The 72,089-nt window shown below is 40.9% G+C and overlaps 1 non-coding gene across 1 annotated transcript; it reads right to left on the reverse strand.

The window, feature by feature from the left end:
- Positions 1-35,469: 35,469 nt before the first annotated feature.
- On the reverse strand, positions 35,470-35,577 carry LOC128104797 (U6 spliceosomal RNA). Its single transcript, XR_008216102.1, has one exon. It is a non-coding gene; the product is annotated as a U6 spliceosomal RNA (small nuclear RNA).
- Positions 35,578-72,089: the final 36,512 nt, after the last annotated feature.

The raw sequence follows: 72,089 nt of genomic DNA on the forward strand, positions 1-72,089 counted from the left end.
TCCTCTCATGAGATTTATTCTTTCCTGTGCTCGTGTTACTCAGATTTTCTTCTCCCCCTACTTTTAAAGCTCCTGTAAGTCTCTTCCCCAGTGCTGGCTTGATGGTCATGAATTGCTTTAGTTTGTTCATGTCTCAAAATGGTTCTCTCTTGATTTGAAAAGATAACTTTGCTGGAAATATCAAGATTGATTGGCATGCTATTTACTTTCAGGGTTTGAAATATATCATTCTGTGCATTCCAGCTTTTAATATTTCTGTTGGAGGCCTCATTTTGTTTTGATTTGCTTGCTTTTGTGAGTTGGCATTTTTCTACTACAGCATCTAATATTGCTTTTTAAAAAATGATGTGTCATGGAGAGACTCTTCTCTGGTTATATGTGTTTGGGATTCTAAATGCCTCTTGTGCTTGAATGTGCTGAGGAACTTTTCTGCTATGATTTCATTAAGCACGTTTTCTTTGTCTTTAGTTTTTATATCAGCTCCTACTTCCACCCAGTGGATTCTTAGTTTGTCCACTACATCCCATTTGGTTTTATCTCTTGATGACACTTTCCATTATGATTTTCACCTCTCTCTCTCTCTCTCTTTCTCTCTCTCTCTCTCTCTCTCTCTCTCTCTCTCTCTCTCTCTCTTACTCTCAATGCTTTTGTTACTTTTTTTAAACCTCAATTTCCTTTTAGCTTCTTATTCATGCTGCTGACTTCCTCACTTGTGTTTCTAATCATCTCATCTATGGCTGACTTTCTTCTCTGGGTCCTAAATTGATTTCTTTACTTTATTCCTCTGCTTGTTTATATCTTCTTGGACATCACTGACAGATTTTAGAAATAAACTTATGAATTCTTCACCTGGTACTTTACCCATGTTAGTATTCCTGGATAACTGGGAAACATTAAAAAAATGAAGTAAGTTATTATAAATTCAGCATAAGTTTCTGAAAATGCTGGTATAAAATGAAATCACTGATCTCTCAGTACATTTCCTACACAAGCAGTGTTTCATGACTTTCCAAAGTTACTGAAGTTCTTATTTTATTTTCTGAGACAGGTTTTCTCTGTGCAACAGCTCTGGCTGTCTTGGAATTTGCTTTGTAGACCAGGCTGGCCTTGAACTCTTAGAGATCTGCCTGCCTCTGCCTCCTGAGTGCTGGGATTAAAGGTGTGCACCAGGGCTGACTGAATTTCTTATTTTTAAACTAGGGTAACCAATTTATTTTAGAAGCTATTATTATTAATTTTATTACTATTTGAAGTGCTGAGGATCTAACTGAGGACCTCTCACATGCTGGCAAATGTTCTGTTGCTGAACTACAGCCCTGACCAAGACAACTAATTCTTAAACCATCAAAAATGCAAAGATTCTGAACAATGTTAATTTCTACTTACTTTACTCTTATTATTGTCTTGGTTGCTTTTCCTGTCACTGTGATAAAAGTACTCTCACAAAAGCAACTTAAGGAAGAATGGTTTTATTTTGACATCATAGTTCAGGCTGGTGGGGAAGCCAAGGCCATTAGGAACTTAAAGCAGTTGGTCACATCATATCCACAGTCAGGAGAGCAATGAATGCATGCACACTAACGGATTGCTCACCTCCTCTCTGCACGTACTCAGAAAAAGATGCCAGTCGGAAAATGGTGCCACCTACAATGGGTTGGTCTTTCCACATCAGTTAGGTTAGCAATCAAGGAAATCCCCCACAGGCATGCCCTGAGCCCATCATCCAGATGACTTTCAGTTTTATTGACCATTAACACTAACCATCACCGTTGTGTATAACTATAATTACTATTTTACATGTGCACAAATATGAAGTTCTATTTCATACATTAAAACCTTTAAAAAACATTTTAAAATGAAATAGAGCTTCCCTAGTGGAGTATGTGAATAGTAAGTCCTTCTAAAGGTTTCTTTAAAGGTTTTAAAACCAAATGTGACGCCTAACATTAAGCCTGATAAAAGTTCAATCATGTGTGGAGTCAAGTGGTCCTCTTAACTCTGAATGATCGCTCTTTTCTGCCCTCACCTCCTCTTTCCGCCCACGAGGTTGCTTTTTTCTTCTTCTGCCGCTCACACACCCATTCTGTGCTTCGGAAGCAACAAAAGCCAGTGGTTCCCAAACCTGGCTGGTGATTAGAATCACCCAGGGAGCTTTTAAAAATACCGCTGCCTGGGTCTCACCCCCAGAGATTCCAATTAAATTGGATTTAGAGCCACTATATTAAGCAATTCAACTCACCAGGCTAGAATTTTACACAAAACATTCAATTATGCAAAGTACATCTCTCTAGAATACATCCGCACATCTCCTGTATCTCCCATCTTCCTTTGGAGTCTGTAATTTGGGCAGACTTTTCACAGACCTCACCTCTGCTCCAGTTCCCATGGACTAATTGTGTAAACTTGAAGGAGTTACTTAATTTTGGTATTGCGTTTTTCATCTGTGAAGCAGATAATAATCCCACCGTATTTTGCAGAGCTATTGTGAGTATCAAATTAAATTATGCATGTGAGTAAAACAGAAAGCAATTTACCAGTGCTAACTATTACGAGTTTTCTGCTCAGGATCACCGTATGTTGTTTGGATTACATCCACATGTGCCTTTGTGTATTAGGATTGCTGCAATTTCCTGTTTTTCTTTCTTTTTTTAATGTATGCTTATATAACTGAACCCTCAACTCAATGAGGACTAATTGAGGGCAAGAGGCAAGACATAGTTCTTTCATATATCTTATTTTTCTCATGTCTGAAGACACTGTAAGAGATTTAGAAAATATAAATATGATCTATAATTTTAAATTTCACTTCAAATACAGTATATTTATTAGGATATTTTGCTCTCTCTTGAATAAACAATATATAACCTGTAGAATACATATTGGGAGAATATATATATTAAAAATTTATTTTATTGTACAAATGTTTTCCATGCATATATATGTGTGTACCATATCTTTGCTTGGTGTCCATAGAAGCCAAAAGAGGGCTTCCAATCCCCTGGAACTGGAGTTAAAGGTGGTTGTGAACCACTGTATGCGTGCTTGGAACTGAACCTGAGTCCTGTGCAAGAGCAGCAAGTGATCTAACCACTGGACCACCTCTCCTGCCCAGGAGAATATTCTGTGACATATTGCTCTTTGATTTTTGCTGCTATCATTTTTCTCTTTGATAATTCAGTCTTGTTTGACTTTTGTTTCAGTGTTTGAGAGGAGGGATGTGTCAGGATCTAAAGCAGAAGTAACCCGAGTCATCTTTATTTTAATTAATTTTATCTTAATTAAAAATAGCTATGCACATTTATGGGCTGATGTAATATTCTAATACATACAGTGTGTGTTTATCAGTTGAGGCTAATTGGCATATCTATCACATTAGATACATCATTTCTTTGAGGAACATTCAGAGTTCTCTCCACTAGTGATTTTGATATAATCATTTAATTGTTACGAACCATAACTAAGGCCACCATGTTGTATAATAATGTTAGAAATTATTTTTCTTAGTCAATGTTAGAAGTTATTTTTCTCTTTAACTGTACTTTCTAGATTTTGGCTACTCTTTGTCCATCAAAATCTTCTCCCATCTATTTTCTAGTTCTTGGCCATCAATGTTTTGGCTTCCACACAGAAGAGAGGTCATGGCTGCTCTTTTGTATCTGGCTTATTTCACTTAACATAATGTTTTCCATTCATTTCACCACACGCAACAAGATTTGATTCATTAATTCTCTTTAACTTCTTTCTTCTGTACAAGTATGTCCAGTTTCCTAGGACAATCTATTGAAGAGGCTTTCTTTCTTTAATTGATGATCCTACAATGGCCTTTGTTGAAAATCAGTTGTCTATAGAGGTGAATTCATTTCTTGATTCTCTATAGTGTTCCATTGGTTTGTACGTCTGTTTTTATGCCATGCCATGCTGTTTCTACTTTATAGTATGTTTTGATGTTAAGTTTTGTAATATCATCAAATTTGTTGTGTTTGCTCAGTATTAATGTGGCATTTTAGGGTCATTTATGTTCCATAAAAGTATCAGTAGCATTTTTTCCCATTTTTTTGTAAGGAATATAATTAGTATTTTGATAGCATACTAGCTGGTTTTGAGTGTCAACTTGACACAAGCTAGAGTCACTAGAGAGGAAGGAGCCTCAGTTGAGGAATTGCCTCTATGTAGTAAGGCATTTTCTCAATTAGTGATCAATGGGGACTTGATGGGTGGTGCCATCCCTGGGCTGGTGGCCTTGGGTTCTATAAGAAAGCAAACTGAACAAGCCATGTGAATTAAACCAGTAAGCAGCTTCCCTCCAACGCTTCTGCATCAGCTCCTGCCTCCAGGATCCTGCTCTGTTTGAGTACTTGTCCTCACTTCCTTTAGTGATGAACAGCAATGTGGAAGTGTAAGTTGAATAAATCCTTTCTGTCAGGGTCCAGTGTTGGAATCTAGCCCCGACCTATCAAAGGGTCCCTTGAAAGGAGGAGTGAGGAATTGAGAAATGCTAGATAGAAATATAAACATAGATGGAGAGAAAGATAGAGACACAGGATAGCTTCAGAAGGGCCCTGGGTCAATACCCAGCAGCCTCAAGTTTATTTCTAATGGGCTTTTTATACACTAGCAAGGGGAGAGGCAAAAGAGCTCTGCCTTTCAAGATCAAAGCACAACATACAACCAAGTGCAGATCCTTCAAAACACCTGGTAACCACACCCCACAGCAAAGCATCTCATGATTAGGCCTTAAAGTATAAGACACCTGGTAACCATGCCTTTGCACCCTATCATGCAGCCTTGGAGAGCAACATAAACTCTGACTCTCTGACCTTGAGTCAAACCACAAGTTAGAATCTTTGTGGGCTCCCACACCTTTACTCCCTAACTTGCTTTATGATCTCAGTGTTTTGTCGCTGCAACAGAAACCCGGCCAAGACACATAGTAAAAACACATTGACAATGAAAGAATGTTAATATTAGCATAACACCATCCTTCAATGATATTATTTGGCTGACATACAATATGTCAATGTCTTTGAACAAGGTATGTGTGTATGCTTTCTTCATGACAAGGTTGTCACCCTTTTGAGATGTCTGTAGGTGGCACTTTGGGAGATATTTAACAATATTGGTTCTTCCAGTCTATGAACACAGACATTTTTTCATGTGCTTTTTATGTGCCCTCTTCAAATTCTTTCTTTATTTTGCATTTTATTGTAGAATTCATTTACTTCCTTGGTTAATTTATTACTAGAAATTTTTATAGCATTACCAATGGTATTATTTTCTTAATTTCTCAGTGAATTTGTTATTTAGTAGGTAAAATATGCTACAAGGTTGTGTGTGTGTGTGTGTGTGTGTGTGTGTGTGTGTTGATTCTGTATCCTGCAATTTAACTAAATTCATCTATCGATTATAATAAATTTTAGTGAAGTCTATGTGTTTTTCTATATATAATCTGTGTCATGTATAAATAGATTATTTGAACACTTCTTTTTTCTGTTTTAGGTGTCTCTTATTTCTTTTGGCATGCATTACTGTTCTGGCTGAGATTTCTAATATATTGAATAAGAAAGGTAAAAGTGAACATTTTTCTTTTGTTCCTACTCTTAGAAAAAAAAATGATTTCAACTTCTCACCACTAGACATCATACAGGTTATGTGTCTATCATATGTAGCTATTACTGTTTTGAGGTATATTTCTTATATAGCTAATTTTTATTGCTTTTTTTCATGAGGGAATTTCACCATTTTTTATTTATTAAAATATTGTTTCAGCTTTCATTCTGCTGACATACTATGTTACATTTATTGATTTGCATACATTGAATTAGCCTTGCGTCCCTAGGGCAAATACCACTTGGTCATGGTGTGCAATTTAATTTTATTTGCTTCTACTTTGTGGAGAACTTTTACATATATGCTCATCAGGGATATTGGTCTATATATCCTTTTTTGTGTTTTTGTATAGTTTTAGAATTGGGATGATCTGGGTTTACAGAATGAGACTGGAGAGGTTCCTTCCCTTTCAACATTGTGTCAATCAGAGTTTTGGGTAAATGTGACCAAACACTCAAGAGAAACAACTTAAAAGAGGTTATTTTGGCTCCTAGTTCCAGAGGGTTCGTCTGTCGTGGCTGGGAAGGTGTGGTGAAGTGAACAGTACACATTTCGATGGTCAGAAAATGCAGAAAAGGAGAATATAGGAAAGGACCAGGGCAAACTATACGCCCATGTATCCTACTTTCTCCAGAGGCCCCACCTTTCAATGACGCCATCATATCATGATGACTTCATCAGCGGATTACTCTACTGAGTAGGTCATCATTCTCAGAATCTAGTTGACTCTGGAAACACCTCACAGACACTCCAGCGCATGCTTTTCTAGTCTCCTAGATCTTATTGATCCAACCAAGGTGAAAAGTAAAACTATCGCAGAGACTGCTGAACAGTTTGAAATGAACTGGCACAAGTCCTTTTTACAAAAATGCTTGGTAAATTTCAGTTCTTAAGTCACCCAGCATGGGGCATTTCTCTGTTGGGGACTTTTTATTACATCATTACTTGTTATTAGGCATGTTAGCTTTTCTACATCCTCATGGCCCTGTTTTGGTAGGTCAGGTGTATCCAGAAATGTATTTGTTTCATCTAAGTTTTCCACATTGGCGAAGGTGTATAGTTTCTCCTGAAGTAGAGTGAGGAAGAAAAGACCAAGTATTAGACACTGATTTATTGGTTAATTTGAAGCACTGCTTACACTGCCTAGATGACAATCGTGACTTCACCTCAATGACCTGGAGAAATAGCTGAAACAATGTGTCATTGCCCTTAAGAACCTGCTAATTACCACATACACTTCTGCAAAGTCTTGCTTGCTTCCCTACCCACCTTGTGGTTTTACAATATAAAACGAGAATACAAACTGGACCCATGATCAGAACCTTTCAGGAGCGATCCTGGCTTCAGTCCATCAGTGACATCTCCTCTCTTCCACTCTCATTGGTGTCGGATGCTTATTCCAGAAAGATGCCCGCAGCACCCCTAACAGTCCCTTAATAATCTTTTTCTTCTGTGACATCAATGGACCGTATGCTTTTTCATCTCTGATTTTGTTTATTTAGGTCTTCTCTCTTTTTATCTGTGTTAATCTAACTAAAAATGTGTTAGCTCTGGGTGTGGTGGATCTGGTTACAGGTGTGGGGTGACTAACCCTCTCTGTGGGTTGTGTGAAGATAAGGTCCCTCGTGAGCCCACCAGGTATATATGGTACAGCCTGCCTGGTGTCTGCCTGTCAGTATCCAAGAATTGCCCTAGGGTCAGGCCACAGCAGTGAACCAAGGTGAAGTACCTTCCAGTGTCTTCATTTTGCACAGTTGATTTTGGGGGTGTTCTCAGGTGGGAGGTGCTGACCTGCTCAGGGTGATCTCCCCAGGGCTGAGGGCTAGTGGGTGGAGTTTCTGAGAAGAGGCTGTCTAAGCACTTCCCTGTCTAAGTCTTGGGGTGGTGGGTGGAGCTGCTTACTTCAACTGCTTCCTTGTGTTTTTCTGGACTGAGCTGCTCAGGGCAGGCTACCCAGCTATGTTCAGGGGGTGAGGGGTGCATGCTCCAGGCCACCTTGCTGCTTCTTGAGGCCAAGGATAGTGAACATGGGTGCTCAGGTGTCTTGAGCACTAAGAAGGTGATTGAGGCCATCTAACCATTTTCTGGGAGCCTCTGTAGGTCAGTCATCAAGGTGATTTACTCAGGGACTTTCCAGGGCTGGGAGGGAGGGTGAAGCTTCCTGGATGCCTCACATATTGGGTCAGCTGAGCTGCCAGGAAGTTGCCCAATTACTTTATAGGACCCTAAGTGGGATGGTCTCAACTCCGGGTGTGACGTGGGCAGCCTGCTTCTCCAGGTGGGTCAACATTGTAATAACTCGGCAGACTTCACGCTAGGACTAAAGACTTTGAGTGCATCAGGGTTTTCCAACAGCAAAAGGCTGGGTGTTTGTGACATGACTGAGACTGGCCTCTTACAAAGGTTGACATCAAGGGACAGAACAGAGATGCATTATGATTAGCTCCTTTTGTATAAGGCCCCTGTATTTCCACACCCTGTACCATTTCTGCCACATTCCCATGCATACTCTTGTTTCAAACTTTCCTGTGAAACATGATTTTCCTCTCTCTCTCTCTCTCTCTCTCTCTCTCTCTCTCTCTCTCTCTCTCTCTCTCCTTCCTCCCCCACCTTTAATGTGTGCGCAGGAAAACATTCCAGGAACTACTGGTCAGCCATCTTGCTGATGTCACTCAGCCTTTGTTATTCTAGTTTATAGAAGTTTAATCCCAGAGCAGACTAGAAGGTAGAAGATATGGAACACAGATAAAAATGTCTGGCCAGAAACCAGAGAGGGCATGGAATTTTCCTATCTCTAGGCAAGAAAAATGATTTGTGTGGGTTTAGATGAGTGGTGAACAGACAAGATGGTGCTGCGAGCCGGCAAGACTCCAAGGAGAAGCTATGGGGCAGGTTCTAGGCTGATGAGCAAGCTTGAAAATTTCCCGTCGTTGCAAACCTGACTGGGGAAAAGTAGACGGCTTTCATGCTGGCATGGGGACATCCTCCACAGCAACGTGTGAACACATGACCAAAGAAGGAGTTTCCCTGTGATTCTCCAGGCCTTGCTGCTGTCTGTAATTCTGAAACCATTCACAACTTCTACTGCTTACCAGGCAGAAGCTCAGAAAGACGGAGGTCAACGTGTCTTAATGGCTCAGGAGCCAGTAGAAATAAAATCGCTTGAGGAGGCAACAAATATTCTATTCCTTGTGTACTTGGGAATGCAGGCCTAGATTTGTGCTCACGGTGTGTATGTATATGTATAAATAACAATTTGTATTTCACGCTTATACTTACACATGGCCACAATCGGCTATTTTTCCAGCAATTAAATTTCATTTTTCTCTCTTCTATAGAAAGAAAACTGCCCAGAAATCACCTTGGAACTCCTGTTAATAGCTGTGCTATCCAGAAGCTCCTGGTATTGCTGTGGAGTCATCAGCATAAAGAAAATGACACCCTAAGAGATGTCAAGAGGGTGACAGCTTTTGTCATGAAGAAAGCATATACCCATTCCTTGTTCAAAGATGTTAAAATGTGCTATGTGTCAACCAAATAGCATGTCACTGAAGGTTGATGTACAAATGTTAACATTCTCGCATTGCCAGTACATTTTTGGGGGGCCTGGTACAAGAGTTGATGTACAGTTTTTATGGTACATTAAGAATTATAAAACTAATAGTATCTTGTTAACAATGACAAAGTGACGTGATGAGAATGGTGGCTAGTAATCTTCACAGCAAGGCATGGCTGGGATGTTTTAAATGACTTTTAAAAGAGAAAGCAATCCAGGGCTCTTCATGTGTAGCCTGGAGCATACACCCTCCGGGAGACATGGGCTTTTAATTCCCACGAGAAGGAAGATAAAAATTGTCAAATAAATGAGGACAGTCACTGAAAAAGAAAGCTGCTTGGAGCAGATAATTGCATCTTATTCGTCATCCCATCCTTCCTCCTTTGCCCTCCTTCCTGTCGGCAATGCAGCTGAGATGTCTATTAATAGATGCTGATCTGTGTGACACAAGAGCAGCTGTCTCACCGCGTTGGGGACAAAGCTACCTGGTAACAAGGCGAGTTAGAAGACAGAAGAGGTTTGAGGTCTTGATGAGTCCTGTAGGCATTATTTCCAGGGCCTGCCCACCTCCAGACTGCTTGTTGAAAGGGAGATAATCTGTCTTAAGTACCAGGGATTAAGTTTCTTGAAACGAAATCCCTCCCCAGTCAAACGTAAGAGTATAGCTCTGATTACCTAATACCTTGCCCACAGCATCTGTGTAAGCAGGTCATTGTTAGTGATAGTGGAGATAAAGCCTCTTGCTGGAAGGTTCTCTTGATAATTGCGAAGACTTTTGGCCAAGCCCTTGTCGAATCTGCTTGTATTGTCACTGCTTGCCTTTGAGATGCAGTTTTTGAAAAGCTCATGCCAGGACTGGTACTGATCCACCAGGGCCTTGCCTTTATATTATATCTGAACTATTAAGATTATCTTTTGTCCATGGGGACTTTTTGTAGAAATCTTGTGAAGTCACTATTTTCGGAGTGTTTTAAATAAAACATGATAATGCACACACCCACATAATCAGTCACATAGAGCATACAAGGGAAATCTAATGAGAAAGTCAATAAATGACAGCCCTGCCTTTCCTACCCTCGTGTCCTGAAAACCTGTTTTGATTTGCATGTCCCTAATTGCTAGGGCCGATGACTATTTTTTTTAGATATTTCTTAGCCATTTCCTTTCTTCTTTTGAGAACTTTCTATTCAGGTTCCAGGCCCATTTTTTGAATGAGTCATTTTTTGTTTGTTTGTTTGTTTGTTTGTTTGTTTGTTTGTTTGTTTTGATTCTTTGTTTTCTGAGATCTTTATAAAATCTGAATATCAATCCTCTGTTAGATATATAGCTGGCAGAGACAACCTCCCATTCTGTGGACTTCCTCTTCACTTGGTTGACTCTTCCTTCCTTCCTTCCTTCCTTCCTTCCTTCCTTCCTTCCTTCCTTCTTTCCTTCCTTCCTTCCTTCCTTCTTTCCTTTTTTTTTTTGAGATAGGTTTTCTTTGCATAGCCTTGGCTGCCCTTTAACTCACTCTGTAGACCAGGCTGGCCTTGAACTCTGAGAGCTGCCTGCTTCTGCTGGAATTAAAGGTATGCACCACCACTACCCAGGCAGTGACTGTTTTTGTTGGCTGTGCAAAAGCTTCTTCGTTTCGTGAAGTCCCACTTGTCCATTGTTGGCCTTAATTCCTGGGCAAATGGAGTCCTATTCAGGAAGTCCTTTCCTACACTTATATCATGTAGCACATGGCCTGTGTTTCCTTTTAGCAGTTTTAGTGTTTCAGTTTTACATTTAGGTCTTTGACCCCTTTGGAGTTAGTTTTTGTGCAAAGTGATAGATATGAGTTTAATTTCATTCTTCATGTGGCGATCCAGTTTTCCCAGCACTGTTTGTTGACACTTTCTTTTCTCCAGTTTATGTTTTGGCATCTTTGTGAAAAATTAAGTGACTGGAGTTAAACATTGATCTCCATGTCTCATTTTGTGCCAGTGCCATATTATTTTTATTACTATGGCTCTGTAATTATAGTATCTCCTGTTCTTTTTCTTTAGGACTGTTTGGATGTACAGGGTCTTTGTGGTTTCATATGAATTTTAGGATAAAATTATCTATTTATGTGAAGAATGAAATGGGGGTTTTGATTGGTATTGCACTGAATTTGTAAATAGATTTTGGTAAAATGTTCATTTTCATCATTTTAATTCTACCAATCCATGAGCATGGGATGTCTTTCCATTTTCTAGTGTATTTCTCTAAATCTTTCTTCTGAAACTTAACATTTTTATTGTAGAGATTTCACTTCTTTGGTTAGATTGATTCCTAGGTATTTTATTTTCTTTGAGGCTATTATGATGGGAGTGTGTCCATTATCTCCTCTATATGTTTGTTATTGGTGTATAGAAAAGCCATTGATTTGTGCAAGTTGAATCTGTATCCTGTCACATTGCTGAATTTGTTTATCATTCATAGAAAAATTTTGTAGAATTTTTTGGGATCTCTCATGTCTTCTACAAATAGTGAGAGCTTGACTTTTTTCCTTATTTGTACCCCTTTAATTTCTTTCTCGTCTTAATGTTCCAGCGAGGACCCAAGCACAATATTGGTGTGGGGGGGGGGGGGGAGTGGGAATAGTGGCCATCTCTGTCTACTTCCTGACCTCAGGGAGAGTGTTTTAATCGTTTTTCCATTTAGAATGGTGTTGACAGTGGACTTCTTGTATCTAGTTTATAATATGTTGAAATATGTTCCCTCTAGTCATATATTTTTTAAGACTTTTATCATGAAGACATATTCAGTTTTGTCAAAGGATTTTTATTTAGAAGATCATATGATTTTTATCTTTAAGTCAATTTATACAGTTTATTAGATTTATTGACTTGTGTACATCGAACTATGCCTGAATTGCAGGTATAAAGCAACTTGGTCATGTGGTGCATAATTGTTGTGACGAATGTCTGTATTTTGTTTGCTAGTATTTTATTGAGTACTTTTGAGTCTATGTTCATCAGGGATGTTGGCCTTTAGTTTTATTTCTTGTTTTTGTGTCTTTATCTGGTTTTAGTATTCAAGGGATACTAACTCTGTAGAAGGAACTTGGGGATGCTCCTTCTGTTTATACTTTTTTGAATAGTTTAAGAAGTATTGACTGTAGATCTTCTTTGAATGTTAGATTTCTACTGTGAAGTCATCTAGTCCTTTTTTTTTAAGCAGGAAGGCTTTTTATTACTATTTCAATCTCCTCATTTGGTATGATTCTTCTTAGGTTGTTGACTTCTTGGTTTAGCTTTAGTGGGTAGTTTAGCTGAATCCAAAACTCACCCCCCTTTTTTTTGTTAACCTTTTTGGCTTTATAGAGTACAGATTTTTTAAGTATTCCCTTATAATATTCCTAATTTTTTTGGTATCTGTTACATTGTTTTCTTGTTCATTTTGGATTTTGTTAATTTGGGTCCTCTCTTTCTTTCTTTCTTTCTGTTAGTTAGCTGGGCAAAGGTCTGTCAATCTTGTTCATCTTCTCTTAGATTTGTTGATTCTTTGTGTTATTTCCTTTGTTTCTATTTCACTGATTTTTTTTTTTGCTCCAATTTTATTATTTCTTGTCATCAACCAGGTTTGGATTTGGTTTGTTCTTGGTTTTACAATTTTTTGAATTGCATCATTAAGCCATTTATTTGTGCTCTTCTTGATGTTTAAACTTTACTTCATAAGACTGCTTTCCATGTGTCCCATAGGTTTTGTTGTGTTGTATTGTCATTTTCATTTAGTTCCAGGATTTTTTTTGTTGTTTCTTTTTCAATTTCTTCTTTGACCCATTCATCATTCAGTAATGAGCTGTTTAGTCTCTATCAGGTTGTGTGTTCACTAGAGATTTGAAATTATTTTAAAGTTTAATTGCATTGTATATGATAGGGTACAAGGAGTGATTTCAATCTTTTTGAATTCATGAAGATTTGTTTTGTGCCCCAGAATGTGGTCTGTTTTAGAAAAGCTTGCCTGTGCTGCTGAGTAGAATGTGTGCTCTTCAGTGTTTAGGATGTATATTCTGTAGATGTCTATTAAGTCCGTTGATATATAATGTCAATGAATTCTAATGTTTCTTTTAATTTTTGTCCAGATGACCTGTCTATTGGAGAAAGTGAAGTTTTGAGATCACCTACTATTGACAAATTGATGTTAATCCATGTCTTTAAATTCTGCAATACATATTTTTTTCTATGAAATTGGGTGCCCCAGAGTTTGGTGCATATATGTTTAGGATAGTAATATTTTCTTGGTTAATTCTTCCCCTGATTAGAATGAAAAACCTCTCTTTATCTCTTCTGATTAGTTTTAGTTTGAAGTCTATTTGGTCTGATATTAGAATAGTGGTGCCTGTTGCTTCCTGGTCCTATTTATTTCCAATACTTTTTCCATCTTTTCATTCTAAGGCAATGCTTATCTGTAAAGCCAAGATGTTTTTCTAGTAGACAACTTGCTACTTGATCCATTCAGTCAGCCAGTCTCTTTTGATTGAAGAATTGAGGCCATCGACATTTAAAGTTATTATTGAAATGTGCATGTTAATTGCAGTCACGGTTTTGTTAATTTTTGGAGGTGTTGTTTGTGATCTCAGTGATACTTGGTGTTTCAGAAATTATAGCTTGATTTTTCTTTCAACAGTCTCTCCTATGCTCACTCCCCTCTTCAGCTAGAAATATTGTATTTTCTTTAGGTTTGGTTTGATATAATTTTTAAGGCTGTTTATATTCCGGGAAGATTTTCTTTCTCTTCCAATTATGGTGAATAGTTTTACTGCATACATTAACCTGGACTGGATCTCATAGACTTTTAGGACTTGAAATGCATAACTCCAGGCTCTTCTGACTTTCAAAGTTTCCATTGAGAAATCAGCTGCTATTTTGATGGGCTTTCCTTTACAACTAATTTACATTTTTTTCTCTTAAAGCTTTCAATACACTTTCTTTGTTATATCTAGTGCTTTAACTATGATATGCAGTGGAGATTTTCCTGTGTTGTCTACTTGGTGTTGTGTGTGCTTCTTGTATCTGTATGGGTGTGTCTTTTCTTAGTCTGGTGAAGTTTTCTTGCTGAAGATCTGGTCTATGCCATTGGATTGGTAATCTTTTCCCTCATTTGTGCCTATAATTTGGAGGGCTTTCCATGATGTCTCATTTTTTTTTATATATCTTCCTTTCCTTTGTTTTATTTTTTCATATTCATTTCTTATTTGGTCTAGATCTTCTACTTTATCTTCAAGTCCTGACATTCCATCTTCTGCTTGATTTATTCTTGTAAGGTTTCCTTTGAGTTTTCTAGTTGAATTATTGGGTTTTCAATTCCACCATTTCAGCTTAACTCCTCTTCAGTGTTTCTGTCTCCTTATTGGATTTTATTCTCAAGTTCTGGATTGTTTTTGTCATTTTCATCAGCCTTATGTTTGTATTTTCTTGGGCATCACTCAATCATTTATTTTCCTTAAGTACTCTCTTCTTAATTTCATTGAGCTGTTTCACTGTGTCTGCTTTAAACTTCTTGAGTTCTTTGATGAAGTTTATGATTGTTCTTTTAAATCCTGTGTCCTGGAGTTCATCTAGATAATTCTCATTGGCAAGCATTTCCATAGGATCAATGGTTTTGGAGAAAAGATGTTGACTTGATCTTTCATGTTGTTTGTATGTTTGGTATAAGATCTGGTTACGTGGACTTCTCTTGTTAGTCTTAAGTTTGATAGGGACATAGCAGGTTGATGCAGAAGAGAGGCTGTGTAGGTGGGTGGAACCTAGAGGTGGGAAATAGCTTGGGTGGAATGAAGTCAGATGGACAGGATAGACTGGACTGGTGTACAGGATGTGTCTCCTGACCTATGCCTATAGTGTGGAGTAGATCTGACTAGGTCTAAAGATTGGATGTAGCATGGGAGGGAATTGTGGGTTAGGGGTAGGTAGGGAAGATCCTCTCAGAAGTGTAGAAATTGGTGACATTGCAGACAAGGTGTGGCCAAAATATTCCAGGGCACTGGATATGGAACCAAGGCTAGATCTAGCAGGTTGGGGAGGGTGAGTGTACAGAGATGGTCAGGGAGACATTCCAAGCTAGACCTTGGAGAAGGATGTGGGAGTTCTGGTAGGGTAGATAGACGGGATGCGGTGTAGAAGGGACCCGTGTGTGTTGGCAGGTAGGGCAGTTCCTATTGGAAGTCTCATACTTCATTTTTATAGAGAAATGTGTTCTTCAAGTTCAGTGAGTCCCAAGATTCTTATTACTCTATTTTCAGATGAATGTGGTCTCTATGTGTATATAAAACATGATAAGCACTTTGTAATTATCTCTTGAAGAAACAAAAATATCCAATTAGGTTGGAATGCATCCAGAATTGGTGCCTTCTGAATTGGCTCATGATAGTTAACAGTTCTGGTGCATCTTGGGATGCATAATTGGCATATGTAGAGTTATCATAGTCCCAGAGATGATTACTGGCTTTGTTTTGATGTCCTTTAATTCCACATTTGTTTCAACTCTTTCACCAGACCCATATATTTATCTCCTCTGCATCTGTTCTCAGGATATTAGTGTTTAGTATAGACACAGTATCAATCAACTTCAGTTGTTGTGAAGATTGTCAAATAGCAAACAACTAGTCTATTGGCCAAAAAAAAGTTACTCTAATTTTAAATTTTTTAAAAAGTTATTTTCAAATAAATCTTGTATGAGCTGATTTCTTAATTTGAGGCAGTGTGCTGTTTGGTTTTACTTATGTATTTTTTGTTTGTTTGTTTGTTTGTTTTAGGTTTTGAAGCAGAGTCTCACTATGTAGACCAGGGTAGTCTCAAACTCGCAGATATCTACCTGCCTCTAGCTCCCTAGGGTTGGGATTAAAGGACTGAGTCATTACTCCCAATTTTCTTTGTTTCTGAAGCAATGTTTCATCATATAGTAGTCCCAGTCTGGTGCTGAGGGCCTGGAGGACTTTTAGAGAGCTGCTGGTTTCCTGTTGGATTCTGAAGAAGCTGGGTCTGGTGTGAGGGAGAGACAGAAGAGCAGCAATAGATAGATGCTTACCAGCAAGAAGCAAAGGCAGGCAGACAAGCAGTCCTCTTCTGTCCTTGGGTCTTTTTAGACCTAGGCCACTGCCAAGAGGTTCTGATCACTCTGGGAGAGGGTCTCTTCCCCAACTCCCCCCCTCCCAGTAAATCATTCCTGGAAATGCCCTCACAGACCCACCCAGAAGCGTGTTTCTTAGTTAATTCCATATCCCATTGAGTTGACAACCAAGTTTAACCATGACAAAGATGAAGAAGTTTGTAAGACAAGTTATGTGGAAAAAGATCATGAGATGTCCAAATCCTCTCCAGATGTATAGTTGCCAGATCATTCCCCTGCCTTCAACAATCTGGACAGGGTCAGGGATCTTTTATAACTCAAGCTGAGCTCTTCCTTTCCTCAAGGAAATGAGTAAAGCTGAGTTCCCAACTCTTAATCAGTGCTTGATCTTTCTGGTGACCAGACTCCTTCCTAGGGTCCACCAAAAGTGGACTTGTGAGAACAAAAGATGTTCCTAGCACACAGGAAATTTCAAGCAATTAGTAGCTCTGTGGCGGGAAATGGTGACTTAGACTGCCTCTATCACTGAGGAGATTTTGGGGAAAGTGCTTTCTTAATGGATGGCAAATACTTCCAGCTAGGCCAGAGGTAGGAGGTCTTCGAGTTGCTCAAAGAGCGAGCGGGCTACTTCCTGTCTTCTTTGTTGCCTGTTAGTGACTTGATTTCTTCAAAATTTTAGACAAGCCTGGCTTCAGTAGGCTGCTTGTACATACAGCCACAGTTGCATATCTGTCTAGACAAAGTTTTTTTTTCCTAAAGACTAAATTAAGAGCCTATGTGCTTTGTCTCTCTTTCAACTCAGGGGTGTCCTCCTTGAGGTTATCTGATGGATAAACTTAAGTGGGAAGACAAAAACCTCAATTTGACTTTGCTGCTAGGGAATCTCTTGTTGTCCAGCAGAGTTAAACTACAAGAAGTTGCTTTGAAAAAGACTGGCCAAAGGCTGCCCCTTTGAAGTCACTGCTTATAGTAATGTAACTTGGGGCTGCAGAAGCCATTGATATTTTCATCTCAGAAGGTCTAAATGTTTAACTCTCAGTGAATTTAGATTTCAGAGCACGGATAAGACTATACCTTTATCCCCTTCATCTGCCTGCAGATAAGACCGCTATAGTTAAAGTTAATTTATCTCTTGTAAAATATGTCAAAGCAGTCAGAGGTTGTCAGCAGATTCAAGTGTTCTAAACCTCTCCTACTCATATGCCTTTAGATGGTAGGCTTATGGTATAACCTCATAGGCAGAGGACTGGATTGAATGAGATATTGCCTCAGTGCAAAATATAAGGACACACACACACACACACACACACACACACACACACACAGAGAGAGAGAGAGAGAGAGAGAGAGAGAGAGAGAGAGAGAGAGAGAGAGAGAGAGAGAGCTACTTCAATCAATTTTAAGATATTAAAAATAAAAACCTGGAGTGATGACACATGCTCGCAATCCCAGTACTCAAGAGGAAGAAGCAAAAAGATAAATTTGAGGCCCCCTTGAGATACACGTTAGTTAGACCTTCCCTCAAAATTCAAAAGCAAAATATAACATGTAAAAAATATGATGAATAAAATATAATTTTCGCCGGGCGGTGGTGGCGCACGCCTTTAATCCCAGCACTCGGGAGGCAGAGCCAGGCGGATCTCTGTGAGTTCGAGGCCAGCCTGGTCTCCAAAGCGAGTTCCAGGAAAGGCGCAAAGCTACACAGAGAAACCCTGTCTCGAAAAACCAAAAAAAAAAAAAAAAAGGAAAAAAAAAATATAATTTTCTTCTTTTGCCTCTGGTTGCAATATGGTTTAACATATCATTGCTTACAGTTGGTGGGTTTTTTTTTCTTTCTTTCTTTAGGACATAGTCTTGCTATGGCCTAGAACTCACTATGTACTCCAGGCTGGTCTCAAACTCATTATCTTCCTGTCTTAGCCTCTGAGTGCTGAGATTGTAGGTGTGTGCTAGCATGCATAACTGCAGACAATTTTTCTGTTGTTTGTTTTTTGACTATTTTGCAACTGAAATAATAGGGGGTGATAGTTTTCCGACATGGAATGCTGAGTTTCTACTGTCTTATTGTATATAATGTTTAGTAAACCACCTTTATAACCTTAATCTTGGTAACAAATTGGGTATTGAGATTTGGTTCTGATCTAAAGGAAAGAAAATTTTATGTAAGATATTAATTTGTGTTTCAAACCAGTATAGGTTAAGTGAATGTTGATATGGCAGAACCATGATTACCAGGGACCTATTCTTATCTCTAAATTCTCCATTATAATAAATATATGGTTTCTACGGTGTGGCCAAATAATTTCTTTAGCTTAATAATCACATCCATATTCCATCTGGGAAGACAGAAAATAGAGAAAAGGCAAAATGCACCACAGCATTGTCTCTGTAGAAGACTCCTACCAACTGCCCTAGAACACAAACTTGAATTTTATTTGTCTTTTTGTTTGTTTGTTTTGTTTTGTTTTTCAAGACAAATTTTTTTCTTTATAACAGCCCTGGCTGTCCTGGAATTCACTATATAGATCAGTCTGGTATGGTGATACTTTATTTGTACTAAAATGTGATTTGTATGTTAATAAATAAAGTTGCCCGGGGGTTAGAGCTATTAGCAAGCCATAGCAAAAGCTGGGCAGCGGTGGTGCATGCCTTTAATTCCAGCACTTGGTAGGCAAAGCTAGGTAGATCTCTGTGTGTTCAAGGATACAGCCAGCATTGGAGACACAAGCTTTTAATCTCAATACCAACCATAGAAGACCTGGAGGTCTGTACAGAAAGGCAGTGACTAGGAGGTCATGTGGTTGGGTTTACAACCAATGAGAAGGCAAAGCAGAAACTCTATAAAAAAGACAGACACACAGGAAGTAGGTCTCTTGGCTGAAGAGGATAGCTGCAGCAGTGAAGGGTAAGACTCTTAGCTCTGACCTCTTGGCTTTCATCTCTGCATTGGCTCTGTGTTTCTTATTTAATAAGACTGTTACTTCTGTAGTCTGGCCTTGAACTCACAGAGATCTGCTTGCCTCTGCCTTCCGAGTGCTGGAATTAAAGGTGTGTGCCACCACTGCCCAGCTTGAATTTTATTTTTCAGAACCAACAAAGCAATGCATAGCTGCAAGGGAAGCTAGAAAATCTAGTCTTTGTTCTGGGTGTCCATGTACTCAACTAAAAATGTCATTACTATGGGAGATGCTAGGAACTGAAGGAGGTATTGACTGGGGACATTCCAGGGAGAAGGGGATGGGCTCTTAAGGTGATAAGTCTTCCTCTACTCCCCTGCTGGCCAGGGTGCACCCATGCCCACCTCCATGCTGTCACCTTGAGCATCAGCCAAGACCTGTTCATTAAGAAACTTTCATATCCTTCCTCCAGGAAGGGAAAAAGTATTTGAAAATTATTCACAGTCAGATCAGGAGATGGTTGACATTGTGAAGTTGGTGGTTTACAGTTTCACATGAGGAAGGAGCATGACATGAAGGAAGTACCAGGGTCATCAGGGGAGTGCCAGAGTCACCTGAAGGTAAAACGTAAGGGGAGAACTATGTCAGTGGCATAAATGGTGATTTCTGTGGCAAGGAACAGGAGAGGCAGGGTAAGTAGATTTAAGATTGGGAATATTTCATGGGCTGTAGGGCATAGGGCTGTTGCTAGTTGTCTGACACTTGGTCTGGGGTGACTAGGACAGGTGATGGCTAGTGGCCTGGAGTGTGAGAGCCACTGGAGGCAGTTGGGGCTGGGGAATATTGAGCCAGTGACAGAGCACTTTCTAATCATGTGGGAGGACCTTGGTCCCATCTTCCTCACAACACTGGTACATATGCGAAAACATACAGAGAAGTGGCTGGAGGTACAGGCTTGGGGTTGGTTGCATGCCAAGGGTATGCTCACTATATCACAAAGATGATTTACTATTTCTAGGAAGCAGCTAACCCTGGGTGACACAGCCTATCCATGGTCAATATGGCTCCAAAATATCAAAATACCAAATATAGAAGCTAGAAAACATGTTGATTCCAGAAAACAAACAAAAACAGGCCTAGGAACTGTTTCATGCAGCATACCTCCCCCTGTTTTCTCTTCAGGGCTATCCAGAAAATAATAGAACAAGTAGGCAAGTCACAGGTATACGCAAGGCCTTGGTCTAACTTGATGTCGACCTAAAGAGTCTAAGTTTTGAAGGGGGGTCCTTGTCAGTTGGGGTTTTAGACATGACATTTCATATGTAAGGACAAGGTGGGATGAGAAGAGGTCAGGGTAGGTTTAGGGTTGGACAGAACTGTAAAGCAGGATGTGAACATGGAGAATGACCCATACATGCCTAGCTCAGATATTATTAACTTACAGGCTTTCTATTTGTTTCTTTCTGTTTTCTATTTACCTTTTATGCATGTCTGGAGGTCACTGGGGAGCTCTTTAAACCTGCTGAGACATTCTCCTAACCACTGCTCTGCTTCTGAATCCCCTGGAAAGCTTATTAAAACAGATTTAGATCCCAGCCCAGAATGTCTAATTTAGGAGGTTGGGAGCAAAGCCAATTCTTCCATGATGCTGACCCTGCTGGTATTCTACAGAGCTGCCAACTAGAGATGTCTAATTCATCAAGGATAGATAGGATTCTGGGTCATTTGCACCCAGTAGCACCCTGGTTCCACACTTTGAGACACATGGTCTTGGATTTACTGAATTTTAACGTGAAAAATCTCAGCTTTGAAGAAAGAGTACTGTGGAGAATCAATACCACCCTGTCCTTAGCCATGCTTAGGAAGTGAATTGGACACAGCAGTGCCCTGATGGTGACAGTTATCTTTTACTGGTAATGAAGTCTGTCTTTTACCAAAGGTCCTTCCTCCTCTTGTCTATGCTACAGGAAAATGCTCTTTTCTTAGATAAAAGGTAGCTTGTGCCAGGGATGGGGAATGCTCTGTTAGCAGAGAGTCATCCATCCATTCAGCATTCACCACTGAGCTTGGCAGTGTCTTCACCAGGAGCACATCAACCAGAATGTGTAATCCCTCCATCCTGACCTCCAATCCATGCCAGCATTTCCTGGGTGCTCTGGACCCTCCCTCCCTTCTGAGAGGGACAATCATTTTCTTTAATATTTAGACATATTTACATATTGTACAAGTTTGAGCAAAGTTTGCCTTGAAGCAAGAACTCTTTTCTCAATGGAAAGACTGGAAGTCTCAGACAGCCCTCAGATGACAGAGGGAAGTGAGAAAAAAAAAAAAGAGGCGAAAACAAGCTGATCCCCAAACAAGGCAGAGAGCCCCAAGAAAGGGAGGAAGCTGAGAGAGGAGGCCTAATTGGTGATGTGTGAGGCCCAAACTGGCCGCCTCTATGGTTGAGTGGATAGCTGCCCTGGTCTTGTGTCCCTCAAATTCATCTCCGTAGCACCATTAGAGAAACATCTCAGTTGTTCAGACACACTCTCTTTCCTGCATTGTCTAGTGTAGTTCTTGTTTTATGAGATTTTACTGCTTTCAAAAGAGACAGTTCGTTCAGGATAGAATTTGGGAGGCCTGCTTCTACAACAAGAGGACACTCCTGTGTGGCCATCTTTCTTTCCTGTCTCTTCTTCTGTCTTCTGAAGACGCTGGTCCCATCAGGGGGGTGCACGGTTTGCTTGGACTTCTGCTATCAACAGTTGCGGCTGAGCCACCCAGTAAGACAGTGACCTAAAAGAGGAACTTCTCCTCCAGTGGGACTTGCTTCTCAGCCCCCAGGAGTCCAGGCCCCATGAGAATGACACAACTAGAAGCCAGAGTTGGCTGCCCTGGGACCCACTCCATCTGACCCTAATGAGATGTTATTTTACAGCAGGGTGGGAGGAGTTTCATACCTTAGAAACACAGAACTTACCGAATCGCCTGGCCTCATTTGCGGCTTGACAAGCAGGGCCATTCTAGATCTTACGTGCCTCCCAGCTTGGCGCCCTTAGGATGTCAGAACCCTAGACCTAACCTCAGCCCTGAGTCCCGGAACTGTGCAAATGAAATACGCATCGTTTGCAGGACTACAAAGTTCCAGTCTTCAAGCCATCAATGAGACCTCACTGAGGGACATTTACTCTTTCAAGAAAGCTTAGTTCCCTGGCTTCAAAGCTGCTTAGTGATGAAAGCCACAGCAACTTTAAATGTCACCTCGCTCGCAGCTTTCTCTTGTTAGTCACATCAGCGAAAGGTTTCCAGAGGTTTCTTTTCTTTCTCTAAGAGGAAAAACTAACAACAGTTTTTTTGGTCCCATGATTTATAAATGCAAATAATAGACTGGAATTCGTTTCTGGGGTGGGGAGATTGCTTAATACAAATGCTAAATGGGACCTTCTACTGCCTTGCTGTAGTGGGACAAACAGAATTTCTTCTCAGGAAGCCTAAGGAGCAAATTCCCAGTGGGGAATCGGCTAGCCAGAATGCTGTTTGGGCAGAATCTGGATTTCAAAGGATGGGCTTGCCTAGAGAGACACAAAGCTTAGGGTTGGGAAGCCTTCTCTACTCAGTAGGGGTGGTCCAGAATGCTCCAGGATGATTGCATTTGGTGATAGGTTACTAACCAATGGCAGGACAAGATTGGTCAATTTGCATATTTTACTATTCATGACCTCAGGACTAAAGGAATTGGAATGACAGCAGGCACAATCTCCGTCAGCCTGCTGCTCCAGGAGGAAGAGCCAATTGTGTGGGTAGACAAATAGACACAGTTTGTGTTGCCTTTTTCCTCCTCTATCTGATGTTCTATTAAAGCCAAGGATGGGAAATTCGTCTTTCAAGAAAGGGGCACATAGATGAGAGTAATTAACCTAAATACCAGAGACCCACTATGGCCCCAAGACAGTGGTTAGTCCCAGGTCAGGGAGGAACAGAGTGAAGTCCAGGAGGGCCAGACTGAGTTGAGGTAATACCAGGTTACCAGGGAGAGCTTTGCAGAGTGCAGGCATTAGTGGAGTCGTGAAAGATGTTGTCAGGATGGGACATGGGCAAAGGAACAGCTTTCCTCAGGACTTACCTACCCAGGCTGCTCCATTCAAACACAGCAAAACAACTTCTAGTGCCCACTGTCTACTGCCTTTTTTTTCCTTCCAAAATTCCAAAGTCAGGAAAAGTCTCTAATACCAGTAATTCAAACTTGGGGAGCCTTTGAGTTTAGATATTACTGTTAAATGATGTAAAAGTAAAATGGCAGCTGTCCATCACAAAGTACAGACCCGTGTTCTAACAATTATCCCCCACTTAAAAAAAAATAAATAAATGTCTACTATCTTAAGGTTATTGTTGGTTTAAAAAAATCCTTTCCCTATTGAATTACCTTTGTACCTTTGATGATATTTGCGAGGGTCGCTTCCTGGGCTCAGTTCCGCCTCACTGATCAGGTTGTGTATTTTTCTGCCAATATCCTGTTGCCTTGATTACTGTCGCTTGCATTGTTTGTAGCTGAATAATGGCAGTTCTGACTTTCTTCTTCAGTATTATTTTCATTATTCTGGGTCTTTTACTTCTCCATATAAACTTTGGAATTTTTTTTCACACAGGAATGTGTTAGAATTTTCTCTGGGATTGTGTTGTATGTATACATCAATTAGGCACAGATCTGACACCTTAACAATACAGAAGCTTCCCATCCATGGACATAGAATACTTCTCCATTTGGTTAGATCATCGGAGTCTTACAGTTTTTCTTCATGTGGTCCCTGTAAATAGTTTTTAAGGTTTATAACTAAGATTTTATTTTTGGCAATACAAATGGTACTGTGTTAAAATGTCAAATTCTTATTGTTCATAGCTAGGATATAAGAGACCAATTAACTTTTATGGAGTAATTATCCTGTAATCTTAGTATCATTATTGACTAGTTGCAGGAGGGTTTTGGTCAATTCTTTAGAATTTCTTCCATTTTAATCTGTATGCATTTTATTATCCATTTCTTCTTTTATTGACTTCTAGTACAATTTTGTATAAGAGTGGTTAGGGAGACATCTTGTCCTTGTCTATGATTTTGTAGAGAAAGAACTTTCTAATCATTAAATATGATTGGAACCTGAAATTCTTGTGGATATTCTTTTTTGTGTGAGGATAACTGTCGTCCTAGGTTGCAGACATTAACATATTACATTAACACGTAAAAATATTTTTTGTATTTATTGATGCTATTATGTGATTTTTCACCAACATGGTGATAAGATTATTTAAATTCAAATATTGAACCAGTCTGTATATCTGGAATAAATCCACTTGGTCATGGGACATAATGATTTGCATGGGTTACTAAGTCTATGTGATAATATTCTGTTTTAAAACTTTTTCATCTTTATTCATGAGAAATATTGATCCCCAGTTTCTTTCTTTATAATTCTCTTATCTAATTTTGTCATTAGAGTGATGTTTACCACATGGAATGAATTACAAAGTGTTCCTTTTACTCTGTCTTCTGAAAGACTAGAAAAGTGTTGGGGGGGGGAGAAAAAAAAAGTGATGCAGTTCTTCCCATTTCATACATGGTAGAGTTCTCCATCGGAGTCCTGAGGGCCTGATTCTTTCTCTGCCTCTGACTTCCTGTCAGGGCTTGTTAATTGTTGATTCAATTTCTTAATAAACACGAGCCTAGTCATGCCATCTACTTATGTATGAATTTGACAGATTGTGTTTTTCAAAGAAAATATCTGTTTCATTTGTCATAAATTATTGACAGAGTTTTATGGTATTCCTTTACTGTCTTTTTAAATGTCTGTGGGGTAGTACTGATGAGCCCTCTTTCACTAGATATATATCGTATCATCTCTTTTTATTACTGATTAGATGGCCAGAGGTTTATGAATTGTATTGATCTTATGAACCAGTTTTGGATTTGGATAAATTTCTCTGTTGATCATCTGCTTTCAGTTTCATTGATTGGTGTTCTGGATTTTATTATATTTTTAAAAATTTTATTTCCTTAGGCTCATATTGTGTTTATTTTTTCTCTAGCCTCCTTAGGTGGAAATGTAGATTACTGATTTTTAGGTCTTTCTGTTTTCATATATATTCTTAATGTTATTAATTCCCCTCTAGGAATTGCTTCCCCAGTCTACACCCCACGTGTTGTACTTTCATTTATTTAATTCAAAGTATTTATCTTTTCTCTTGAGATTGTAATATCAAAATAGTTTGGCTGTTCCCAGCTGCTTTTCTGCTATTGACTGCCAGATCAATTTCATTGTGGTTTGAAAGAATACTTTGCACGATTGCCATTATTTTAATGGTCTTAAGTATCTGTGGCCCAAAAGATGGTCTACATTAGTAGATGTTTATATGATCTTTAGGAGACTGTGTGTTCTGCTGTTGTGTGAACTTTCTGACAAATGTTAATAAGGTCTAATTAGTTGGTGGTGAAGCTCAGCTATCTATATTCTTCCTGAATGTCTGCCACCGTGTCTGTTAATTCCACATTGATGGTGTTTAGGTCTGCAACTCCTACATTTTTTTTTTTTTGAGACAGGGTTTCTCTATGTAACTTTGCACCTTTCCTGAGACTCACTCTGTAGCCCAGGCTGGCCTTGAACTCACAGAGATCTGCCTGCCTCTGCCTCCCAAGTGCTAGGATTAAAGGCTTGCACCACCACCGCCTGGCTGCAACTCCCACATTTTGTGGTTCTTCTTCACATACCTTTAAACACTACTTAGGCCTGTATGCGTCAAGGAATGCTATCGTCTTTGACAAGTGGCTCCTTCATTATTCTGTAATGCTGCTTTTTGTCTGACCTCAATAAAGATGCTCAGAATTCTTGAAAACTTTTGTTATTTATTTTTATGTGTAAGGGTGTTCTACCTACATGTCTGTGTGCCACACGTGTGCAGTGCCGAATGAGGCCAGAAGGAGGAGCTGGATTCCCTGGGACTAAAGTTACAGAGGATCATGGGCTACCATGTGAATGCTGGGAATTAAACCCTGGACCTCTGGGACAGTACTGGGATGGTAGCCAGTGCTCTCGCCCTCTCACTGAGCCATCTCTTGATATTTTGGGATCTCTCTCAAATTCATGGCCTCTTTTTGTTTAATTGTTGTTGTTGTTGTTTTGGTGGTGGTGGTGGTGTGTGTGTATGTGTGTGTGTGTCTAAATATATCAACACAATCTGCTCTGTCTGTATAATGTTACTTGTATGTGTATGACTTCAGGCTGACCACTGGTTTTGGGGGCTCTTCCCTGTTCCTAACATTCTTTAGTTGCCTGTTGTTCTTTATGTAGGGTTGAGGCCTGGGTCAGATTCCGTGTTAGCATGACTATTGATATTGCCCTTCTTCCAGTTGTATTTAGGCAACCATGCTGTTGAGACTTCGTGGATCTAGCTGCCCTGACATTTCAAGGAGACTCAATCTCACAGCAGCTTCCCTTCCTATCCTTCTGGCTCTTCAGTTCTTTTGGCCCCCTTTTCTGAGATGTTCCCTGAGCCTTAGGTGCCAGAGTAACGTTGTAGATTTACTGGTTGTGGCTGAGCACCACATGATCAGCTGTTCTTTGCATTTTTCTCAGTTGTGGTTTCCTTTAATGGTCTGTGTCTGCTGTAAAGAGAAGCTTCTTTGTGAGGGGTAATACTTAAAGTGCAACTAGGAATTATGCTGGTCTGGTAAAGTAGCAGTTGTAGAATCTTCTCCAAGATCCATGACCTCACTTGCCCCTGGTAAGTGACTAGTTTTCCAGTGCCGGGCATGATTTTCCTCTTGCTGAGTGCATCTTAAGTCCAATTAGTGAGCTGTCGGTCAACACCAAGATGTGAGTGCCACTATTTCACCCTGATGGATATCATGCCGTGCTGGTCATTGTTGTAGTTTATAGACATTGTGGCTGGATAGGACTATAGCTTACTTCCCTCCCTTGGAAACTGACATGGCATCTTCTGGTAGAAAGCTAGTCCCCAGGGAGGAGGCTTTCAAGTCAGATCCAGCTTCGATCTTCATGTTCCTGCATTCAGAGTCATGGTATCTTTAGAACTAAGGACTTAACTTTCAACCTCTGGCAAGCAACCATGGGCAAGAACAATAGCCTATAATGGTTTGGGAGTCTCTCCTACTTCCCTGACCAATAATTCAGAAGGGGGTTTCTCATGACTAAGATAGGGGTTTTTGTTAGACAGAATGGCTGTAGTAGGGAGAATTTACAGTCCAGGTAGGTAAATTTAATTTGAACTGTATGTGTATATGTATGCATGTGTTTCCCAAGAGTTCAGAATGTACATTTACGACCAATTTAAGTTCACTTTCAAATGACACCCTACTGCTTCATGAGTAGTGCAGGACCACAGAGTGCTGCCCGTTCTTTCACCCCTTCGAGCTTGCTGTCTCCATGGTAGCTATCATTACTTTATGCCAAGTGTTGGGAACTGGGAATACAGCGATAAAATATTTTATTCTAGCCTTATTTATTTCTACTTTGACACACTTTTTTTTTTTTTTAACGTTTAAAGGTGCTTGATGAAACAATGGCCAAAACCAGCTTTGGAAGAAAATGGTTTATTTGGCTTATAGATGACAATCCAGTCCATCATTGAGGGAAGTCACAGCTGGAACTCAAGTCAGGAATTTGGAGGCAAGAACTAAAGCAAGAATGCATTTACTGGCTTGCTTCTGCTGTTTGGCTCAGCTACCTTTCTTACACAGCCCAGGCCCAACCCCCCATGGATAGAACTGCTCAGGATAGGCTGGGCCCTCTTATATCAATCAACAATCAGGAAAACGCCCTACAACCATGCCAGGTCAAACTGATGGAGATAAATAGAAGCAGCAGGTAGCAAATATCATCAGGTCAGGAGTTTATAATACCCAGTAGACACTATTGGTGTACCCCAACTGATAGAGTATACCAGTCTTCAAATCGCAGGCTTACAAACCTCCAGCAGAGACTGGGACAGTCAGGATCGTGAGCCGGTGTCTGGATTGAGCTTTCTCCCCATGGATGAGCTTCTGGCTTCTTGTTCCCACTGTAGTACTTTTGCACCATGGGATCAAAACAGTAACTTCTGTTGACAATGGTTCACCTTCCAGATAATCTTAAAGTGTGGTGTTTTTACTCTTGGGCTGTTTTGAGTTCTCTTTTCTCATTGTCATAGGGTCAAAGAGTCAACTTGTCCCTGGAAAACAGACCTTGCAGAACACTTTGAGACAAGCACTGTATGATCTGGAAGAGGAGAGGATCTATCCTGCTTCTGGAGCCAGTTCCCAGTAAGCTTCAACAGCAGGTGAAAATTTACCATTATAACATATATTACGGCTTCTTTGTAAGTTTGTTGCAGTGATTGCATGCCTTTTGCATTTGCATATAAAGCTTCAACTCTTGTTTGCCAATTTCCATTAAAATATCCACTAGTATTTTTATTACACACTGAGTCACTTGTTGAAGAGAATTAAGATCTTTGTAATACATCTTCCAATCCATCAACATGGCTTATCCCTCCACTTTTTCAGGCTTTAATTCTTCACACACGTTTTATAGTTTTCCAGATAGTGCTCTTACACATCCTAGATTCATCCCTTAGTGTTTACCATGTTAATGGTATCATTTAAATTGCAGTTTTATTTGTTGCTGATGTATAGAAATTTGTTTAAGCCTTGTGTAGTAAAACTGTACTGTTCTTTCTGAATTCATTTGTTAATGTCATGTCTGTGGATAATTTTTCTGTCTTTTAAAAAATGTATGTATGCTATCATGTCATTTGCAAACAATAATGACTTTAGTTCTCACTATTTCCAACTTGTACAGCTTTTGTTGATTTCCTTCCTGTTTTCACAACTGCCTTTAACGAAATGTTAAATAGAACAAGAGTTTATGAGCATTCTTGACTCATGATTGCAAGGAAAAGCTTTCAATATTTCACCAATATTTCTAGAGAGATTTTCCCTAATTCTTTGATCAGTTTAAGATAAGAATATTACCTTCTAATTTGACTGTGATGGATAGTTTTATGTCAACTTGACACAAGCTAAAGTCATCTGAGATGAAGGAACCTCAATTGAGAAAATGCCTTTATAAGATTGGGCTATAGGCAACCCTGTATGGTGATATTTTATTTGTGCTGAAATGTGATTTTATTTGTATGTTAATAAATAAAGTTGCCTGGAGATCAGAGGTCAAAGTGAGCCATAAGTAGAGTCAGGCAGTGGTAGCACACGTCCTTAATCCAATCACATGGCAGGCAGGGTCTCTGTGTGCAGTCAAACTTGGTGACAGGAACCTTTAATCCCAGTACCAACCATAGAGACCTGGAGGTCTGTATAGACAGGCATTGACGAGGAAGTCATGTGGTTGGGTTTAGAGTCAATGAGAAGGCAGAACAGAAAGGCAATAAAAAGACAAGTCAGACAGGAAGAAACTCTCTCTCGGGAGAAGCTACTGCTGGTGGTAAGCTAAAGCTAGTCGTGGCTATTGCTCTGATCTCTTTGGCTATTTCCTCTGTATTTGGCTCTGTGTTTCTTATTTACTAAGACTGTTTAGAATTTTGTTTGCAACCCTGTACAGCATTTTCATAATTAGTGATTAGTCAGGGAGGGCCAGCCCGTGATGGATGGTGTCATCCCTAGGCTGGTAGTCCTGGGTTCTATAAGAAATCAGGTTGAGCAAGCCAGGGGAAGCAAGCCAGCAAATAGCACCTTTCCATGGCCTCTGCATCAGCTCCTGCCTCCAGGTTCACACCCTGCATGAATTCCTGCCCTGACTTCCCTCAGTGATGGATTGTTACCTGGAAGTGTAAGCTAAAGTAAACCCTTTCCTCCCCAAGTGACTTTTGTCATGATGTTTTATCATAGCAATAGTAACTCTAACTAGGACAGAAGTTGGTACCAGGAGTAGGGTATTTCTGTGACTGACCTGACCATGTTGTTTTTGGGAGCATTGTGGAAGCAAATCCATTGAGTGTTGAGAGCTCAGTGGGCTGCTCTGCAGGAGCTTAGATGATAAGAATGTTGAGAGAAGTATAGATGATGGAGGCCTGGCTTGTGAAGTTTCAGAGGGAAGCAAAGACTCCAACAGGCCATTTGTGTGAGGAAATCTGTAGTGCCTGGTCAGCTGGAGCTAAAGGATTCTCTGTGGTTAACAAAAGACCAGAATGACCGAAGTAAATCTTTGCTTTGCTGGGACAATGGATGCTGGTCAGCTGGGACTGAAGAACCATATGGGATTAAGAAGAGACCAGCATTATCGAGGTGACATCTTTTGGTAAGTGTTTCCTGAGAGTCAGTACGCAGAAGCTGTTTCAGAGCAGCCAAACTTGGCCATGTAAGAGTCACCCAGGTAGTGCTGCCTTTGAAGGTGTAAAGGGGTCAAGCTGAAGCTTGTCATTGTGTGGCAGAGTTGGAGTCCCTGAAGAGAGCACAGGAGAGGCTATTGATGAAAGTGCAGCCCAGTTGAAGTAGAAGACACACATTTTGGAGATGTCGGTACAATAGCATGACTATCAATAGCAGCAGCTGTGGGGTGGAGCCTACCTGAGTTTAGAAAACAAGCTAAAGTGTGCTGCAGAGGGTGGAGATGGAGAAGTGACCCAAGCCCCTGGAGGATCCCAGAAGATTTCGAGTGAATCACAGATATTGGTCACTGAGTTATTTATTTACACTGTTGGAGTTTGGCTTTGTTTTGTTCAGATTGTGACTGTGCCCTGGTTTTTCCATCTTGAAGAAAGAAAATATTTAATTTATTTTTGATTTTATAGGAGTCCACAGTTGAGAGACTTTGGATTTTAAAAGAGACTTTGGATTTATTTTTAAGAAAGTGAATTTTTAAAGTGTTTGAATTTGTAAGACTGTGAGACTTTTTTATGTTTGTAAAATGTTTTATATTCTGATGTTTATATGAATGTGTGGTCTTGGGGATGAAGAAGTAAGAAAAGGTTGTTGTGGGTTTACAGTGATTTGCTTATGTGCCAAGTTGATAAGGGGTCAGTTATGCAGGATAGTCTTATGTCAACTTGACACATGCTAAAGTCATCTGAGAGGAGCGAACCTCAATTAAGAAAATGCCTTCATAAGATCAGGCTACATAGGCAGGGCTGTAGAGCATTTTCTTAGTGATTGATAGGGGAGGGCCCAGCCCATGGTGAGTGATGCTATCCCTAGGCTGGTGGTCCTGGATTCTATAAGAAAGTAGGCTGAGCAAGCCATGTGGAGCAAGCCAGGAAGCCGCACTCTTCCATGGTCTCTGCATCAGCTCCTGCCTCCAGTTCCCTGCCCTGCTTGAGTTCCTGCCTTCACAGCTTTTGATAATGAACTATATATGAAACTGTGAGTGAAACAAACCCTTTCTTTCCCAAATTGCTTTGGTCATGGTTTTTCTTTCTTTTTATTAATTTTTTTTCATTTATTTCACATACCAACCACAGTTTCCCCTCCCTCCTCTCTTCTCATCCCCCAGCCAAATTTAATCCTCCATTCAGAAAGGGGCAGGCCTCCCCTGAGAGTCAACAAAGTTTATCATATCACCTTGAGGCAGGACCAAGATCCTCTCCCTGCATCAAGGCTGGGCAAAGTATCCCTCATGTGCCAGGGACAGGTCCTGATCTCACTGCTAGGGGCCCTACAAACAGACCAAGCTACACAACTGTTATTCACATGCAGAGGGCCTAGGTCAGTCCCATGCAGGCTCCCTAGCTGTTGTTCTAGAGTCCATGAGCTCCCATGAGCTCAGGTCAGCTGTCTCTGTGGGTTTCCCTGTCAGGTCATGGTTTTTCATCACAGCAATAGTAACCCTAACTAAGACACTCTAAGAATTTTCTTTCGTGTGATAGATGACTAGTAAATTTTATCAGATGCTTTTTCTGCATTTATTTAGATGATTAAATGATTTTCCTTTATTGTTGTGAATTACATTGACTAATTTTTGATCATTGAATCAACCTTATATTGGTAAAATAAATCCAGTTCATTCTTGTTTTGTTATCTTTCTTGTTAGTTTCTGGATTTGGTTAGTAGTGTTTTATATTTCCCTTTTCTCTATGTTGTAAGAGAGATTGACCTACAAGGTTTTGGTTTTGTTATTGATGTTGGTATGCAGGCTAGTTTCCTCATTATATGAACTGAAAAATGGTTCTCCTTTTTTGGTCTGTGGGTGAGTTTGCATAAGACCAGTAATTCATTTCCTTCTTAATCCTTTGGAAGACACATCAGCAAAAGATCTGGGCATTGAGTTTTATTTGTGTCAGAGTTAAATGACAGTTTAAATTTCTTTAATAAATGTGTGATGATTTAGCTTTTCTGCTTCAGGCTGTGTTAGTTTTGGTAAATTATGCCTTCTAGAAATTTTCTTATTTTATTTCTGTTTTTTAATGTATTGCTATAAAATTTCCCACAGTGCCCTTTTCCTCCTGATAACTTCTGTATTCTCTTTTGTTGCCCATTTTGCCAAGAATTTATCCATTGCATTAGTTTCTTTGCTCAGAGGGAAAAAGCTTGTTTTTAAAAATCGTGTTTTTAATATTTCATGTAAAACAAGTTACAGCTGATATGCACACTGTGGTAGTTTAAACGTAATTTGCCCCCATAAGCTCATAGAAAGTGGCACTATTAGGAGGTGTGATTTTGTTGGAGTAGGTGTGGCCTTGTTGGAGGAAATATGTCACTGTGGAGGTGGGTTTTGAGGTCTCCTATGCTCAAGCTATATCCAGTGTCATGGTTCACTTCCTGTGGCCTGCAGATCAAGATGTAGAACTCTCAGCTCCTTCTCCAGCACTGTATCTGCCTGCACACAGACATGTCCCACTGTGATAATAATGGACTGAACCTCTGAACTGTAAGCCACCCAGGTAAATGTTTTCTTTTATAAAGTTGCCTTGGTCATGATGTCTCTTCACAGCAGTAAAAACCCTAACTAAGACACACCTCAAATTAAATTACTTTGGAACATTAGGGGAAGAAATCAGAAGAGAGGCTGTTCTGTCCAGCTGGTTCTGTTTCCTGTCACTATTGGGGTCACTGCATTTTCTTCCCCCACAGTGCTGGTCTGGACCCAAGACTCCAGGCTTGAGGCCTGTAGAAGCATTTCTGATGTCAGGCCCACTAAATCTTCAGAGAACTGTATACATGGCTCTCTTCACTAGCAAACCTACCCCACACCCATCACAGAGCCTCTGGGTCCCCTTCCCTACAGCAAAGATAGGCTGAAGCCCTGGAGATCCTGTCCATCTAACTCACTGTGATGGCTAGTATTGGTTGTCGACTTGCCTGGATCTGGAATTAACTAAAAGGCAAGCCTCTGAACACATCTGTGAGAGAATTTCTTGATTAGGTTAATTTAAATGGAAGACTCATTCTGAATGTGAGTGGCACCTTCCTATGGTGGCCCAGATACAAGGAGATCCAAGGTTTGCTTTGTTGTTGTGTCTCCCTGGAGAGTTCATCTGTCCTATTGTTGAGGATGCCTCTGTCTTTTGTTTTCTTCAGAATCTGGCTTCTTTAAGCTTCCAACATGTGCTGAAAACCAGTGACTCCCCAGGAATTTTCCAGGTTTTCAGTACCAGATTGGGACTGTCTACCAGTTCACAGCCTTTCCAGTGTGAAAATGGTCATTGTTAGACTATCCATACACAATCATGTAGGCCAATGTAATATATATGCATATTCATTACAAAATATTACATATATGTACATATATATAACACATATAGAATATATATAATGTGTGTGTGTTCTGTTCCTCTAGAGAACACTAATCTATCCATTTACCCTTATGCCTACCACAGCAGATATGACAGCAACACAGGAAATTAAATTTATTCTAGAGCCGGGCGGTGGTGGCGCACACCTTTAATCCCAGCACTCAGGAGGCAGAACCAGGGGGATCTCTGTGAGTTTGAGGCCAGCCAGGTCTACAGAGCGAGATTCAGGACAGGCACCAAAGCTACACAGAGAAACCCTGTCTCAACAAACAAACAAACAAACAAACAAACAAACAAACAAAAAATTTATTCTAAACATCCCACACATCAAACCTAAGTCCAACAGGGGTACCCACACTGGACTGACTGGGCCACTAGCCTCACCCTGGGAATGTATGGACCTGGCTGACTGGGCCTGTTAACTTCACCCTGGGAATGTATGGACCTGGCTGACTGGGCCTGCTAACCTCACCCCTAGGAAAGAATGATGCTTCAGTGGAATGGACAGCAGCAGGCTCCTCTACTCAGATGTCCTATACCCGCATCTCCTCCATCTCTCTGGGGTCAACAAACTGCACCCTGGCCTCTTTCCTGTCCTTTCCTGTAATGTACAGTCCTACTCGTCAGTGACATCGGTTCCTTCCTCCAAAAGGTCAGCTTTGATATATCCCTTTTCCTCTTCCCTGAGCTGGGTGCATCTCCATTCCTTCTGAAATTAACTGTGGAGTGAGTGAGCATGTGCCAGGCACAGAGGAGGAGGCAAAGGCACCGTGGAGAGTGTTACTCAGCTGCCTTGTGCTCGAGCTGGGACCTCTACACCCTTGCAACGAAGGCCCCAACTGTGACTCTTGCCAGATATGACCTCTACTCTGGCCTCCCTTCTCTTCTCCAAGGGAGCCTGGGCACCTTTTCATATGACTTTGCAGGGACTGTTACCTCCCCAGAGACTCCTCCTCTTCTGAATCTTGTCTACTAGATTTGCCCCAGCTCCTCGCTCTTTCTGTCCTTACAGGCTGCCCACCGCACCCAGCTGGCAGTCTTACCTGTGGAGAAACTGTATCTACAAAGTCACCAAAGTCAGCACCGCCAGTTCGGACTGCAGACACCCACCATCTGCACAGGCCTGTCCCCTTCAAACAGCCTTGACTTTGAAGGCCCTCACAGCGGGCACTAGAGACTTTGATGCTTCAACCCCTTCAAAACAACTTTTCTGTGTATCTTACAGCGTGTTTGCTTCCTATTTCCTGAATTTCTGTTCTCATCTTTATCATGTCCCCCTCTCAGTTTATTTTAATTTAATTTCTCTTAGGCTTCATTTCTGTTGAAGTGGATAAAATTCCCCAACAGAGCAACTTAGTGTTTAAAGGCTTATGTTGCTTACAGTTCTAGAGGGAAAGAGTCCAGCATGGTGGGGAAGGCATGGTGGCGGAAGCGAGGTGGGCCATCTCATTGCATTAGCAATCTGGAAGCCAAAAGTGAACAGGAAGTAGGGGCAGGCTATAAACCTTCAAAGTGATGTGCTTCTTCTAGTAAGGGTCCATCTCTTGAAGGTTTCACACTTTTCCCAGACAGCTGAACCAAGGTTCCAAACACATGAGCCTGTGAGGAGGTGGCATTTCACATTTATTTTAATGCTTCATTAATTTGTGTATCATCCTTTGTGCAGGGGCCCTGCTAATCTTCTCTGTACTGTTACAATTTTAGTGTATGTGCTGCTGAATTGAGCACATTTTTAAAAGATTTATTTATTTTATGAATATTTTGTATAATATAAATATACAATGTTTATGTTATAATGTATGAATATTTTGCCTGTATGCGTATGTATGTGCACCACACGCATACCTGGTGCCACAGATCCCCTGGAACTGGAATTAAAGGTAGTTGTGAGCTACCATGTGGATGCTAGGACTTGAACCTGGGTCCTCTAGAGGACCAGCCAGTGCTCCTAACCACTGAGCCATTTCTCCAACCCCCATTTCACATTCATTAACAACACATTTCATGTGGAGGGCTCTGCAAACACCAGGGCCAGCAGAGTAATGATCCATGAGAGGCCAGAAGGAAATCATGACTTACTTAGCCAGTGTTGGTTCAAACTTCTGGAGTCTCATCCTGGGCAGTTTATTTTACACATATTTAAGAATAGCATATTTTTTTGGGGGAAAAAGTTTCCTCATGATAGATAATTAATTCAATCCCATTAACAACAAAGCTTAAGACATACTTACATTGAAACTCTTTACAGAGTACATATGACTTCTTCTGTAGAGATGGGCTCTGTTGACTCAGAAACAATGCTCAAGGTAAGGGTCGAGAGAATGACTGAGGTAAACATAATAATTGTCTGTGGAAGTTAGGGTTGGCCTGGCCCTCCAGATAGCAAAGAAGTGACCCAGGCTTGTTATAAAGTACAAGTGACAGCTCCCATAAGGATGGGTTTTATTGACTGAGAAACAATGTTCAAGATAAAGGTCTAGGGAGGAAGAGTCTGGGATGAACAAACACGGTACTCTGGGGGATCCAAGTGTGGTCTGGCCCTACAGATAGCACAGATTACCAGGCTATTAACTATATTCATTCCCAGCTTTCCGGGTGTAAAACAGTTATATGTCTCCTTTCTTTGAAGATACAACCCTGCATGTTTAATATTTCTGGTTTCCTTAGTGCTTATCTGGGAGCAGAGACCTCGTGCCCTCTACAATTTCAATTCTTTATCTCCAATTTTCTAGATGGACATTTAGGTCACATTTTTCAGGCTTATTTCTCCCATTTCTAATGTGTACATTTAAGCCTTTATTTGCTTACTTAAGTTTATGTATATGTGTGTGTGTGTGCCCCTGAGTGTTATGTATATAGTGTGTAAGAGCCTGCAGAAATCAGAAGAGGTATCAGATTTTCTGGAATTGGAATTACAGATGTTTGTGACCTGGCATGTGGATGCTTGGAATTGAACCCTGGCCCTCTGCAAGAGCATTAAGTGTTCTTAACCACTGAGCCGTCTCTCTGGCCCCACACAGTCAAATCTTTAAACACCTCTCTCTCGTGGCTTTGGCTGTATCCCACACATTTGATGCCATCCTTTCAGTGTTAGCCACACACAAAAAAAATCCTAAAATATGTTATCTCTTTCTCAACTGTGGACTATTCAAAAGTATATGAGGCATCTATGATTTTCTTTCCTAAACCCCCCTTAGCTAGAGATTGCATTCTGTATTGATTTCAACCCTCCGATTTAGAGCGAACGAATGACTCACTTTCTGGTCTAGTTAGTTTCTGTGACTGTTTCAACTGCAGTTAAAGATAACATGGGTTGTTAGTTTGGGGTTCAATGTTCAATGTGTGTCACTGTGCCAACCATCTAAAAACCATGATGCACAAGACGTTTATATAGTTACTGTTTTTTTTTCCTTTTGCCCCCAAGAAAAACTCCTCTGATTGTTTTGTTGTTTTATAGTGTCTAATTATGGAAGATGTTAAATTCACTATTACAATGGATTTATATAATCACTTTTAATTTTCTCAATTTCCGACTTATAATTTTTCAACTGTGTTTGAAGTGCACTCAAACTTAGAATTGTTATATCTTCTTGATGGATGAGTTCTTTTATTGTTATTAAATTTTCCTCTTTGTTCTGAGTAGTGCTTTCTCAATTAGACCATGCTTATCAGGTAACTGCATAGAAACATGTAGTTTCATTAGATTAGTATTTTTATTTATTTATATATTTTAAAGAACTTCAACATATATTAATTGTACAAATAATACGCTTCATTTTATTTTCAAATATGTATGTAGTATACCTGACCATACTGACCCCCAAGCCATTGCTCTCATGTATTACACCTGTTCTCTCAGTGCTGATCCCAGTGTGCCTGTTCTGCTTTCATGAATTTTCTTTTAAATACAGATTCTGCATATGAGAAAAAACAAAGTCTTTTTGAGTCTGACTTATTTTACCTAATATGATCTCAAATTCTATCAATTTTCCTGCAAAAGCCATCTCATTCTTTTTCTGAATTACAACATAGTACATATCTACCACATTTTCTTATTCATTCATTTGCTAATGGCCATACAGGCTGATTCCATAGCATGGCTATTGTGAATAGTGCCACAATAAACTCAGTGTGCTGGTATCTTGATGAAATGCTCACTTTGATTCTTTCATGTACACACTCAAAGGTGTTACAACTCTTATGGTAGTTCTCTTTTTAGTTTTTGAGGAACCTCAATACCTGGTTTTTATGATTTTTACAGTAGCTGTACTAACTACTATTTCTACATCTTTGCCAGCACATATCGGCTTTGTTTTCTTGATGATATGTCGTTATGGCTAGCGTGAGAAGAAATCTCAAGTTGTTGTGATCTTCATTCACCTGATAGCTAAAGATGTTGAGTATGTTTTTATTTGCCATTTGCTAGTCTTTTGAGAAATACTAGGTTCATTTGCCCATTTATGGAGTGGATTAGCTTTTGATGCTGATTTTTCAGGGGGTCTTTTTTATATTCTGGAGCATACTCCTCTGTTGGTTAACTAGTTGGAAGAGATTTCACCCACTCTATAGGCAGTATTTTCACTCTTGTAACTGTCTCCTTTACCATCCAGCAGCTATTTAATTGGATGGAGTCCCATTTGTTAATTCTTGTTGCTATTTCTTGAGCTACTACATTTCCTCAGGAACTCATTGCCTACCTATTCCTATTCTTGAAGTGTTTTCTTCTAGTGGTTTCAAAGTTTTAGGCTTTACACTAAGGTCTCTGGTCTACTTTTAACTTTATTTTTGTTTAGGGTGAGGAATACGGATTGAATTTCATTCTTTGATATGTGGTACCTGGCTTTTCTGTGAACATTTGTTTAAGAGGCTTGTCTTTATTCCGACGTATGTTTTGTCACATTTGAATAGCAAATGTCTGTGGTTGAGTGGGTTATTTCTGAGCCCTCTACTCTTTCATTGGTTGATGTGTCTTCTTGTGTCAGTACCGCACGGGCTCATCTGTTTGATTTTAAATTATTCCTGCTGTGGCTCTGTAGTGTTAGTTGAAATCGGATGTTTTGATACCTTCAGCTTTACTGGTTTTGTTCAGGATTACTTTAGCTATTCAGCATCTTTTGTGTTTCCACAACACATCTTAGGACTGTTTTTTGTGACTTTGAAGAATGCTATAGGTTTTCATTGAGCATATAGATCACTTTAGGCAACATAGTCATTTTCACAAGATTGATTCTACTGGTCTATGAACATGGGAAGTTTTTCCATCTTTTAGTGTACTCTCCCAGACCTTTAATGTTTTAAAATTTTCATTGTAGTGTTTCTACATCCTTAGGGCTTTGTTAGTTTGTTTGTTTGTTTGTTTTAAGGCTTTGTAGGTGAGACTGTTTTCACACTTTATTGTATGTTCATTTTGGGTATATAGAAAAGCACTAATTTAAAATGTATAATAATTTGCCACTCAGTGCCTTGCCAAGGGCTATGTCTGGGTCCATGGCCCTACCACAGCTGGAGTCTGTGTTGACGTCCATGGCCCATGTTACCACCAAGGGCCACACAGATGCCTCGGGTCTGGGCCACCACCTGAGGCCATGTTGATGTCCAGAGGACCAAGTTGCCACTGGGGCTATACTGATCTGAGTGGCCTGTGCTGCCACCTGGGGCCATGGTGTTGTCCAGGCCCAGGCTACTGCTGAGGGCCATGTCTGGGTCCATGGTCCTACTACAGCTGGGGTCTGTGTTGATGGCATGTGTTACCACAGGGGCCATGCCGATTCTGTGGTCTGTACTGCCACCTGAAGCCATGTTGATATCTGGGGGCTATGCTAAGTTGGCCTTACCCCTTGGTGGCCCTGGAAGAGCTGGTCCCACCCTTTACAGTAGGGCTGGTCTCGATTGTGTGGGTACAGGAGAGCTGGCCCTAGTGGCCTGGGCATGGGAGAGCTGGTCCTGCCCCTCACTGGCCCTGGGAGACCTGGCCCTAACCCTCACTGGCTGCAGCAGTGGAAGAGCTGGCCTTACTCCTCACCATGAACACGAGAGAGCTGACTCCTATGGCATGGTCATGGGAGAGCTGGTTCCATCCCTGGCCTGCTGCCAAGGGGGCCTCAGGTGTAGGAGAGATGGCTTTGCTCCTCACCTGAGGGGGAGGGGGTCAGTCCAGGTGGAGGCCCAGACAGACCAACTCAACTACCACCCAGGCAGACATCCAGGTCTTTGAGTTGGCCCACCCCAAAATCTACCCCATCTATGACCTGCTGGAGTATGTGAAGGGACTGGTTCTGTGGAACCATAGCTACAGCATCTCAATGACTTGGGACAACAGCATGCTATCTGAGAGGAATTTTGGTGAGGATCCAATATTGATGGTATACCAGAAACCAGGGGCCTTGAACCAGACTAATAATTCATTGCAATGAACATTTGCAAGTAAAGCTATTTGGACAAAAGGCTGTCTGCATGATGCATTGCAGCTCCCAATACCACTACAATGAATGAATGAATATGTGATGGAGAGGTGAGAAAGATAGAGGAGTGTGATAATTTGAATGTAATTGGCCCCCATAAGCTCATGGGAAGGACACTATTAGGAGGTGTTGCTTTGTTGGAGTAGGTGTGGCCTTGCTGAAAGAAGTGTGTCTGTGGGGGTGGGCTTTGAGGTCTCCTTTGATCTGGCTCAATATGACACTCCGTTCATTTCCCTTTGCCTGCAGGTCAAGATGTAGAACTCTCAGCTCCTTCTCCAGCACCATGTCTACCTGCATACTACCATGTTGTACCATGGTGATAATGGACTAAAGCTCTGAAAATGTAAGCCACCCTAATTAAATGTTTTTCCTTTGTCAGAGTTGCCATGGTCATGGTGTCTCTTCATAGCAATAGAAATCCTAAGACAGAGGAGTGAAGTGTTTTATTTTTTTTTCTTTTCTTTTTTGGGGGGAGGGAGGCTACAAGGATGGACAAGGAAGGACTGGGAAATGAGTGGGATTAGGGTGCATGATAAGAAATCCCCTAAAGAATCAATAAAGATTATGTTAAAATGTATAATATTTATTTATTCTTTGAGAAATTCATAATGTGTACAGTATATGTCAATAAAATTCATTCCCTACTCCTTCTCTCAACTCTTCCTGGAACACCCCTACCAAAATGTCCCTCTCCCAAATTAATGTTATATTTTTTTAAAACCTCGCTGAATCCAGTTAGTGTTGTCCATATGCGCACAGATATAGGGCCATCTGCTGGAGCATGGGCAATCGATCTGCCAGGGACCACATCCCTGAAGAAAAAATGGCTCTTCCTTCTTCAGTAGCTGTCACCTGCCAATAGCTCTCTAGATATGAATGAGGTCTTGTGGGCCCATCCCTCAGCCATGCTGGAATGTTGACTGTCTTGACCTTGTGCAGATCTTATGCAGGTAACCACATCTGCAGTGAGTTCATGAGGGCAGTGGCCTTGTCAGGTCCAGAAGACAGTGACTTCCACAACCCTTGGCTCTTCCAAGTTTTTTTACGCCTGTTCTGTGCTATTCCCTGACACTTGGGAAGAAGATAATATAGATGTTCATTTATGGCTGAGCACGCCACAGTCACTTAGTCTCTGCACTTTGACCAGTTATGAATCTTCATATTAACTGCTACCCACTGCAAAAAAGAAGCTTCTCTGATGATGAGGGCTCAGAGAGACACTAATCTATGGGGATAAGGATAAGTACTTAGAAGACAGTTTGACACTATGTCATTTTATCAAGATAATAGTGGTAAGTTATCCCCTAGGGCTATTGAAACCCTCCAATATGGGTTCCTGGTTTTACGGTTCCAAACATGAGTTCCTTCTTGTGTAGTGGGCCTTAAATCAAAAATTTAAAAAGTAATTGGTTGCTCCTAAAATATTCATGTACTATTACACAAATGAAACTATTAATTATTTTATATTGATTTTTTTATTTTGCTATTTTGCCAAACCTGTTGCTCAAATTTAAATGTTTTCCAATGGAGACTTTATGATCTTTCAAATACAGGATCATGTTTTTGTATTTTGTTTTCAAATAGGGATAATTTGACTTCTTTCTTTCTTATTTGGATGTGTTTTATTTCTTTTTCTTGCCTTGTTACTCTAAGACTTCAAGTATTATGTTGACTAAGAATTTCATGAGAATGAGTAAGAGGTTAAATTAATAGCCTTGTTTTGTTCCTAGTTTTGAAGAAGTCCTCTTACTTTTCTCCCACTTCAGTTTGTTAGCTAGAGGGCTGTTGTATATTGCCTTTATTATGTTGCAGTATGGCTTTATTATTTCTACTTGTTCCAGGGCTTTTATCATAAAGAAGTGTTGAATTTTATCAAGAGTATTTTCTGGGAGCCAGACAGATGACTTAGCGGTTAAGAGCACTGGCTGCTCTTCCAGAGGTCCTGAGTTCAATTCCCAGCAACCGCATGGTGACTCACAGTCATCTATAATGAGATCTGATGCCTTCCTCTGGCATGTAGGCATACATGCAGGCGGAACACTGTATACACAATAAATAAATATATCTCTAAAAAATGTCTTTAAAAAAAGTATTTTCTGCTTTCATTGAGATGATCATGTGATTTCTGTTCTTGAGTTTATTTATGTGATTCATTGAGTTTATTGGTTTACATATGTTGAAATTTCTTGCATCCTTGGAATGAAATTAACTGATCATGATTTTATTAAATTTTTTTACATCTACTTTCAGTAAGGGAATTTCTGTATAGTTTTCTTTTTGTTGTTGTTTTGTCCTTATCTAGCTTGGAATCAGGTTAATACTGACTTGATAGACTGAGTTTGGAATCCTCTCTCCCCTAATGTGTCTTATTGGATATTTTCTTTATAATACATATGAATTTTTTGTTTTCTTTTTATTAAGATTTGTTTTACAGGACCCCAAGAAAGACACAGGGATCGCCCAATGACAGAGAAATGGAATGAGATCTACATGAACAGCCTGGACATGAGTGGGGGTAATGAAAGGCGAGGGTTGAGGGAAAGAGAGCTTGGGGGAGCGGGAGATCCCAGCTGGATCAACAACAGAGAGGGAGAACAAGGAATAGGAGACTATGGTAAATGAAGACCACATGAGAATAGGAAGAAGCAAAGTGCTAGAGAGGCCTACAGAAATCCACAAAGATACCCACACAACAGACTGCTGGCAATGGTCGAGAGACAGCCCGAACTGACCTACTCTGGTGATGGGATGGCCAAACACCCTAATTGTTGTGCTAGAAACCTCATCCAACTACTGAGGGATCTGGATGCAGAGATCCATGACTAGGCCCCGGGTGGATCTCTGGGAGTCCAATTAGCGAGAATGAGGAGGGTTTATATGAGCGAGAATTGTTGAGACCAAGGTTGGATAAAGCACAGGGACAAATAGCCAAATGAATGGAAACACATGAACTATGTACCAATGGCTGAGGGGTCCCCACTGGATCAGGCCCTCCGAATGGGTGAGACAGTTGATTGGCTTGATCTGTTTGGGAGGCATCCAGGCAGTGGGACCAGATCTTGTGCTCATTGCATGAGTTGGCTGTTTGAAACCTGGGGCCTATGCAGGATTGTTTGGCTCGGCCTGGGAGGAGGGGACTAGACCTACCTGGACTGAGTCTACCAGGTTGACCTCAGTCTGTGGGGAAGGCTTTGCCCTGGAGGAGATGGGAATGGGGGGGTGTTGGGGGGAAGGTGAGGGGGACGGGAGGGGGGAGAACAAGGGAATCCGTGGCTGATATGTAGAACTGAATTGTATTGCAAAATAAATTAAAATAAATTAAAAAAAAAGCACATGGGATCACTTCCTGTAGTGATCAATATCTTTAATAACAATACTGTGATGGGAAAATTGCTATCATTTATTAAACTCTTTTAAACATTTAAAAAAAAAGATTTGTTTTAATGCCTAAAATATAATCTAGTTTGGAAAATGTTCTAAGCCTGCTGAGAAGACTGTATTCTACAGCTATTGGATAAAACATTTTGTAGATATCTGTTAAGTCCATTTAATCTATGGTGTAGTCTTATTCTGAAGTTTCTTCTTTGAAATAATACACATATATAATGTATTTTGATCATATATACCATTACCTTCCCTTATCCACTCCCTACTCCTGCTGAACCCTCTTCTTCATAATAAATTCTCCCCCTACTTTCATGTCTTTGTGTGTGTGTGGACCACTGAGTTTAATTGTGGTTGATTTCATGAGAATGAGTAAGAGGTTATTTGCTGAAGTATGAGCAATTAACCAGTTGCTACACCTCTGAAGAAAATGATTCCTACTCCCCCTAGTAGCCATGAACTGCTAATAGCTCCTGGGAGAATGTCCAAGTCCCTCCCCATCCATAATAGGGTGTTGATGGGCTCAATACTGTGCAGGTAACCACAGCTTCTATTATCCGTGAGTACAATAGCCATATCATGTCCAGGGGACAGCATTTGACAGCACTCTTTCTCATCCTCCAGCTCTTACATGCTTTCTCTTCACTCATTCATGATATTCTCTGGCTCTTGGAGGGTGTGTTATAGATGCCCATTTAGAGCTTGGCACTCAACAGTTACTCTCAGCACTTTTTTTGTTGATATGTGTGTGTATGTATGTGAGTGTGGTATATGCCCCCCACTCGGTGTGTGTGGGGTACACACAGAGGCCAGATAAGGGTACTGAAAAATCTATTACTCCTAACCACCTTATCCCTTAAGAGAGGGCTTATCACTGACCCTAGAGCTAGATTAGAGGCTAGCAAGCCAAGAAATCCTCCTGTTTCCACACTCTGACTGTGCTGGACTTAGAGGTACTGACTTTTTATGTGAATTCTGGGGATTTGAACTCAGGTCCTTAAGCTTTTGCAACCCATACTCTTACTGATCTATCTCCTCAGTCCTGTTCTTGGCATTTTGATCAGTTATGAGTCTCTGTAGTCACTACCACCCAGAGTAAAAAGAAATTTCCTGACCAAAACTCACAGCAGCATTAATCTGTGGGTATAAATATTTAGAAGGCAGTTTGATATAATATCTGTTTAGCAAAATAACAGTATTAGAACCTATGCCCCCCCCCCAGGCATTGGCTTTTGGCCAAGTTATAATACCCACTATGATTTTCCTCTTGTGGAGCAAGTCTCCAATCCAATCAGAAATCAGTTCTTTATTCCTAAAACAATCAAGCCACTTTTTACGAGTGGTCACATCTTACCTTACAGATCAGAATTGGAGCACACAGCATCGACATCTTAGTAAGACCACTGATGACATTTCTTCCCCTATGAAAGATGGTCTCCAAGATGAAGTTTCTAGCTCAGTTCTAGCTTGAGTTCTCTAAATCTCACAACCAAATGATTTGGTATCAGTAACATCTTATAGTTTAGTTTTGGTGGGGACCAAGTGACTCAAAGTTTCCTTCTTTGAAAGGTAAGCTTTTTTTTTTTTTGTAAAGTTTGTAAATTGGTACTTGTTTCTTGCAGACAATGGAATTTTGGTATTCTTTCTCTATCCTTTACTCTTGGCATTTTAATTATCATACAATGTAGAGAAGTTACTTTTTGGGTTTAAAACTAATCTAATTGTGTTTAAAACTCTTCTTGTAGTTGCACATTTATTTCTTTCCCTGGAATTGAGAGCATTTCTGCTTATAATAGCATGGGACAGTTTTCTCTGCACTTATTCTGTAACTTGGCTTCCTCTTGTAAATCACAAATTCACAGGTTTGGTTTTGTAATCATGCTCCAGAGGTCTTGACTGCTTTTGTTTTCCTTATTGCTAATTGAATGTGGCAATTCTTCAACTTTGCATTCAGTGTATTCTTTTGAGTGATCTAGTCGACTTGGGATACTTCCTCTTGCATCATTTGCATCCATTGCATCATTCCATTGTATCATCATTCCATTGCATCACTGTATCATTCCATTGCATCATTCCAATGTATCATTGTATCATTCCATTGCATCACTGTATCATTCCATTGCATCATTCCATTATATCATTGTATCATTCCATCGCATTGTTTATTTGACTTGGCCAGCTTTTCATTTCCAAGTTTTCTGGATTTTCAAATCTCTGTGTCTTAAATTTCTTGTACAAATTGTTGAATTTCTTATCCAAGTTTTGAGTTGATTTATTTACTTTAGTCATCTGTTTATTTGAATCCCGTTTGAGATCACTGCTCACTTTAAAAACCAAATTTCTGAATCCTTCATCTCACTTTCCAACCATTTCAAACATTTTAAATTCAGTTGAAAAGAGTTATAAACTTTTGTGGTAGTCATGTTGTCTAATTTTTCATGTTTCTAACGTGTCTACATTGCAAATGTGCCTGTGCAGGGATGGATATCTTCTCTAGAATTATATGAAGGTCTTCTTAGTAAGCAATCTTCTCTTGAGGACATAGTCACCATAACTACTCAGTCATGATAACAAACTGCCACCAGAGCAACAACATTGAGATAAACCAGATACAGAATATGACAAACTAAAAGCAACTAACACACAGTTACTAACTGGAAAAAAGGTACCAAAAATCTAGAACAAACTTTTTTTTTTTTTTTTTTTTTTTGGTTTTTCGAGACAGGGTTTCTGTGTAGCTTTGCGCCTTTCCTGGAACTCACTTGGTAGTCCAGGCTGGCCTCGAACTCACAGAGATCCGCCTGGCTCTGCCTCCCGAGTGCTGGGATTAAAGGCGTGCGCCACCACCGCCCGGCTAGAACAAACTTTTAATGAAGGTAAAAATAATAAGAAAAAGTAACGGAAGAATGTGAGAAAGGGAAAAAGAAAGATAAAGCATAAAGAAATAAAAGATAAAAAGAAGGAAAGAGAAGAATGAAAAGAATGTGAGAGAGAAAAAGAGCAAGGGGAAAATCTAATTATAAAATAAAGGGAAGGTGAGCCAAAGCTATATAAAGACAAGAGAAATAAAAAACATGAAAGATTTCAAAAACTAAAATAAAGGAATACTAAGAAATGCAGAAAAGTAACAGACAAATAAGAAGGGAAGGAGGAGAAAGAGGGGCAAGAAGAGAAGGGGGAGGAGAAGGTAGGAGAAGGCGATGCTGCTGCTGCTGATGTTGATGATGATGATTACGAGTGAGGAAGCTCTTCTTTGGATCCTCTGATATTGGATATTGGGATCCACCAGCTCTAGAAGGATTACTGGGAAATAGATAGTATCTATTGCATATTTCCTAACAAACCCCCCAAAAGTCAGAGTGAAAACAGTGTATTCTAAGTGCTGAAATACAATATTGCCAATCCAATTACTACATGCAGTAAATCTATGTGTGATAAATAAAAAAAGAAAGAAGAATTTTTCATGACAAATTCAAGCCAAGGAAATTTATGACACTAGATAAGCACTATAGAGAGTGCTTAAACAGATCCTTCAGACTGAAGAGAAATATAAACCTATCAAGGAGTAAACCATGCTACCAAGTAGTTAAGAAACATTACAAAATCAACAAAATGACAGTAATTATCATATATTGTTCAATAATGATTTTGAACATTATCAGACTAAATTCTCCAATTAAAAGATAAAGACTAACAGATTATATTTTTCAGAAAGACGAATAAACAACAAAATGCTCCATCTATTAGTTGCTTCTAAGAAATACACCAAACATTTAAGACAAATAGAACCTTAGTGTGAAGAAAAATGGAAAAAAGTACTATAAGCCAAGGGAACTAGAAAGCAAGTGGGAAAAACTGTCCCAATAGCTGACAACATGGACTTGAAAGCAAAATCATTCAGAAGAGATAACACAGATTAATTCAAACACAACAGTAGTAAGTGACTTCAACAACCCACTTTAACCAATAAGCAGGATATCCCAACAAAAAATAAACAGATAACAATCTGAATTAAATGGCATCATACATCACATGTGTCTAACAGATATCTACACAACACTCCATCCAAACACTACAGAATATAAATTTTCCTCAGTGGCCATTGAGCTTTCTCTAAAATACATCATGTATTAGGACACAAAACAAGTCTTAACAAAGATGGAACAATTGAAATAATTTCTTGTGTTCAATCTGACCACAGGGAATAAAGCTAGAGAAACTGTATGACATGCACAAACTCATGAAGACTCAACAGTACATATTGAATGATGAATGGGCTACTGAAGAAATTAAGAAGATTAAAAAATTCCCAGAATAGAATAAAAATGAAACACAATGCATCAAAAACTACAGAATACAATGAAAGCATTACTAGAGGAAACATTCATAGCTGTAAGTGCCTATATTGAAATATCAAAGAAATTTCAAAATAAATACCTTAAAATATACTTAGACTCTTGGAAAAGCAAGAACAAGACAAACCTCAAATCAGTAAGAGAGAAGAAATCAATGAAATGGAGATGAAAAAAGCACAAAGAATAAGCAAAGCCAAGAATTGGTTCTTTAAAAAGAAACACAACGCTGACAAACCTTTAGCTAACCCAGATAAAAAGACCAAATTAGTGAGATGATAAGATGGAAATGAACACATTACAACACATGCCAAGAGGATTCAGAAAATCACTGGAGCATATTATTTTTGTAAGTATTTAATTTATACAGCTAGTAATTTTTGCCTGCACATACGTATGTGCCCCATATTCATGTCTGGTGCCTGTCGGGGTCAGAAGAGGGCATCAGATCCCCTGAAACTGGAGCTGTAGGTGGTTGTGACCTGCCCTGTGGGTGCTGGGAACTAACCCCAGAAGCTCTTCAGGCACTGCAAGTCCTCTTAACTATTGAGCAATTTCTCCAGCCCCAACATTAGGAAATTATCTTCAACTTACGTTCTACGAGATTGGTAAATAAACAAGAAATGAAGACTTTCTAGAATTCACAACCTACCAAAATTAAACCAAAGTGGACAACTTAGTAGATATGAAACAAGCAGTGATATTGAAGCATTAATTAAAAAAAATGTCTTAGATAAGGAAGTCCAAGTCCTGACAGATTCACTGAAGAATTTCACCAGACCTTGAAAGAACTAACATCAACATTTCCCAAACTATGTAATAAGATAGGAAGGGAAGGACATTGCAAAAGTCCTTCTATGAAGCTAATATCACCCTGATACTCATGCCAGATAAAGATACACATAAAAAGGAAATTATAAGCCAATCTTCCTGATGAACATAAATACAAAAATTCTTTGTTTGTTTGTTTGTTGGTTGGTTGGTTGGTTGGTTTTTTTCAAGACAGGGTTTCTCTGTGTAGTTTTGGTGCTTGTCCTGGATTTCACTGTAGACCAGGCTGGCCTCAAACTCACAAGGATCTTCCTGGCTCTGCCTTCCAAGTGCTGGGATTAAAGGTGTGTGCCACCACTACCTGGCAAATACAAAAATTCTTAACAACATACTTGCAAACAGAAGTAAAAAAAATGCATCAAAGAGATTATTCAGCATGATCAAGTCAGCCTCATTCCACAAACACAGGGATGTTTCAAATATGCTAACCAATAAATGTAATTAATACTTTGCATAAATAGACTCAAGGAGAGAAAGAGAAATCACATCATTGTCTCATTAGATGTACAAAAAGGCTTTCAACAAATACAACATTCCTTAATGATAAAAGCCTGAAGAAGAGAGAAACTCTGGAGAGAACATAGCGCAGCATAAAGATTATGTATGACAGGCTTACAGTCAATGTTGTATTAACTGGGGAAATATGAAAACATTTCCACTAAAACCAGACCAAGGCAAAGGTGTCCACTCTTAGAGCCACTGGACAAGGGAAGGAATAAAAGAGATACTAATAAGAAACAAAAGTCAAAGTGTCTTTATTTGCGGATAAATAAAATAAAAAAAATGGGTCTTCATCCCAAAGACCCTAAAGACTCCACTAGAAAACTCAGACATGATAAAATCATATATATTAACAACAAGTGTGCTGAGAAAGAAATTAGAAAAATAAGTTGCATCTACAATCGCCTCAAAAAATATGTAGGAATAAGCCTACCCAAGGAAGCGAAATGCTTCTACAATGAAAACGCCGAAGAACTGAGGAAGCCACTATAAGGTGGGAAGCTTCTGTGCCCATGGATGGGAAGATTTAACGTCGTGAAAGTGGCTCCACTGCTAAGAGCAGTACACACATTCCACATCAACTCCCATCATGTGGACCAACTGTTGAACTTCTACCACATGACCCAGATGCCCACGTCCTATCGTGTGACCCTGCTGTACAACTCCTGGACCTTTACTCAGAAGACTCTAAGTCAACACTGTAGCTAAAGTTTTCCTGCCTGGCCCATGGTCAGGGCAAATCTCTCTCACCTGCCAGTCCCACAGCCTCTCAGACCCAACCAAGTAAACACAGAGACTTATATTGCTTACAAACTGTATGGCCGTGACAGACTTCTTGCTAACTGTTCTTACAGCTTAAATTAATCCATTTCCATTAATCTATACCTTGCCACACGGCTCGTGGCTTACCAGCATCTTCACATGCTGTTTCTCATCGTGGCAGCTGGCAGTGTCTCTCTGACTCAGCCTTCCACTTACCAGCTTTATTCTCCTCCTTGTCCCGCCTATACTTCCTGCCTGGTCACGGGCCAATCAGTGATTTATTTACCAACCAATCAGAGCAACACATTTGCCATACAGAACATCCCACAGCACAACACATCACAATGATACAATGTTTCTTGGAGCACTGTTCACCATGCCTGAGCCATGGAATCAACCTAGGTATCAGTCAACAGAGGGATGAATAAAGAATGGAATATTTTTTCTGCCATAAAGAAGAATAAAGGTATATCATTTATAGAAAAATAGATAAATTAGAGATAATCATATCAAGCAAATTAAGTCAGTCTCAGAAAAACAAATATCACCTTTGCTCTAATTTATGGGTTCCAGACTTTATGGATACATAAATCCAAATTTGCACAGATGACATGAAAGTGGAATTTAAACTATTTAGGGAAACAAAGGGGACTAATAGAAGGAGTAGGAGAGGGAGAGTAATGGGACATGTGGAGAATATACTCAAAGTACATTATATGCTTGAATGAGAATGGCCATATGTAAAGACACACAACAAAAAAAAAGAAAAGAGAAAAATAGGATCGCCAGAAAATTTCAAGTTTAGCTGGTAAGAAGAGTAATGATCCAGAGGTAAATTTCTAGTATTTATTGGATTCTAGATCAGTGGCATTAGGAATATATCATTGTTACCTTCTTCTAACTTTTATTGGTCTTCTCCTCCTTCTCTCTCTCCCCTCCCCCTTTCCTCTACTTCTTCTTTCTCTTTATTCTGTTTCTTTGGAGAATCTTGATATAGGGATAAAGATATTGGCTCACAAAAGTATGCCCAAAAGGCAGAGCCTGAAATAAAAGCTGTTTTACAGCCCAAGTGTGTGGTCCCGTTCTCAGGTTCACCTCTCTGGTAATGTTCCCCACAGGAAGACAGCAGGCCATGGAGAGTTATAAAACCCTCACCAGATATTCTCTCACTCTGTTCTCATTTTTGTGTTATCCATTGATATGTGAACTTTAACTTGGTCCACTGAGAATACTTCCTGGTGGTCCATGTCAAACCTTCACAACTGATGAGAAATCACAGGTGAGTTCCCACCCCCACCATACACTGCTCCAAGCATTTACCCATGTTTGTTCATTCACTTCCACAACACTCCTCTAATGTGGAGATGATTATTTTTAACTGTCAACTGAGACAATGTAGAATCAGCTGTGAAGTGAGTGTAGTGTGGGATTGTCTAGGTTAAGTTGTCCTGGGGCTGTGTTTGTGGGAGATTGTCTTGATTACATTAATTGGTGTGGGAAGATTTAGCCCCCTGTGGGTGGCACTATTCCCTGGCTTTGGGTCTTGTACTGTGTAAGGGTATGTAAGTGAGTGGAGTGGTAAGCATGTGTGCACTCACTTCTCTCTGCTCTTGATTGTGGATGTCATGTGACTAGGTGTTTTCGTTCTTGTCACCTTGACTTTCCTGGAATTGTGAGCCAAAATAAACTCTTTCTCCACCAAGTTGCTTTTTGCCGGGGCATCTTACTACAGCAACAGAAGTTAAACTAGGACACAAGTTTACAGCAGAAGATGGACCCAGAGAGGGCCCTTAATTTGCTACGGTCACACAGCCAGCAAACATCAGTACCATTATTAGAGCAAAGACCCGTCTGTCTGCAGAGTGACACACTGTAAAACATTCTGCCTCTCAGGCCATGAGGGTACGTTTGGATTTGCAGTGGTCTCACATTATTTAGAGATATATTATTTATTTTGAGCCCTAGCATACAGCTGTTTTCAGAGTCAAACAGTCACCAGGACTCATTAGACCAATTTTTGGAAGTTGAATACAGTTGATCATTCCTGCAACTGTCATTGTAAGTGTCCATAAATGTCAGTGGGCCTAAAGGAAGGATGCTTCATTTCCAGGGCTTCTGTTTTCAACACTGACCAGCACCACCACACACACTCTCATCCACAGAACGTCAGCCAGGGCTCCTGGGGAAGAACGGAAATCTCCAACTCATGAGGGAGAGAGGCTGTAGCGAGAATCCTAATTGGAATTCACACTATCGGAGGCAATGAGCCAGGTCTCAGGAGTTCACTCCATTATTGTTAAGCTACTCATGGAAATATTAACATCTCTCCGTCTTTAGACTCACATTTATTGCTTGGCCTGTGCATGGGAGCTTTGCCACTGAGGCTTTAGAAGGCAAAGGGACAGAATACCAGTCCCTGCCACAATTGAGAAAGCTATCATGCTGCTAAAGGGAGCTGCTCCAAACAGCTTGCTGGTAACAAATAGCCTTTGCCACCATCTGTATCCCAACAGATGCTCCACCATTGCCTCTGTTTTGGTGTGGTCCAGTTGTGAAGTATGGCCTGACTGCATTGATTGGTAAATCCTAGTGACAATGAAATCAGAGCAAAGTAACATACTTACCTGGCCTTTGTAACATGGAGTATAAAACCTTGGCTCTGGGATGAATGTCAAGAGAGGTGGTACCCACTGGTGTCCACTGCTTTACTATTTTTGTGTGGTCTGATTTCTCCTTAAAATCAGTGAATATATTATCTCAATATAATGCTGCTAAAGATCTGCAAACATGCTTGTCCTTCCTAGCTATCTTCAGCATAGTCTTTCCTAAAGGGCACAACCCTAATTAACAGCTTTAGCATCTGGTGATATTCCATTTCCTTTAGGTCAGCCCCAATTCTTTTTTAATTTCATGAAGCTCAAATATTGAATTACATAGTCAACTAGTGGTAAGATACTCCATATAACTCAGCAAAGGAAAAGGGGTTGGTAAAAAACAAGATGGTTAGTGGTTTGTGGGCAGGAACATACACCCAGCAGAAACAAGTAAAATACATGGATAGTTACTATAATACCAGTTTTTAATAATTTGGCAGAGGCCATATTTGATGTTATAAATTACTTCCCTCTATTGTCTACTTCATTGACTTCAATCAAAAATCTCTGTTCAGATTCTTTATCTGTAAATGTGATAGAAAACTATGCAAGCACAGAATGAGTTCTGGTGGACCTATATGACCATGGGGGTTTGAATGAAGAATGAAGAATGTCCCCCTATATGCAACCAGTCTCCAGTTGTTGGCACTGTTTGGGGGAGTTATGGAACCTTTAGTATATATAGGCTTTCTTTAGGAAGCACATAAGTGGGTGTGTGTAACCGTAAGTTTCTCGGTCCCACCTGGCCCTGAGGTCCCATGCCATTTATAAAATAATCACTCAGAGGCTTATATTAATTACAAACTGTATGGCCTATGGCTTCAGCTTCATGCTAGCTAGCTCTTTCATCTTAAATTAACCCATTCCTATTGCAATACGTTGCTACATGACTGTGGTGTTACCGGTCTGCTGGCATCTTGTTGCTCCTTTGGTGGTGGCTGGCTTCTGTCCTGACTCTGCCCTTCTTCTCTCTGTATCTCTGTTTGGATTTCCCATTTGGCTGTAAACTTTCTTGCCATAGGCCAAAACAGCTTTATTTATTATCCAATGGGAGCCACACATATTCACAGCATACAGAAAGACATCCTACAGTAGGCATGGGCTTTGAGAGTTGGTAGCCTTCCCCACTTCCAATTTGCTCTCTGCTTCTTCTATGTACTATTGAGATGTGGTTTCTCAACTTCCTGCTTCTTCCACCGTGCCATTTCTACCATGGACATCTAGCATTCTGGAAACTGAAGGCCAAGTAAAAACTTCCTTAAGTTGCTTTTGGTCATGGTATTTTATCACAGTGACAAAAAAGTAATTAGTACAATGATCTAGTAGCAAGTGGCTTTTAAGAGTATAAGAAAGGAGTGGGAAGGTGGATCAGTTGGTAACTTGCTTGCCACACAATCATGAGGACTTGAGTTTGGGTCCCCAGCACCCACGTAAAAACCTAGGTATAATATCACTCATTTGTAACTCCAGTGCTAGGAAAGGGGTATGGGAAGAGTGGAGACAGGTGACCTCTGCAGTACACTGACCACCCAGTGTAGCCAGTAAGTATGCTCTGAGTTCAGGAAAAGCCCATCTCAAAAAGCTAAGCTGGAGAGGAATTGAGAAAGCTGATGTTGACTTCTGACCTGCACACCCATATACACAGTGCATCTATACTAGCACACACCTGTGCACACATCCACATGAACACATATATCTAACACACACAAAAAAAATTAGAGACTTAATGAAAGGTGCTATCCTACTGTTTGTATTATAACTCTATTGGTCACTCATTCAAAACATAGACTTCCTCCCTTGGGAGAGCATTGTATCCTTAGCATATTGTCTATTACCCAGTGCTTTAAGTCTTCCACCGCCATCTTACTATTCTTTAATACTGACTGCTTCTAATACATGGGAAATGTAATGTGGTGGTTTGAATGAGTAAGGCCTCTATAGGCTCATATATTTGAATGCTTGGGAAGTTGCTGGAATTGGTTGGGAAGGATTCGGAGGTGTGGTTGTTTGAGGAGGTGCTTCACTCAGGGGTCTGGGGATTGGCTCTAACGTTTCAGAAGCCTAGTCCATTTCCAGTTAGCTCTGTCAATCTCCTACTTGAGGATAAGGATGTAAGCTCTCAGTTACTGCTTTAGCACCATGCCTGCCTGTCTGCTGCTATGCTTACCACCATGATAATGACTCTAATCCTCTGAAACTATAAACCACCCAATAAGCCCTTTCTTCTATATGTTGCTTTAGCCAGCAACTGATAAATAACTAAGCACATGAGAAGACCCAAGAACTCTATGAGCAAACCATCATCTCTCACCTTTTGGTGCAAAATGCAATTTCTTGGTGAGAGTTAATGTGTGTAGAACATCATAACAGATGATGAAAGATAGTTCAGATCAATGATGTCTTCTGTAGAAGTTCAGAAATACTTATACAAATACATATCTTGAACCTGTCTACTCCAGCAAGGAGGAAACATGGTCTCATTGATGATGAGAGGCATCCAGTGTTAACCAGCTGCAAGGTGAGGGGCTGTTCCTTCTTGGAATGCATCCTAGGAAAGAGGCTGAGTGGCATCCACTGTTTAACTGTGATGGTTAGCATTAATTGTAGACATGACAGAATCAAGGATCACCTGGGAGGTGGGCCTGGATATGCCTGTGGGGAATTATTTTGATTGTGGAAAGACCCATCTTAATTGTGGGGCAGGACCATTCTTGGGTAGGAGAAAGCCAACTGAGCAGCGTGCATGCATTCATTGCTGTCTTCTGACTGTGGACATGATGTGTCCAGGTGCTTCAAGGTCCTGTCACTTTAATTTCCCTGCCATGATCAACAGCACCCAGGCCTATAAACTAAGCTAAACACCTCCCTGAAATTGCTTTTGTCAGTGTGTTTTATCACAGCAACAGTCATGAAACAAAGACAGGACCTCTGAATGGGACTTTTGGTGAGTAAGACATGAGCCAAATTTCACCATTCTTTGGACCCTTTCCTCTACAAACCTTCCTCATGAACTTTCCTGTTCTAATGTAACTGTTTTGAGCTAAACGTTTGGTTTAGCAGTATGGCTAAATGTTCAAGCATTGCTTTCAAATTGGTGCAATTCATCCATCAACTTTTCCTTACAGATGAAGTGGAAAAATCATATGTAACACTCAAAATTCTGCTTCTCAGATAAGTTTTCTTGTCCACTATGCTTTAGGGCTACCTCTGATTGAGGGCATATGTTCCAGTGGTTCCTCTCTGATTGGAATTCACATAGCATGTAGAACTATCTGCAGATTAAAGTTGAATTATATTCTTGTTCAGTCATCTGATCCTAGGGACTGTCACATTAAGACATAAATATAAGCTAAAAGAAAGCCAGTAGCGTGACAGATGATGCTGTGTGAGTTGACATAAGCTGTGAATGCAAATTACTCATATATTCAGGACTTGCTTAGACCCAGCTTACATATTTCACTGCTACTAATGATGGAATTCTCTGGGTCATGCACGGCCAATGGGTTGGTACATTAGATAAAGAGGCTCTTACGTACAACCCTCACTTGCAGTCTGACTCAGAGGTACTAGCAGAGGGTCAAAAGCTAGTTCTCAAAGAAGTAGATATAGATTTAGTTCATACTCCTGGGTCTTGTGTTATATTCCTCTATTGGGTCTTGGTACGTAGTTCATACAGCAACCTGTTCCATCACAGGCATTTTAAAGTACTGGGTCCTATAGCTTAAGTGAAGAATCTGCTTACACTGTGGCTTGAACCAACTAAAAGAACATTTTTTTAAAGCTCCATGCACAACCAGCTGCCTTAAGGCTTACTTGGTATATGACTTTGATCCATACAACAAAATTTGGAATATTTTCTCTATAATATGAACATATTCATTAAATGTGAACCTCTTTACTAATGATGGAGTATAAAGTACAGGACTTGTCTTTACTTTCAAAAATTGAAGCCGGGCGGTGGTGGCGCACGCCTTTAATCCCAGCACTCGGGAGGCAGAGCCAGGCGGATCTCTGTGAGTTCGAGGCCAGCCTGGTCTACAAAGCGAGTTCCAGGAAAGGCACAAAGCTACACAGAGAAACCCTGTCTCGAAAAACCAAAAAAAAAAAAAAAAATTGAAAACTATATTTATTCATGCAAGTGTGTGTACACATGCATGTGTGCACATAGGTATACTGTGGTCCACATGTAAATGTGGAGGACAATTTAAAGGAATTAGTTCTTTATTCCTACCATTTGAGTCCCAGAGATCAAACTCAGTCCATCTGTCTTGGCAACAAGCATCTTTATCCACTGAGACATCTCACTGGCCCATTGTCTCTAATTTCAAAGAATAAAATTGCCTATACTCCACAAGCTTAAATAAACTACCAGACTCTGAAGTTTTTACTTTAGCATATATCCTATTTTTTCAACATACATATTTCAAGATGCCTTAGTTAGGGTTATTATTGCTGTGATGAAACACTATAACCAAAGCAATTTGGAGAGAAAAGGGTTCATTTGGCTTATATTTCTATATTACCTGTTCATCACTGAAACAAGTCAAGGCAGGAGCTCAAACAGGGCAGGAAGCTGGAGGCAGTAGCTGATGTAGAGACCATAGAGGGGAGCTGCTTACTGGTTTACTTCTCATGGCTTTCTCAACCTGCTTTCTTATAGAACCCAGGACCACCAGTCCAGGGATGGAACAAGCCACAATAGGCTGTCACTCATCCATCATTAATTAATAAAATGCCCCACAAACAGATATTGTGGAGGCATTTTCTCAATTGAGGTTCCCTCCTTCCATGTAACTCTAGCTTGTATTGGCTTGAATAAAACTAGCTAGCTCACAAGGTATCTAGGTACCTTCTGTTTCTGGTTCCCAAGTCTTACCAATGTGAATTTATCAATGTAGCAGATTAGTGGAGAGATGATCAGTAGGTCATATGTGGCAGGGTATAGAACTGATAGTCTTGAGTAATAGCATTAAAGCATACTGCTGTCCTTGCCAGATAAAATAAAAATGGTTTTGGTGTTCTCTGTTTATTGTAGTGGAACAGTGTGTGTGTGTGTGTGTGTGTGTGTGTGTGTGTGTGTGTGTGTGTGTGTGTGTGTGTGTATACATGTCTGTGTTCGTTGTGTATGTGATGTATGCATGTGAGTGTGCCCATGTGTGCACATGAAGAGGTCAGAGAAGGACATCTGATGTCTTCCTCTATCATTCTCTACTTTATGACTATTTCAAATAGGTGAGTTAGCCAGCCAGCTCTCAGAACTCACTTGTCTGTACCCCAGTGCCGGGGTTACAAGCGTGTGCAACCACGCCCAACTCTTTATATGAATGCTGCGGACTTAAACTCGGTTCTCATGTTTTCAGAGCAAGCAAGCACTCTTATTTGCTGAGCCATCTCTCTAACCCCCCCAAATGGGTTTTCTTTTTTACATCAGTAGATGTAAATACAAAATTCTAGGAGTTTATTGATTTTCTCCAGGAATTTTTCTTTAGCACCTATAGAGTCGCTGTGTGAATTTACAATGGTATATAGTTATTCTCTGTGATTCAGAGGGAGTATAGAGAGCCTCACCCATGAATCTTTGATGACAGCCTTAACCTTTGAAATACTCCCTGGGTGGTATACGGTCTTAATTATTTTAGGGGGAAGGGGCAGTACCATATGTTTATACTTCTGTCTTCCTATTGAATGGCCTTCACCCTACTTACAGACAACTTAAGGTGCTCTTTTTTAAAAAAGTATTAGTTCTTTGAGAATTCCATACATGCTCTGATCATATTTGCCCTCACTCTTCAACTTAGGGAGTCTTAAGCGTGACTAATCTAGACATTAGTTCAAGAATTAACAGCAGCTGCAGGCGACCTCAAGCACATACTGAAAGTCAGTGAGATACCCATATGTACATCATGGAAAGCTGTGGCTTGCAATTGAGTGTAGGACAGCCTTTTCTTGCAAAGAGCTCAGACATTTGATGAACTATTACATAATAGTTTTGTTATTGCCTAAGATTTGTCTTTCTAAAATAAATCTCAGTGGTTTATCGCCTTTGACATACCCTGTGATCATGAATGACATTATCTTATGATATCTGGACGTTTGTTTCTGTTCAGGCATAGATTTACAGGAATGTACTGATCTAAGCAGAAAAAACTTCAGTGCTTCTATTTCATTAAAAAAATACAGTGACATATAAAAGGAGGGGAGACTTCATGCCTTTGTTGGTGTGGCATCTTTCTTTGGAGGTACTGTATCCTATCTTGTCTTGTGTCTCTGAACTGACCATGGGAATGGATTGTGACTTGAGCCATCAGCACCAGTCTGAGAGCTTCTAACCAGCAGGTGCATAGAGTTGGTGGCTGACTTATTTCATTTGCATATTTTGTTCGACGGTTGCGTGAATCAAGTCTTACCTTAGAGAGCTATCTAGAGCTGTTTTAGTTCTGAAGACCTCAAGGTCTCATTCCTCTGTAGTGACCTTAAGGTATAATTTATCAAAATGACACACTGATTGGAGCTTTTGAATTTCTTAGGAGTTGGGAATCACTCTATTTGCTCATTTAGTTGAATGAACAGGTAACCAGTTACGTGAAACCAAGCTGGTCTACAAGAAATTGGATGAAGGGGCCAGAAATTCTTAGATGTGATACAAACCAAATAGTACAAGGGAAATTCCTTAGATCAATTAAATTTAGTGGGGTTTATTTTAACAAAAGCAACCAAATGTGATTTAAGATTCAGGTAGCTCCCCAAACAAGAATTGAGACCCCTAGTTAAAAATTAGATTTGACAGCATTTCTAGCCACTGGCCTATAGGCTGTACCATGAGTGGCAAGTATTAAAAATAACTAGACATGGTAGGAGGTCTGAGTGGTGGGCTGTTTCCCCCACCTAACTTTGCTGCTATACTTTCACTAGGGCAGCATTCTTTTTTTATGGGGGGTCTTATTTGTTTTTTTTTACATTTTAAAATTAATTAAATGTAAATGGTCCATTTTACTATTATTCCAGCTCTCCAGTGATTTTACTATTATCCCATCAAACTTGGAATTACTGTCAAATTCTTGTGCCTTAAGCTTTCAGTAATGTTCTGGGATTGTATGTACTGACAGTAGCCACAGAATTGCCTTGCCCAAAATCCCCAAATTCCATCTTCTGTCTCTAAACACAACTCCACGTGAGAATCAGGAAACTATTTTTTCCTGAGAACAATATGACTCATCTATCCTTGTAGACATTTTGTCCTCACCTTAGAAGCTATTCTTGAAATTTCTACATTCCATCAAATTCCATTTCAGGCTATAATTTTTAAAATAATTTTATTTTTATTGAAAAAAGTTATTTACATATAATATATTCTGATACTGTTTCTCCTCCCTCATCTCCTCCCAGATCCTCCCCACCTCCCAACTTCACTCCTTTTTTCTCTCCTAAGAAAACAAGCTGGTTGTCATGGCACAGGCCAGTAGGATTTTCAGAAGGAGGCGGAGGCAAAAGAATTATGAGTTCAAAGCCAGCTTTGCTACACATTTGTGGGCTGGAGAGATGGCTTAGTGGTTGAAGGCACTGATTGCTGTTCTAGAGGGCCCAGGTTCAGTTCCCAGCACCCACATGGCAGCTCACAACTAACTGTAATTCACACATCTGGTAATATGGTATGCGGACATATATACAGGCAAAATACCAATACATTATATATATATATAATAAAATTTAAAGAATATTTTTAAAAACAGGAAATTAAAAGGCAGACAAACAAGGATATAACAAAACAACTAGCAAGGAAAAAAACTAAGAAGAGTATGAGAAATGCATATACACAGAGACATATATACACACAGACACACACAGTCCCATACAAAATATCTATAAAAATTGCCGGGCGGTGGTGGCGCACCCCTTTAATCCCAGCACTCGGGAGGCAGAGGCCGGCAGATCTCTGTGAGTTCGAGGCCAGCCTGGGCTACCAAGTGAGTTCCAGGAAAGGCGCAAGGCTACACAGAGAAACCCTGTCTCGAAAAACCAAAAAAAAAAAAAAAAACACCTCAAAATCAGAAAACCATAATAGACAAGCAAAAGACCAGTTAAGGGAAAAGAACAACAATAACAACAATACCAATATCGAAATAAAACAATATGAGACAGTCTCCAAAACTACCTTTGGGTTCATTTGTGTGTCCATCTACTGCTGGGCGTGGGCGTGCTCGGAAGCATAGTTTGTATACCCAGTGAAACTCCCTTGGAAAAACCATTTTTTCCTTTGGAAGCAATTGTTAATTGGAGAGAGCTTCTTGGTTGGAGATGGGAGCCTGTGTTGACTTCCCCATCTCAGTGCTGAGACCCCGTTCATTGGACCTGTGCAGGCCGTGTGCGTGCTGCTGCAGTCTCTGTGAGCGCATATATATGTGCATCAGTCCTGTGGTGTCTGGAAGATACTTGTAAGATACTGTTTCCTTGATATCCTCTCTGTCGCTGTCTCTCTGTCTCTCTCTGTCTCTCTGTCTCTCTGTCTCTCTCTCTCTCTGTCTCTCTCTGTCTCACTCTTGGTCTCTCTCTGTCTCTGTCTCTGTCTCTGTCTCTGTCTCTCTCTCTCTCTTTCTCTCTCTCTCTCTCTGCCTGCCTGCCTGCCTGCCTGCCTACCTGTGGATTGGTATATAAGCTCTTAGCCTCATGTCTGCCTGTCACCATGCTTCCTGCCATGGTTATAATGGACTAAATCTCTGAAACTGTAATTAAATGCCTTCTTCTACAAGAATTACTTTAGTCATGGTGTCTCTTCACAGAAATAGAAAAGTAACTAAGAAAAGCTCGTAGGTTCCATTACCAGCACAGCCAAAAAAATTATTTGAGGAGGAAAAAACACAGATCTAATTTAAAGCAGATACTTTTTTAAAAAGAAAAAAAAAACCTGATCCAAATATTCATAATACATTTTCAATAAAAAGAGGCTTAAGTCCAAAGAATGTTATTTCCCGTTGTTGAGAGTGGTAATCTGAAACCCCTTGAAGCGCTAAAATTTTATGCATTGAAGAAATAGCTCCTATAAAGCTACTCTATAGAGCTGACTTGGTCCAATGTTGGCTTTGCAAAGTAGCAACCCACATCTTTGGATCTTCTAACCTGGGAAGTAAGCTGCAAGTTTCACCAAGCTGCAGTTGCTTCCTGGAAGTACACCTCTCCCTGTGCGTCAATGTCTGCCTGGCACTCCATTTCAACCCCCTGCTATGGGATGGGACAAGCCATTGGTACCCATGGCCCGAAGAACCAACAAAGCCTTTCAGATGGGCTCTGCAAGGACTCCCTTTGTGGAGCAAGCAGATCTCTTTAGATAACACGAGGATACAAGAGAGGCAGGAGAAGGGCCTTTCAAGTGGACTCATTCACTGTGCATTTGCATGATCCTACATACCCCCAAGTTTCAATAAATGCCAAAGACACTCAATTCCAAAGAGTCACCTTATTTACTGCTGGTCTCCTTCACATTGTTGTCATCCCTGTCACATTAATGTTATGTCTTTCCAACTGGTGAAATTCTTTGCAAACCCTACTTGGAGCTCCTTTAAAAGTCCTGGTGATGACATTCCCACCAAACTCATCCTTGATAGGAATGTTTGATGCTTGCTCTGTCCACCACAGAGGCCTCCAGATGACCTTAGATGGTGAGCATATGTGCATACCCTGGAACACTGGTTTATAAGCATCTGAGGACAGGGACTTCTAAAGTAACTCAAGCAGGTCTAGTCAAAGTTTATCTTCTTGACAAATCTATATAATCAGCATGTGCCTACATTTTATCAGTTCACTGTGTGCCTTTCTTTTTCTTTTTCTTTTTCTTTATTTATTTTTTTAATTATTTTTTTTTTTGTTTTTTGTTTTTTAGACAGGGTTTCTCTGTGTAGTTTTGGTTCCTGTCCTTAGGTTCCTGTGTAGACCAGGCTGGCCTTGAACTCACAGAGATCTGCCTGGCTCCCGAGTGCTGGGATTAAAAGCATGCGCCACCACCACCCTGGCTCAATGTGTGCCTTTCATTATGACACATCCCCTTGCTTGGCACTCTGCTCTTTCTCCTATGTAATCTAGTAGGGGCGACGGATTGAACCTATTTATTGTTTATATTGCATCATAGCTACAGGCTGCTGAGCAGTTCTGAGAAATTATAAGCAAAATGGTGTGAATACAAGATTTCGAGAAAATGGTGTTTAAGAACTCATAGAAATTAATAACTACTGAACTAAAGAATCTCATAGACAGTCTGTTTATGGAATAAGAACATTTGTGATGTACCCTAGCTGGTAGTATTCATGCACTCATCTCATCAGTTTTAAGATTAGATTATTCAGTATTCACTGTTCTTGTAATGATGTTTGTAGACACAGCAACACCTCACAGCTCCATCCTTGACTTGCTGGCAGGCCTACGACCTCTTCACTACTTAACACCCAAACTGGGAGGTGGGTTGAGGCAAGGATGAGAGAGAGGTTTCTGCAAGGCTAGAAATCAGTAAGGAGAGCTGCAACATTAGCAGCTCCAGTGACAGCCGTATAGGAGGGAAAGTTGAAACGACCAATCCAAATAATGGTCAGAATTAGTGAATATCAGTAATCCATGACTCTGTGGCCTCCTGTGGCTACCGGAAATTTAACATTGTGTAACACTTAAATCATTTATTTATTCTATCTAAAAGAGCAGGGTCAAATTAATAAAGACAGTGAGCACTAGGAATTGTGCTAAGACACCCTTATCTGGGCTAGAGAAGAATTTGATTGGCAGGAAGTGGGAGACTTTCATCTTTCTAGACCCTGGTTCATGAATAGATATTATAGGTAATCGGAGGGAGAGTGTGTGTTGTCCACTCCATGCACACCACTGTTCCAGTGGGAGGGCATGCTGAGGTCTCTGTGCAACTTCAGTGCGTGTGGAGGGAGTGGGTAAGTTAGGTGTGCGAGGTTTGAAGGATTTTCTGGGGACTGTCCCATGCTACCCTCCTCTTCCCCACCCTGAGATGAGAGCTCTCGGTCTGTATTGATGTGGGTGAGGTGGTGGTTATTAGAAGAGACTCCTTTCCCATCCCATTGTCTTCCTGTGGGCCATACATATCCTAACCCTGCAGCTTCCCTGGTGACATTTGTCTTCTCTATCTAGCCCCACCTGCCTTCACCCTTTCATCTTTGTGTGCCTGGATTAAGACAGAAAGTGGACACACTGAGAACAGAGTGCTACTGTTTCCAATACTGTTTTTCCCTGGAAAGGAGAAGTGTGTCGACAGAACATTCTCCTGTTTGTCTCACTTTTGCTCATAGTTGAGTAACAAAATTCTGCTCCTTCTCCCTTGATGCAGCGAGAGAAAAAGCACCCTGGGAGCTTTTCCAGAAAGTGTTGGTGGCCAGAAGAGAGACAACCGGGGTTAGTGCTGGAAATGGAGGAGGGTTACTGGACAATAGTATTTCCTGGTAACTTTCTGCCAAAATGGAAAGTATCGACAACCTGGCTCTTGAACGAAGCACTTATGCCATCCATAGCCTGGCGCTACAGGGTTATTTAGGACTTTTAGGGCTTTTTATGCTATTAGCATTTGTACACCCAGAAAAAAAAATAGAGAAGCTGAGGAATACGCGCACGCACACACACACACACACACACACACACACACACACACACACACACACACACACACTCCTTACTCTAGCACCCTCTCAGCAGAATCATATCTGGAGAAGTTGAATAACTGGCCCAAAGTCGTAGTCAATGCAGAGATGTCAGGCATATTTTGAATGTATTTTCTCTATCCCATGTGTTATCCACATGTTATCCATGTGCCCCTGCTTTGGGCTCTCTTTGCTTTTATCTCCCCACCCCAAGAACCCAAGGGCAAGAATGTTTCTAGTAAGAGGAGAAGAGTTCTGTTTTCTTATGTGTTACTGGCTCTCCAGAATTAGAGAATTCCGGCAAGTGGCATGGATCAGAGGCAAGCCAGAGAGCGGCCTGCCTGAGACCCACTTCCAGACGGGAGTCACGGTGAGCAGCCGGGCTGCCAGTCTCTGTGTGGCCAGTGGGCCAGGGGGGATGCTTGTCCCGTGGACAGTGAAAGCAGAGGCAAGGCCGAACCTTGTGCTTCCAAGTCTCTCCCTCAAGGCCTTCTGCCCCAGCTTCTGCCAACAGTCAATGGGTCAAGGTCAGTCAAGGCAGAAAGCCAAATTCAGAGAGCTAATATTGGAGAGCTGACCCCACGGCCAGCTCAGTTGTGACTCAGAGGGACAACTAAGGGACAGGTGCTTAAAGAGTCCAAGTCTCAGAACTATTGGCAAATGGCCTTAGTCCCCTGCAGGTGGTGGGTGAAGCCTCTGACTTTGACGGGGCAGAATCCCAGCAGACCCACTTGGAGAGGTCCTGTGGCTTGCAGCCATAAGACAATATATAAAGATTGCAAGTCAGCTGGCAATGGGTCTTCCTGAACCTGAAACACCAGAGTCAGGCCTGGGACCCTGCCACCACTCTGCCCCCGTGGAAGGGACACATAACAGGTTGCAAGGTATGGAGAGTCCCAGTGGCAGGGAAGGAAGGGCTCAGGGAGAGCACGGTGTCTCCAGTTGGGGTAGAGGCTCTGGCCTTCTGTTCTGCCAGAACGCAAACCCAGAGCACAGCTGAGATCACACAAGATGGAAGATGCCATCTCCAATCCCACCAAGGCCTGTGCATAGGTCGGGGGCAACCCAGGCTCCAGCCTAAGCCAGAGACAGTGGTCCTGGATGCTAGTCCTGCCCAACTAGGCTGTGCCCTCTCTGTTCTTAAAGGGAAATAGAGGGATGGGGGAATGGTAAACATCCCTGCCTTTTATCAATTGGAGACCAGTTCATTATCTTCTAACTGCTGCCACCATGCAGTGTAAACCCTTTTCTTCATGAAGCTATGCCAAAGTCTAAATTACTAACAATCCCTGGTTTGCTTTCTCTTTATGCTCTGAGACTAGGTGATCCACTCAAAAAGAATTTCTTGAGAACCGTTCATGTGCAAGGCCATTACAGATATGCCTGTTTATAAAGCTAAAGGAGACCCCAGGATTCAGAGCATGTGCTGCAAGAGCATGGCATTGGCATCAGCTGATTTCAAATCCTAACTCTAGCTCTCTGTTTTTCCTGGGCAGTTTTCATCTGTAAAATGAAAATGTCAATGATGGCTGCATCATGAGGTGGACAGACTGACTGAATGGCATTCTTACGTACAGCAGCAGGTATGGAGCAATTACATGATCTGTAATAAAAAGCTGTTTTCTTCCTCTCAAGGGAAGCGGCAAAGAAGCTCAACAGGAGAGAAGGTCTTGTGCACTGTGGATGCAGCTTGGTGGTTGAGTGCTTCTCTGACACATGCAAGGCCCTGGGTTCCATCCCCAACACACCCCCACCTCCAAATAAAAGCTTTTGGGAGAGCAGTGTTGCACAGATGTATTTCCAGCACTTTGGAGGGCAAGGCAGCAGGATGCCAAATTTGAGATCACCCTGGTTCACATGTCAAGAGCCTATCTAAAAAAACAAAACAACAACAACAAAATAAAACCAAAGAAAGGGGGTCATGGAAACTGCTGCTTCATTGCAAAGCAGCACTGTGACCTGTAGAGTGGCAAGCAAGAGGTATTGTGCGGGACAGCAGCAGCAGGAGACACAGCTTACAGGAAAGGCCTTGGGACATGGCCTTGAAGGGAGAAGAGGTAGGGTGGCACTCAGGCCACCTGAACAGCACAGGCTTGGGAAGAGTGCCACAGCGACAATCTGCTCTGGCAGGAACCATCCTTCTGTGCTAAAAGAATGGAGGCTCGGAGTCCAGGATCTGGGGTAGAGTCTTGGATGGCTCCAGTATCATCCCAACCCGCCAAACCCTTAAAGCTTCTTCTAGGAGCACAGACTGTTGGTCACCTTGGCATCTTTCTCGAGATATCCCCCAAAGCCCTGCACCTAGGAGAACTTGGTTACAGCTCTAGAGCTGTGACAGCCCCTTCTCTGGCCTGTTTGCTGCATCTGAGGCTTTAGCTGAGCTGTCTGTCCAAAGAGCAACAACATCCAGAGACCCCTTTAAAAGCGTGTCCAGCCGTCACTTGGACATAATCCTGCTCCTTTGGGTCTTAGTCAGAATCTTGTTGATGCTCCGTGTCCAGTTTTGAGCTGGAGGAGAGAGTTGAAAGGTATCAACAGGGACAGGATGGACACAGAGGCAATCAAAGCTGCAGGAGATGGCCGCCTGCATTTGATTTCTGTTGCTGTGACAAAACATGCACCCAAACCAAGCTGGCCCACACTTCCACGACACAGTTCACCACTGAGGATGCTGATTCAGGAGCCTAAGGAGGAGTCTGGAGGCAAAAACTGAAGCCAAGCCCACAGAGGAATACTGCTTACTCTCTTGCTTTTCATAGATTGCTCAGCTTGCCATCTTAATATAATCCAGGACCGCTTGCCCATGGGTAGCACTGCAAAAAACACCCCATCAATCTTGCCTACATGATAGACGGAATTTCTCAACTGATGTTCCCTCTTCCTGAGTGACTCTAGTGTATCTCAGGCTTGCAAAAACCAGCACAACTTCTCTGTTTCAAAAGGAAATGGCTTAGGGAGGAGGCTGAGAACAATGCAGGATTCTTTCTATACAGAGGACAAAACCATTTTCCTTCTTTTCTTGAAGACTAGAGGAAAATGCAGGTGAATGATAGGGTGGGGATGGATACAGTAGACCCTCATTCTCCCATCTTCCTTGGGCATCTGCCTTAAGGGGCTGTCTGCAAACCCCCAGTGCTGTCTTCAAGCTCATTGAGACTAGATTGGCATACCCTTGATCCATAAGGACAACCTTCAGTTTTCTCTACTGTGAGTCTAACACATTTGCCAGGCTCAAATGAGTTGCATTGTCAACAAGAGTTGCTTTTGTCTCAGACTGGGAAGCACGGCCCTGAGGCTGGAGAATGTATGTTTACGTTGTTATCACTATCTCTGAGTGTGTCCACAGTATGGGAACAGAAGGGGAAGACAATGGGGTTGCACAGAGACTCATGAAGGCAATTGCCTGATGCCTGATGGTCTGGAGAAGAAAAGATTATAGAAAGAGGAGAAGGAGAAATTTGGGCCAAAATTTCCACCTGTTACTCTATTCCCTTCCAGATTCACAATCTCAATGTGTTCCTATAAGGTAGAGAGATGGCAGCTGCACCCAGAAGCGAGTTCTGAACCACTGCTGAGTCCTGGGCACAGTGAGCACTTCCTAAATGTGTGTGGGATGAATGGGTTGTCTGAGAATTTGTCTGGAAGTGGTTCTTAGGAATTTCTGTCCTTACCATCTGCTTGTTCAGGACAGAAGAGGCTATGATGCCACCTTCTAAATAAGAGCACCCACTGCCCTCACTTTAACTGTGTGAGCCTCTGGCTTCTAGGCAACCCTTAAGAGGCTCATCTCAGAGGACACGCAGGCATACACCAAACCGAAGGTGTGGGGTGAAGAGCTTAATGGCTTCTTAAAGAATTCTCGGGCCCACCATGAGAGCCCTACTGGCCCATCATTGGGGAAAACAGATTAGGCTCTGGTCCTTAACCACATAACCTCATAACCATAGCACCAATAACCAGACAAATCACTGAAGCCGCATCACACTGGCATGGCATCCCATCAACAGCTGGAGAGCTGAGTATTGTCAGCCTCAATTTATAAGGAAAGAAACAGACTCAATGAAGCCAGGCCAGACAGCCCAGATTCTTCAGAGCCTTCACTCTGGTGTCTATCTTGCTTTTGCTTTAGGCTAGAGAAACAACTGATATGGGACATAGGTCCCATGGGGGACATAGTCCCCTAGGCAAGGTCCCTGGGTCACCACACTGGAAACAGCTGAGTATGTGCCACAGCTCTGAGTTCCTTGCCTTGCTGAGGCAGACCATGGGGGGGGGGGGCGAGAGGGGGGAGGACAAGGGAATCCGTGACTGATATGTAAAATTAAATTAAATTATAAAATAAAAAAAAGTGAAAAAAAAAAAAAAGAAAATGGGATTGAGAATGAAGCCCTAGGAACCCTTTCTCTGATAAAGTTGGAGTGTGGGCTGTTCCCTGGGGTGTCCTAGAGCTTAGGTGATGATACATCTGACAGCAGTTGAGAACCATTGCAACTTTCTTCCAAGGGACTATGATTGTTTGAAAAAGAATGGCCCCAATAGGCTCAAATGTTTGAATACTTGCTCCCCAGCAGGCTTCGAGATTTCAAGAGACTCACACCGTTTGGACTCCTCTCTTTTTCTCTCTCGTTGCCTCGTGGCTGTGTCTCAAGAGGTGAGCGCTCACCTTCTTCTCCAGATCTTGCTTGCTGCTGTGCTCCCCTCCATGATGGTCCTGGACTCTAGCTCCCTAAAATTGTGAATCCCAAATTTAACACATTTTTTTTTTTTATAAATTGCGTTGGTCATTCATGTTTATCACAGCAATAAAAAGTCAACTAAGACAGAAATTGGTGCCAGGAGTAGGGTGCTGCTAACCTTGCTCTGTTGGAATGTGGAAGACTTTGGGACTTGGATCCGGGAAAGCGGTTGAACACTGTTAGCAGGACTTAATGGGCCATTCTAGTAGGAGCTTGGAAGAGACTAGTGCGGAGAGCAGTGTAGACAATGGAGACCAAGCGTAAGAGGCTTCAAAAGGGAGCAATATTGACACCTGGGATAGGAACTATTCTTGCGATATTTTGGGAAAGACTGTGGCTGCCTTTTGTCTATGTCCTAAGAATCTGCCTGAGGTGAAATGGAAAAGTACTAAACTAATTTCTTTGGTAGAAGGGATTTCAAGATACCTAATGTTGACGTTGTCCTGTAGTTATTAGTAATCATTCTTTGTGAAGATGTACAATAAAAAGAGCATGTAGGGGAAGGAAGCACACACAAAATGTACAGTTTGGAATAAAAAGGAGATGCTGAGAGCCACCACCAGGAGAAGCAAGTTATAAGAGAACAAGTAATGCCATGAAGCCATGTGGCAACACATAGATTAATAGAAATGGGCTGAGTTAAGCTATATTAGCTAGCTAGCAAGAAGCCTGAGCCATAGACCATACAGTTTGTAACTAATATAAGCCTCTGTGTGTTTACTTTATAAGCGGCTGTAGGACCATGGGTGGGAGAGATTCATCTGGAGAAACCTCTGCCTACAGGTTCTGCTTTCCCAAAGGTCCCATTTCTAAATACCATTAATATATGAATGTGGGGGTTATGCCACAGTGCAAGGTGTCCACACTTACCACAAACAGGAACCCCAAAAGACAAGGTCCTAAAGCAGCTTTGGGAGCTTCAATCTTGCTTCTGGCCTGGTCTGATTTCACTAAAAAAGGAAAAGCAAGGGAGCCTCGAACCTTGCACACTGGGTCTCTGTCTCAGTTGTCTGCAGATAGTAGAAACCCCTGTCTCGAACAGGCCTGTATAATAATCAGGGAAACTCTCTCCATAATAGGGTCTGAATGGTAGTTGATGTAGAAGATGAAGATTGTCAAACAAGCCAGACTCTTCCTGTCTCACTACGGCAGTATTGGCTTCAATCCCAGGCTAGTGGCACAGTAGACTGCAGGGACGGAGCAATCACAGGGCCACACCTAAGCCTTAGACAGTGGCTTTTCCTAACATTTCTCAGGTGTCAGTCTGGAGTTTGTTCATTGGAAACCATGGTCTAAGAGACCCTGGAGGAGACCGCAGCCAGTCAAGAGTTCTTAGAGTCTTTCCTCTGGCTGGGGCCCCAGGTTGAGGCTGGGACTTTCTGTAAAATGCAGAGGAAGACAGATAATAAGATCAGGATCCTGCTCTGAAGGAGTGTATGGACAAAGCAGTTGTTGGACAAGATACCAGTGTCAACCATATTTACCTTCCAAGGCCTGTCTTGGACAAGTGACAGTGGACCCAGAAAGTGTCTAGCAGCCAAGGTGAGGCAGGCAAGCCTAGGAGATAGTTCCTTGGGACTTCATTTGGTTTGGGGTTTTACACACACACACACACACACACACACACACACACACACACACACCCCTACACATATACTCTCTCACACACATATAAACTCTCTCTCTCTCTTTCTCTCTCTCTCTCTCTCTCTCTCTCTCTCTCTCTCTCTCTCTCTCTCTCTCACACACACACACACACACACACACACACACACACACACACACACACACACACCTTGTAATAATGTACTATGCAACCTGTTCCTTCTCCTGTACATACCTTGCACATAAAAATGAACAGTGCACCTAGCAACCTCAGAACCCCTAGTCTTCCCCACCCCCTCATCAGGTCACACATATTCCCATCTTTGAACAATGCTGAGTTTCTCCACCCATGGTGACAATCGAGTTTAAATAGTTTCTATTCAAGTGCATTCCAAACATATCTAGGCATGAATGATAGAAGGGTTGATCAATTCTGAATTAGTTTGGGGTGCATGCACAGCAAGATAAAGCTATATCCTTTAACTAATGTTTTAGGAAAAATCTCCTATTTACCATTTTATGCTTATGGATAATGGGACATGCATATGTTTTTTGTTGTTGTTGTTTTGAGACAGGGTTTCTCTGTGTAGTTTTGGTGCCTGTCCTGGATCTTGCTCTATAGACCAGGCTGGCCTCAAACTCACAGAGATCCGCCTGACTCTGCCTCCCGAGTGCTGAGATTAAAGACAAGTGCCACGTGCCACCACCGCACGGCCCATGCATATGCTTAAAATCAGATGCATTGTGGGAATGGATATGTGTAGTGGATAAATGATTATATAATATAATGAATCAAGATAGCGAACCACTCAAACTACTTCCCTTAGTAACCACCCCCTCTTTCTTTTATGTCCCATAAAAGAGATGCCAGGCTGTAGCCTGGGGCTCTTGAGTACTCTCACGCCTGTGGCCCACTGTCAGTCTTAATAGTGTATTCCTGTGTAACCTACACTATCACTTTGCACTAAATAGTTACCTTGCTTCTTTTGCAAATATGTGAGTTCCTATTTTCAGTTCTTTAAATAAAAAACCAAGAACCTAGAAGTGCCTGGCCAAGACCCCAGCCACTGGTAGCATACTTGGTGAGTCAGCCAGAAGACCAAAAGGTAATAGAGTAAAATTCTCTTTTAGTCTCATTGCTAACATTTCTCTCATTACACTCTGGTCCTCTTTTTCATTCTGATGGAAAATGGTCACTCATTCTGATTGAAAAGAATCCTCAGGCTACGACCTCCCCACCCTACAAAATGAGGCTGATTGCAGTTGGACATTCTCCACTGCCTCCTTTGCTGGGGACAGAAATGGCAGTAAGATG

The sequence above is a fragment of the Peromyscus californicus genome, unplaced genomic scaffold (assembly GCF_007827085.1).
Source record: "Peromyscus californicus insignis strain IS unplaced genomic scaffold, ASM782708v3 Scaffold_8__1_contigs__length_139910024, whole genome shotgun sequence".
Lineage (NCBI taxonomy): Eukaryota > Metazoa > Chordata > Mammalia > Rodentia > Cricetidae > Peromyscus > Peromyscus californicus.